Here is a 72,089-nt window from a genome sequence, read left to right as displayed (position 1 = left end):
GCAGAAAAATAGAAGTCTTGCCATCAAAGGGAAAAAAAGGAAATTTCAAGAAAGGAAATGGTTCTTGTTAAATAGAAAAATCCAGAAAAGAGGTTACATAGTCAGGTGATAGCCTCCTACTGCCAGCTCCTCCTCTAAGCTTCTCCAACAAGCTCTCTAAATTCTTCCTTAAGAGTAAATGTCCCTTCCTTTCCTAAACTGAAACTGGGCTCTCCTTTTACAATGCTGCCTCAAAGCCTTCTCAAAGGGTTCCTGCTTGCTTATTCTCTCACACTTTCTATCAGTGCTGTTCCAATCAGTAACTTCCCTAACCTCTTTTAAAAACTTTCTCAAGGCAAAACTAAAGGACAAAAAAACAGATCAGTGGTCACCAGGGATTGAGGTGGGTGGGTTACTTAACAAAGGAGCACAAGGGAAGTTTGAGGAACATGGGTATTGTGGTGATGGTTTCATGACTACGCTCATCAAAGAAATGTTTGCCAAACTGAGTGAATTTTGCTGCACACAAATTAATCCGTTATTAAAAAAAGAAAAAGAAAAAAATCCTTCCCTTTGGAAGCACGGCTTTGGGTTTACCTACTATCCTCTACTGCTTATAATAAGGGCTAACTCAAGAACATTCAAGTCATTCCCTATCATTTAGCTATGACTGTAGCAAAGTCATCTTCTTTATTCCAAGTATTTCCCTAATTGAATTCCATGTTCTGGCCTCATTAGCATCTAGTAAATCATAAATATCTTGTATTTACTAGTGTTGGGTAATTTTTATTTTCACAGAAATGATGCATTCAACAGGATTCTTTGTGTAAGTCCATTCATATAAAGATCCAAACTTACTTTTAGGTAAAATTAAAAGTAAGTTAATCATAGATTAGGGATTTTTCCCCCCAGGGTTTGTTTTGTTTTACTGTTGGAGATAGGGGTACTGACTGGTAGGAGGCCTGAGAAGATTTCTGAGGGTGCTGGCAATACTATATCTCTAACAGAGAGATACTTAGGTGTGTTTACTCTATTAAACTGTAAGAGAGTTGACAAAACTCAATCAATCTTTAGCCCTCCATCTTGTTCACATCCACTTGCTCAATGACCTGTCTTATGTTATGTATTCCTGGCTCCTGGGAGGTTAATATACATACCTTAGAAATACCCTCCAAGGAGACTTGCTTTGGACTCCCACGAGTCTGTTAGAGGTAAGAGTCTTTCCCTCTTCTGAAGCACAGATGGCGCCGCAAGGTTAGCTGTCAATGAAGTGCGTGCAAGCCTTCTGATCCCACTACAATACCCTCCTGCATGTACCCTCACTCTGTGACATCTAGACTAAGATATGGACTTTTCAGAGAAAAGCTGCACACATGTCCAGACAGTCGTCAAACCGATCCTGTAAGTTACCCTGAATAAAACTCTGTATAAACTGTATGGAGTTGCCTTATGTGTTTTTCAATCCTAAGTGCCTTCTCAGGTGGAGGATACTATACAGTCCTTCCTTCCACCTTCCAACAGAAACTTATCAAAATGTACCCTTACATACTTTTTTTAAGATTTATTTATTTGACAGAGCAAGAGGGATCACAAGTAGGCAGAGAGGCAGACAGAGAGATGGGGAAGCAGGCTCCCCACTGAGCAGAGCGCCTGATGCAGGGCTCGATCCCAGAACCCTGAGATCATGACCTGAGCCGAAGGAAGAGGCTTAACCCACTGAGCCACCCAGGCACCCTTTTACATATTTTTCTTTCTTTTTTTTTTTTTAAAAGATTTTATTTATTTGTCAGAGAGAGAGCGAGAGCGAGCACAGGCAGACAGAGTGGAAGGCAGTCAGAGGGAGAAGCAGGCTCCCTGCGGAGCAAGGAGCCCGATGCGGGACTCGATCCCAGGACGCTGGGATCATGACCTGAGCCGAAGGCAGCTGCTTAACCAACTGAGCCACCCAGGCGTCCCTACATATTTTTCTAAATGTAAGTTATGCTTCAAATAAAAGCCTTAAAAATGCATATAACCTTTGACCAAACAATGCAACTTTGAAGAATTTCTCTCACAGAAATAAAAGCATTATACATAAAAATACATGTATAAAGGTATTGTCTACAGTACTTTTTCTACTCACAAAATTGGGACCAACTTTAAATATTTGTCAATAAAATTGTTAATTAAATTACAGTATACTCCTATTAGAAAATATTACGCATCTATTGAGAGTCCAGAGGGTAATTACACGTGTGGTGAACACAGCACAATGTATAAAGTTGTTGAATCATTTCACTGTACCTGAAACTCATTAACATTGTGTCAACTATTCTCAAATTTTTAAAAAAGTGATAGTCTATGTAAGGACTTGACAGCATATACATGATACAGGAAGAATATGTTAATTATGATTTCATTTCTGTAAAAAAACAAAAATCCTCAAGTTCTTTATTTAGAGAAAGACACACATCAAACTCTTAAAACTGGCCAGAGAGGGCAGAAGTGAACTTTTCTTTGTATAGTTTGCTTTTCATTTAAAAACAAAATCTAGGGGCGCCTGGGTGGCTCAGTGTTAAGGTTAAGCCTCTGCCTTCGGCTCAGGTCATGATCCCAGGGTCATGGGATCGAGCCCTGCATCAGGCACTCTGCTCAGCAGGGAGCCTGCTTCCTCCTCTCTCTCTGCCTGCCTCTCTGCCTACTTGTGATCTCTGTCTGTCAAATAAATAAATAAAATCTTTTTAAAAAATAAATAAATAAAATAAAAACGAAATCTAGAAATTTAAAAAAAAAAAAAGAAAAAAAAGCATCTCACCTTCGAGCTTTTCCCTCAGATACTCCTCTGCCCTACTTTGTCCAAATTGAGCCCTTCAGTCTCTTCTCCCTGCAATTCTCATCAACCTAATAAATCCCTTCTTACCTTCCCTTTTTTCTACCCCATGCAGCCAAAAATCACTTGAACCACTCCTTGTCAGTATTTTCAACTCCCTTCTGTTGGGCAGGCCTTGATTAATTCAGCAGACTACATGTCCTAGAATTGGGCTGTAGAAAAATTACTAAGACTTACATTTTGATGTTGCTACAAATGTTCTACCTCTGATCTCAAAGGGCCCCTCACTGCTGTCTAGCATCCTAGGACACTTTCTTACTCTTGTCCCTCTTCCATTCTCCAAGAATGTTTTTCAACCCTTCTCCATGCTACCCAAATCTCTCGAACACTTTCCTCCATCACTTCTCAGTAGATGACCAAGCATAGTACTTCAAATAACAAAGAAGTCATCTAACAGGAACTGTCGACATCCTGCAACTTCACATGTCATACATTTAACCTATACACCTATTCTGTCCCCCATTTTCTCCTGTTCCTCCTCCTAAGTGCTCAGGATTACACTCCCTCCACTCACAGGTCTCATTACATCAGCTCCACACTACATACATAAATTCTCTTTCTCAACTTCAATCACATGCCAACTTCTGATTTCTCCCATCTGCTCTCAAACCAAAGAAATCCAGAACTCAACTCCCTAATTTTCTTCCTAAATCATTTGCTCATGTGTTCCCTACCTCAGCAAATGGCACCCATACTGTCAAGTTATTCCTTCTTTCTTCCATTTTTAACAATCAGGATCTAGGTTTCCTCCTAAATATCAGATTCCATTTCCACTGCTACTCTGCTCCAATCCACTACAGCTATTCTAAGTCTGTACTGTCGTAATCACCTTCCACAAATTTTGCTCTCCCTTTTCTAGCCATTCTCAGTACTACAGTAAGTCCTTTATGATCTGGTCTCTGTACTTCCCTATCATCTGTATCTTTCACACTCTTCTCTTTAATCCAGTCATACAGATAATCCTAGAAATTCAACAGGCTCTCTGGACTTTTCTGTAATCCAGTATTCTACACCCCCGTACAGTACCTCTGTGTCAAGCTGGGTCCTACGCATTCTTTATTTTAGCTTAGCTCTTACCTTCTCCTGATCAGTGAGGATTAGGGCCCTCCTGTATACATTCTTTATTTTATTTATTTATTTATTTATTCTTTATTCTTTATTTTAGCTTAGCTCTTACCTTTTTCCTGATCAGTGAGGAACAGGGCCCTCCTGTATACATTCTCCTAAACTGCACATTACAGCAATGTACCTAAAGTGCTTAACTCCTCCACAGCACTAAGTCACCTTAAGAGCAAAACTCTTCTTACTCATCACAGTGACCCCAGCCCTTAGCAAAGTATATAGAATATAATAACAGTTGCTAAGTTAATATTAAAATACTAAATGAAGGGCATCTAAGCCTTTTCAACACTATCTCAATTGTAAACAGATACCTAGAAGAATTTATTTATAACGAACTACACAATTTCAGACAAACGATCCTCCCATGAGGTCAAATAAACGACAAAATACAAAAATCATCTATTTGAAAGCATCAGAGAACTATCAAGACAAAGAAGTATAAGCAGGCTCCCCATGGAGCAGAGAGTCGGACTATCCACAGGACCCTGAGATCATGACCTGAGCTGAAGGCAGAGGCTTTAACCCACTGAACCACCCAGGCACTCCTGTGATTCCATTTTAAAAAAAATAAAGCACAGAGCAGCACCTGGCTGGATTAGTCAATAGAGCACATGACTCCTGACCTCAGGGTTGTAGTTCTAAGCCTGATGGTGGGTACAGTTATTACTTAAAAATAAAATCTTTTTTTAAAAAAAGCATAGAAATAGTAGCCCAACAGATACTAGTTTAAGTCAACTAACTTTAAAAAAAAATTTTTTTTTAACTTTGGCCCAAGCAATAATGTCTATGTAATTATTGCTTATTATTTCAGGACATTTTTTCCCAATTCACTTTAAAAAACTTAACTACAGGTTGCACTCCCTATCAGAGCCCAAACAGATTGGGATAACGAGATATCCTGTCTAAAATAAATATAAAATGGGGTGCCTGGGTGGCTCAGTGGGTTAAAAGCCTCTGTCTTCCGTTCAGGTCATGATCTCAGGGTCCTGGAATTGAGCCCCACATCAGGCTTGCTGCTCAGCAGGGAGCCTGCTTCCCCGCCCCCCCCCCCCACTTGTGATCTCTCTCTGTAAAATAAATAAAATCTTTAAAAAAAAAAGAAGAAGAACATCTGGCTAAAACCAAGTTTACCGATCACAGAGAACTGCAAAACTCTAGCACTGGGGAAAATTGTATATAGAATTCATTGCTTTTTTTCTCAAAATTCTTCAGTCTTTCGATTTTATTTTTTTTTCTCTTTCTTTTTCAATGTATTTCTTATTTTATCATCTTTTTAAAAAAACTTCTTTAATTTTGGGGGCACTAGGATTGCTCAGTTAGTTAAGCATCTGCCTTTGGCTCAGGTCATGATACCAGAGTTCTGGGATCAAGTCGAGTCAGGCTTCCTGCTCAGCAGTGAGTCTGATTCTACCTCTCCCCAGCTTGTGCTCCTGCTCTCTCTCTCTCTCTCTCTCAAATAAATAAAATCTTTTAAAAAAATCTTTTTTAATTTTCATTTTTACAGTTACATTCTACCCTTTCATTGTATTTAATTTTATTTTTGTAATAATTTCATTATTTATTTTAATTTTCATTTTACAGTTACATTCTACCCTTTCATTGTATTTAATTTTATTTTTGTCTTTCTTCATAATTTTGGGATGCAGCTTCTTCTAACAGCCCAAAATACACACAAAATATAGTGTATTGCCCTCTTTACCTGACTTTTTTTTCTTTCAGTTTCAGGTCTCTTCTGATTTGTTCAGTGTATATTTCTCTGGGGTTATTGTCACCATTTTCATATTTAGATCCCTCATTAATCTATTCTTTGCTGGACAGAATGACAAGATGGAAAACCTGATCTCAAAAAAGAAAACAAGAGGCAATACTGACTGCCAGGTATCCAATCAGTATGGATATAAGTAAGATGATGGAACTAGAGTTCAGAATAACGACTGTAAAGATACTAGCTGGACTAACATGGAAAACACTTGACAATCCCTCTCTGGAAAAATAAAAGAACTAAACCTATCAAGTTGAAATATAAACAGCTAATGAGATGCAATAAAAAATGGAGGCTCTAAATGATAAGATTAATAAAGCAGAAGAAAGAATTGGTGATACAGAAGACAAAATGACAAAGAATAAAGTGTAGAAAAGAGATAAAGAGCTACTGGATCATGAGGGGAGAATTCAAGAAATAAGTGATACCATTAAGCAAGAGAATATTAGAGAAACTGGGATCCTAGAAGAAGAGAAGAGAGAGAGAGGAGCAGAAAGTATACTGGAGCAAATTATAGCAGAGACGTTCCCTAATCAGGGGAAGGAAACAGGCTTTCAATACCAAGAGGAACAGAGAACCCCCATCAAAATGAATCAAATAGGTCAACACCTCAACATATAATAGTGAGTCTTGCAAACCTCAGAGACAAAGAGAAAATCCTGAAAGTAGCTCAGGACGAGAGGTCCGTAACCTACAAGGGTAGAACATTAGACTGGCAGGCAGAAAGGACTGGCACGATATATTTAAGGTGGCATATGAGAAAAATATGAAGCCAAGAGTATTTTATCCAGCAAGGCTGTCATTCAAAAATAGAAGGAGAGATTAAAAAGCTTCCAAGACAGAAACTTTCCAAACTTTCCAAAACAGAAACTTAAAGAATTGTGATCATCAAACCAGCCTTACAAGAAACATTAAAGGGGATCTTTTCAGCAAAGAGAGCTCAAAAGTAACACAGACCAGAAAGGAACTGAGACCAAATACAGAAACAGTGACTTTACAGGTAATACAGTGGCACTAAACCCATATATTTCAGTAGTTATTCTGAATGTAAATGGGCTAAATGCCCCAATCAAAAGACTCAGGGCATCAGATTGGATAAAAAAGTAAGATCCACTGATACTCTGTCTGCAAAAGATTCATTTTAGACCAAAAGACACCTCCAGGTTGAAAGTGAACAAGTGGAAAATCACTTGCCATGCTAATGGACATCAAAAGGAAGCTGGGGTTGCAATCCTTTTATCAAATTAGATTTTAAACCAAAGACTGTAATAAGAGATAAGGAACAATACTATATCATAATTAAAGGGTCTATCTAACAAGATCTAACAACTATAAATATTTATGCCCATAACATGGGAGCAGCCAATTATATAAACCAATTAATAACAAAATTAAAGAAACACATTAATAATAACACAATAATAATAAGGGACTTTAACATCCCACTAACTGCAATGGACAGATCATCTAAATAAAAGTTCAACAAGTACTAAATGACACATTGGATGAGAGGGACTTCACAGATATACTGAGAGCATTCCATCCTAAAGCAGTAAAATACACATTCTTCTGGAGTCCACATGGAACACTCTTCAGAAAAGACCACATACCCGGTCACAAATCAGTTCTCAATCAGTACCAAAAGACTAGGATCAACCCTTGCAAATTTTCAGACCACAGTGATGTGAAACTTGAACTCAATCACAAGAGTGAAGAACTCAAATATATGTAGGTTAAAGAGTATCCTACTAAAGAATGAAAGGGTCAACCAGGGAATTAAAGAATTTTTTTTAATACATGGAAACTAATGAAAATGAAAATACAACTGTTTAAAACCTCTGGGATACAGCAGAGGCAATCTTAAGCAATACAAGCCTTTCTCAAGAAATAAGAAAGATCTCAAATACACAATCTGACCTTACACCTAAAGGAGCTGAAGAAAGAAGAGCGAATAAAGTGAAAACTCAGAAGAGAATGAATAAAGATTAGAACAGAAAGCAATGAACTAGAAACCAAAGAACAGTAGACTAGATCAAGGAAACTGGGAGCTGATTCTTTGAAAGAAGTAGTAAGATCGATAAATCTCTGGCCAGACTTATCAAAAAGAAAAAAGAGCGGGATGCCTGGGTGGCTCAGTGGGTTAAAGCCTCTGCCTTCAGCTCGAGTCATGATCCCGGGGTTCTGGAATCAAGCCCCGCATCGGGCTCTCTGCCCAGCAGGGAGCCTGCTTCCTCCTCTCTCTCTCTCTCTCTGCTTCTCTGCCTACTTGTGATCTCTGTCTGTCAAATAAATAAATAAAATCTTAAAAAAAAAAAAAATAGAGCAAGGACCAAATAAAACCATGAATGAAAGAACACAACCAACACTGAAAAAATACAAACTGTAAGAACGTATTATCAGCAACTATAACCAACAAATTAGGCAATCTGGAAGAAATGGATGCATTCCTAGAGATGTATAAACTATCAAAACTGAAACAGAGAAGTAGTAGTAAACCTGAACAGACCCCTAACCAACAAGGAAATTGAAGAAGTAATGAAAAATCTCCCAACAAACAAGAGTCCAGAGCCGATGGCTTCCCAGGGGAATTTTACCAAACATTTAAAAAAGAATTAACATCTATTCTTCTGAAGCTGTTTCAAAAAATAAAAATGGAAGGAAAACTTCCAAACTTATTCTATGAGGCCAACACTGCTTTGATCCCAAAACGAGACAAAAACCTCACCAAAAAGGAGACTTACAGACCAATATCCCTCATGAACACGCATGCCAGAATTCTCACCAAAATCCTAGCCAATAGGATCCAACAGTTTATTAAAAGGACTATTCACCACGACTAAGTGGGATTTATTCCTGGGCTGCAAGGGTGGTTCAGCCTCCGCAAATCAATCAATGTGATATAATACATTAATATAACAAAGGACAAGAACTATATAATCCTCTCAATAGATGCAGACAAAGCATTTGACAAAGTACAGCATCCTTTCTGGATTAAAACTCTTCAGAGTGTAGGGATAGAAGGAACATACCTCTATCATAAAAGCCCTATATCAAAAGCCCCCAGTGAATATCATTCTCAATGGTATAAAATTGAGAACTTTTCCCCTAAGGTCAGAACATGGCAGGGATGTCCATTCTCACTACTGTTGTTCAATACAGTACTAGAAGTCTTCACCTCACCAATCAGACAACAAAAAGAAATGGCATCCAAATCAACAAAGAAGTCAAACTCTAACTCTTCACAGATGACATAATACTCTATATGGAAAAACCCCAAAGATCTACCCCAAAATTGCTAGAACTCATACAGGAGTTCAGCAGAGTGGCAGGACATAAAATCAACACATAGAAATCGGTTGCATTTCTATACAGAAGAAAGAGAAAGTAAAGAGTCTACCCTATTTACAATTACACCAAAAACCATAAGATAACTAGGAATAAACCTAGCCAAAGCGGGAAAGGATCTGTACTCAGAAAACAAAGAACACTCATGAAAGACATTGAAGATGATACAAAGAAATGGAAAAACATTTCATGCTGATGGATTGGAAAAAAAATATTGTTAAAGTGTCGATGCTACCTAGAACAATCTGTACATTCAATGCAATCCCTATCAAAATGCCATCACCTTTTTTCAGAGAGATGGAAGAAATAATCCTAAAATTTGTATGGAACCAGAATCTGAATAGCCAAAAGAATGCTGAAAAAGAAAAACAAAGCTGAGATATGACTTCAAGCTATAATATTACAGAGCTAAGATCATCAAGAGAGCATGGTATTGTCACAAAAAACAGATGCGTAGATCAACGGAACAGAATAGAGAGCCCAGAAATGGACCCTCAATTCTGTGGTCAACTAATCTTCAACAAAGCAGGAAAGAATAACCAATGGAAAAAAGACACTCTCTTCAACAAATAAAATAAAATGGGAAAGAGATAGTTTCTTCAATAAATGGTGTTGGGAAAACTGGGACAGCCACATGCAACAGAATGAATCTGGACCATTTTCTTACACCATACATAAAAATAGACTCAAAATGGATGAAAAACCTAAATGTAAGACAGGAATGCATCAAAATCCTAGAGAACACAGCAAGCTCTGTGACCTTTGCCGCATCAACTTCTTGCCAGACAAGTCTCCAAAGGGAAGGGAAACAAAGGCAAAAAAATGAACTACTGGGACTTCATCAAGATAAAAAGCTTCTGCACAGCAAAGGGAATAGTCAACAAAACTAAAAAGCAACCTATGGAATGGGAGAAGATATTTGCAAATGACAGTACAGAAAAAGTGCTGGTATCCAAGATCTATAAACAACTTCTCAAACCCAACACCCAAAATACAAATAATCCAGTCAAAGAATGTGCAAAAGACAAGAACAGACATTTCTCTGAAGAAGACATGGACAACAGACACATGAAAAAATGCTGAACATCACTTGGTATCAGGGAAATACAAATCAAAACCACAAGGAGATACCACCTCATACCAGTCACAATGGCTAAAATTAGCAAGTCAGGAAATGACAAATGGTGGTGAGGATGCAGAAAAAGAGGAACCCTCTTCCAGGGTTGGTGGGGATGAAAGCTAGTAGAGCCACTATGGAAAACAGTATGGAGGTTCCTCAAAAAGTTGAAAATAGAGCTACCCTACAACACAGCAATTGCACTACTGGGTATTTATTCCAGATACAAATGTAGTGATCCAAAGGCACACCTACACCCCAATGTTTATAGCAGAATGTACCCAATAGCTAAACTATGGAAAGAGCCCATATGTCAGTTCACAGATGAATGACTAAAAAGACAATGCAGTATATACATAAAATGGAATACTACTCAGCCATCAAAAAAAAAAAAAACGAAATCTTGCCATTTGCAACGACATGGATGAACTAGAGGGCATTATGCTAAGTGAAATTAAGTCAATCAAAGAAAGGCAATTATCATGGGATCTGACTCATATGTGGAATTTAAGAAACAAACAGGATAGCAGGGGAAGAGGGGAATAAACAAGATAAAATCAGAGAGCGAGACAAATCATAAGAGACTCTTAGTCACAGGAAACAACCTGAGGTTGCTGGAGGGGAGGAGGTTGAGGGAGGATGGGTAACTGAGTGATGGACATTAAAGAGGTTATATGATGTCATGAGCGCTGTGTATAAGACTGATGAATCAGTGGGCAAAAAAAATGAGATCCCATTCACAAATTTTTTTTTTAAATTTAAAAAACACTAAAGTCATTAAATAAGGCAAAAGAGTAAGAGAACAAAATGGATTTGAGAACTACACAAACAACCAGAAAATTACCAAAATTATTCCAGGGAAGCAAGGATGGATCAACATCTGCAAATTAATCAATGCATTACAAAAAGGATAAAAATCATATGACCATCTCAATAGATGCAGAAAAATCATCTGACAAAATTCAACATTCATGATAACAAAAAAAAACCCTCAAGTATTATAGATAGATGGATATTAGATATCTATATCTATCTATATTAGATATAGATAGACTTATCTCAGTATAATAAAGGCCATATATGACTAACCCACAGCTAACATCATACTCAACAGTGAAAAGCTGAAAGCTTTTGGGGAGAAGATATGAAGAACAAGACAAGGATGCCTACTCGTGCCTTTTTTATTCAACATAATACTGCAAATCTTAGCTAGAGCAATCAGACAAAAAAGATATCCAAATTGGTAAACAAGAAATAAAAAATTGTCACTATTTACAGATGACATGATACTACATATTGAAAACCCTTAAGACTCCACCAAAAAACTATTACAATAAACAAATTCAGTAAAGATGCAGGATACAAAATATACAGTGTAATCTGCTGGGTTTCTATACACTAATACAAACTACCAGAAAGAAAAATTAAGAAAATAATTCCATTAAAATTGCCTTGAAAAGTAGAAAATACCTATAATTAAATTTAACAAGGAAGTAAAAGACCTGAGCTCTAAAAACTATTAAGACATTGACAGAAGAAACTAAAGATGACACAAATAAATGGAAAGATATACCATGTTCATGGCTTGGAGGAATTAATACTGTTACAATGTCGCTATCACCCAAAGCAATCTAAGATTCGATGTAATCCCCACCAAAATTCCAATAGCATATTTTCAGATAACTAGAACAAATAATCCTAAAATTTGTAGAGAAGCACAAATCATCTATAAAAGTTGGCTATAGGGCGCCTGGGTGGCTCAGTGGGTTAAGCCGCTGCCTTCGGCTCAGGTCATGATCTCAGGGTCCTGGGATCGAGTCCCGCATCGGGCTCTCTGCTCAGCAGGGAGCCTGCTTCCTTCTCTCTCTCTCTGCCTGCCTCTCAGTGTACTTGTAATTTCTCTCTGTCAAATAAATAAATAAAAATCTTAAAAAAAAAAAAAAGTTGGCTATAAACAATTCTGAGAAAGAACAACAAAGCTGGAGATATCGTGCTCCCATATTTCAAACTGTATACTACGGAAGCTACAGAAATCAAAACAGATGGTATTGGCATAAAAACAGACACAATGATCAATGGAACAGAATAGAGATCCTAGAAATAAGTCCACACATACATAGTCAAACTATAACAAAGAAGGCCAGAAAATAAAATGGGAAAGAGACAATTTCTTCAATAAATAGTGTTGGGAAAACTGGACAGCTACTTGCAACAGAATGAAACTGGATCACTTTCTTACACCATATACAAACATAAAATGAAAATAGAAGACTTAAATGTAAGACCTGAAACCATAAAATTCCTAAAAGAAAACACAGGCAATAAATTCTGGACATCGTCTTAGCAGTATTTTTTGTATCTGTCTCATCAAGCAATGGACAAAATAAAAATAAACAACTTGAACCACATCAAACTGAAAAGCTTTTGCACAAAAAAGGAAATTATCAAAGGAATCTGCTGAATAGAAGGTATCTGTATCAGATAAGGTGTTAATGTCCAAAATATAAATATGCAACCCCACATCAAAAAACAAACAAAAAAACCCAACAATAAACAATCCAATTAAAACATGAGCAGAGGGGTGCCTGGGTGGCTCAGTTGTTAAGCCTCTGACTTTGGCTCAGGTCATGATCCCAGAGTCCTGGGATTGAAACCCACATCCGGCTCCCTTCCGGGTGGGAGGCCTGCTTCTCCCTCTCCCACTCCTCCTGCTTATGTTCCCTCTCTGTGTCTCTATCAAATAAACAATCTTTTTTTTTTTTTAATAAACAATCTTTTTTTAAAAGTGGGCACAGGACTTCAATATACATTTTTCCAAAGAAGACATATAGTTAACAGATACATGAAAAAACGTTCGACTTCACTAATCATCAGGGAAATACAAATCAAAGCAACAAAATCACCTTACACCAGAGAGAATGGCTAGTAGGAAGACAAGAAAAAAAAGGGGTGGCAAGAATGTGGAGAAAAAGGAACCCTATGCACTACTGGTGGGATTGTAAATTGGTACAGCCACTGTGGAAAACAGTAAGGAAGGTCCTCAAAAAAAATAAAATATAAAATACCAAACAATCCACTAATTCCACCTCTGGGTATTTACCCAAAGAAACAAACCCACAATTTGAAAAGATATGCACCTCAATTTTTATTTCAGCCTTATTTATAACAGCCAAGATATGGTAGCAACCTAAGTATCCATCCATAGATGGTTTAAAAAAAAAAAAAAGATGTGGTATACACATACATACACAGGAATATTACTCAGCCATGGGAAAGAATGAGATCTTGCCATATGCAACAATATGGATGGACCTAGAGGATATCATGCTAAGTAAATTAAATCAGAGAAAGAGTAACACCATATGATTTCATCTATACATGGAATCTAAAAAAAAAAAAAAACCACAAATACAAAAAATACACTGGTGGTTGTTAGAAGGTGGGGGGTTCAGGGATGGAAAAAAAGGGTGAAGAGGAGTGGTTGGTACAGGCTTTCAATTATGGAATAAGTCACAGGAGATGAAATCTATAGCACAGAAAATATAGTTAACGGTATTTTAACAGTGTTATATGTTGACAGATAGTAGCTATGTTGTGTGAGCATAGAAGAACATACAGGCTTCTGGAATCATTACTTGTACCCCTGAAACTAATGTAACACTTACACTCCAATTAAAAAAAAAACTACATTGTAATGAAATTTTTAAAAAATTTGATCGTCCAAAAAAACGAAATCTTGCCATTCGCAATGACATGGATGGAACTAGCGGGTATCATGCTAAGGGAAATAAGTCAGAGAAAGACAATTATCATATGATCTCTCTGATAAGAGGAACTGGAGAGGCAGGGCAGGGGGTCGCAAAGGGGAAGGGAGGAGAAAAAAAATGGGACCAGAGAGGTGGACAAACCCTAAGAGACTGTTAACCTCAGGAAACAAAGTGAGGGCTGCTGGGGGTGGTGGGAGGGAGGGATGGGTGGCTGGATGATGGACACTGGGGAGGGTATGTGCTGTGAGTTGTGTAAGACTGATGATTCGCAGACCTGCACCCCTGGGGCAAATAATACATTTTATAAATAAATAAACTGATGGTCAATTAATTTTCTTTTCACAGAGTTCTTAACATTTAAAATACAGATGAGGGTGCTTGGGTGGCTCAATGGGTTAAACCTCTGCCTTTGGCTGAGGTCATGATCTCAGGGTCCTGGGATCATGTCCCATATTGGGCTCTCTGCTCAGCAGGAAGTCTGCTTCCTGCCGTCCCCCGCTCCCCACGCCTGCCTGCCTCTCTGCCTACTTGGGATCTCTGTCAAATAAATAAATAAAACCTTTAAAAAAAATAAAATAAAATACAGATGATTGGGACACCTGGCTGGCTCTATTATGGCATGCAACCCTCAGAGCTCTAAGTTCAAGCCCCTCACTGGTGCAAAGATTACTTAAAAATTCAATCTTAAAAAAAATAAAGATGTATTTTAACATAAATTAGTACAGATGACCAAAAAGTTTTGAAACTGTGGGTAAATATTTTAAATTAAGAAGTTCTGAATTGGGATGCCTGGGTGGCTCAGTTGGTTAAGCGGCTGCCTTCGGCTCAGGTCATGATCCCAGTGTCCTGGGATCAAGTCCCACATCCGGCTCCTTGCTTGGCAGGGAGCCTGCTTCTCCCTCTGCCTCAGCCAGCCACTCTGTCTGCCTGTGCTCGCTCGCTCTCTCTCACTCTCTCTCTCTCTGACAAATAAATAAATAAAATCTTAAAAAAAAAAAAAAGTTCTGAATTTTGGGGCATCTGGGTGGCTCAGTCTTAAAGCATCTGCCTTCGGCTCAGGTCCTGATCCGAGGCTTCTGGGATCCAGCCCCACATCAAGCCCCTCATCAGGCTCCCTGCTCAGCGGGAAGCCTGCTTGTCCCTCTCCCACTCTCTCTGTCAAATAAATAAATTTTAAAAATCTTTAAAAAAAAAAGAGAGAAAGAGAAGAAAAGAAACTGACATTTACCAGCACTTCAGAACCACTCTGTCTTTTCATCCCCCTTTTTTAGGCGATTTGTTTTTCTCTTTTCCTTGCCTTACATCCATAAATTCAACAGTTACCCAAATCTATTTCATCTATAACCCCAGGTCAAGCCACTCATCTTTTCACATCTCAAGTAAAGCCATCTTTGATAGTGCCCAGCTAACTTTTCCTATGATGGTTACAATCAGTGAGTCACGGTTTTGCTCAAGTTCAAACTCCTTAAACTTGGCCCTCAAAGTACTTCACAAAGTACTTCACATATGAGTCTAATTTTATTTCTAGACTTCTGAATTAATCCCCTACAACAGGAATCCTAAACTCCAATTTAACTGGTTTTCCCTACTGTCCTCTGAAAAAGCCCAGCTGTCTCTTTCTGGTTCCTTATTCCTCTAACATTATTTGGAAAAAGACACTGTCTTAGAAATAGTATAAGATTGAGAAGATAAGGGATACAGTTTAGTCAATATAAATAGCCAGTGCATGCTATATGCCAAAAGAATTAGAGACTAGGGGCACAAGGATGGCTCAGATGCTTAAGCATCTGCCTTTGACTCAGATCACGATCTCAGCAGGGAGTCTGCTTCTCCCTCTGCTCCCCATTTCTGTGCTAGCTCTCTCTCCAGTGCTCTCTCTCAAAATAAATAAAATCTTTTAAAAAGGGGAGGGAGAGTAGAGACTATTCGCTGATATATTTTTTCTTGTTTTCTTTCCCCTTTAATTGGTCCTATACTACAGAAATTGTAAACATTTGTATTTACTGATCTACATTTACATACTTTGATTTTTAACTTAAAATTCAATTGCACTAACCTTTTACTGTTTGAAAGAAACATATATACTCATAAATCCCAGGGTGTTTTTTTTTTCCCATTATAGATTTATAGCTCAATAGAAATGATCCACAGCAGTTACAATTACTCCATTAATTCTTAGGAAATTTAATTATGGTTAAAAGAGCAAGAACTTGGCACTGACCAGGGTTGCTATCCTAAACCCGATCTCCCAACCCCCGATTTCCCCCTTATTTACACTAGTGCGAAATTACGCAAATTACTTAGTCCCCCTTTTCCTTCATCTGTAAAACTGGATAACACCTACTTCACAAGGCTGTTTTTGAAAATTAAATGAACAGGTGGAAACAATTTCACAGAGCTTCATACATACCAAGAGCCATATAAACAGAAATTATCAAAATTATTATTACTGCTCAAAAGCAACACTGCTACTGCCAAGACTAGATTGTTTGGAACCTTCATTTTTAATGATTTTGAAAACCTGAGCATAGGGCAGTGAAACTGCACTGTGGGAGAACTGCCCGCATTCTTACAGAGCAAACTAAATTTGCGCCGTCTACACATTCACGTTTTCCTTACTTCACTCAATCCCTCTAGAAGGCAAATGATTAGAAAAAAAGAGTATATAATTGCTGACCATGACAAAGTCGTAGAAATACCCAACAGAGATTCAATGCCTGGGATTTGCTTGAAAATAACCTGTGGAGAAGGAGCCCAAGTGTTGCCAATTGTTAAAACTGGGTGAAGGGTTCGCCAAGTTCCTCTCAACCTCTGCACGTTTGAAGATCTCCATAATAAAACGTGTTTTTAAATGTCTAAAGGTCGATCTTTTCTGTGGGGCTCAACGCGACTAGTTACGTTCAGGAAGCTACACTGGGAGCTACTGGGAGGCGAAAAGTAAAACAGCAACACCAGCCAGGTGAGACTGGTTAAGCCTCCCAGGCAAGCAGCAGGCGAGCGTCTCCTCCCAGAGTCCACAAGGCCCGGCCCGGAGGCGCACCCGCGGAGTCCGGCCGGTCTAACCCCGGGAAAGAGCGCAACGCCCAGGGCCTTCCTGGGACCGCCGCCGGGCGGCTGGCGAGAGACTTGTGGGCTCGGAAAGATGGACCTAAGGGCCGGGGGCGAGCGGGAGATGTGGGTGGATGAGCCCCAGCCTTCAGGGCGAGTCAGCTGACTTCTCTCCGCTCCGCCGGAGCTCCAGCCCCAGCAAAGCCCTCGGCCACCCGGCTGCCCGAGAACGTCTCCGCCTCCCTTCATCCACGGCACAGACTCCCAACCGGCCCACGGAGCCCGCCGTCTTCCCCGCATGCCCGAAACGGGGACTCCTTCAGCTTCGACTTTGTTACCAGGGCTTCCCACCGCCCTCAGGCCTGGTGGGCCTCCTCGAAACCCCCTCAACCGCTTTCTTGGGTCCCTAGCCCCACTCACCTCGGCCGCGCGGCCGCCAGGTGCCTTCGTGAGCTTCTCCGGCTTCCAGCTTGGCTCTCCCGGGGAGTTACTGCCAATCACCCAACCTCCGCCCCAAATCCGGACCAGACTGACCAATCAGCTGGTTCTTACGGCCCGGAGGCGGGTACTGAGAGCCTGGACGGGACGCGAGACGACCCGCCCACAGGCCTGCAGCCACTTCTCACTGTGAATGTGCGCAAGCGCGGTGCTTGGCTAGAGGCGGGCGCTTTCGCGTGGACTTCGCTTTGTGTCTTCACTGCTCTGCCCTGGAAAGTACTTTGTTAGTAAACCCCGCTCTCTAAGTGTGTAGCAAGACCCGCATTCTGAACGTAGCCACAAGTGTGTATTACCCTGAAAGAAGCTAGGAGTTCTAAGCCCTTGTTAACCTGACTTGTGTTGAGTCCTTTTATCCCACGCTATTGAGACTTGTGTTTAGCCGGCAGATCTTCCCACGTGAACTTAATATCCCGGGTGTGTTTGTGTTGAGGGGCGTTGAGGGTGCGGAATGTCCAAAGAGCATGGATGACGATTTTACTGTCCTCAGTTCCGTCTGTTTAGTCTGATTCGTGGGCCGCATGTTTTTTTTAAATAGTTGAATATTTTGGGACACTAGATTTCAAGAAATCCTGCCATGAAAATGATCATTACATCTATAGCTAACACTATATTCAACATGGTAACGTGCGTAGGCCCAAGTCGAAATTCATTTGTAGAGAGAAAAGCCTGCTTAAGGATTTCTGAATGGCCTTTAAAGAGGCTGTTGCTGATTGGCTGTCGCTGATTGGCTGTCTCCCTTACCCTCCCTTTGTAATTGATCCCACAGGTCACTCAGCAGGCACAGAGCCTTGGTGGTTTTTATTCCCCGTGCCCAAGTCTCTTCAGTGTGAGGGCTTCCCGACTTCAGCAAGAGCATTAATCCATTTGGGAGCCAATTATGACTGTACAAAGATTTTTAAAAGGCTTTAACCACGCCCTCAGGAAGCCTCCAGGCTAACAGGAAGACAGAAACACAAACTTACTTAACCAAATGTTCTCAAGGGGGAATAGTGGAAGCCTGGGAGACCTGCCTAAGCCACTTAGCCCAAAGGCTCAGGGGAACGCTTACTAGAGGTGTGCTTGGGCTGAGGCTTGATGATTAGCTTCTGAGCTAAAGGAGTGGAAGCAAAGCATAGCATTTCTGGCAAAGTTTACTTGCTGAGATCTTTTTTTTTATATTATTATTTTTTAAGATTTTATTTATTTATTTGACAGAGAGAGATCACAAATAAGCAGAGAGGCAGGCAGAGAGAGGAGGAAGCAGGCTCCCCGCGGAGCAGAAAGCCTGATGCGGGGCTCGATCCCAGGACCCTGGGATCATGACCTGAGCCGAAGGCAGAGGCTTTAACCCACTGAGCCACCCAGGCGCCCCACTTGCTGAGATCTTTAAAGGGTGGATTTACTGGGACGCCCGGGTGGCTCAGTGGGTTAAGCCGCTGCCTTCGGCTCAGGTCATGATCTCAGGGTCCTTGATTCGAGCCCCGCATCAGGCTCTCTGCTCAGCGGGGAGCCTGCTTCTCTCTCTCTCTCTGCCTGCCTCTCTGCCTACCTGTGATCTTTCTCTGTCAAATAAGTAAATAAATAATCTTAAAAATAAAGGGGGGGAGTGGATTTACTGCGAAGCTAATGAAGCTTGAGCTCAGACCCCCTGACTTGCACCAGACGTTTCCAAGACCCAAGGGGGGACCCTAGCACTGAGTTCACATATGTTGTCTTCTACTCTTTAAAAAGAAGATGGCTTAAAGCAACCTTCAAACAGAGATTGGTTAAGTGCTTTTTTTCCCCATTCCAGCTTTCTTTTCTTCACATTTCTCTGCATGCTAAGTGCCCTCCAGTGACCATGGGCATTTTGAGGATCTGGGTGAGGGGAGGACGATTAAGTTGAATTTAGCTTCCTTTTGTGATTAGTTATTATGGACTCTCACACTGTTGTAATGTCTTCCCAGAATATTTCTAGCCATACTATATGCCATCTCACAGATGGCCTATGGATGTGTCTTACGGCACGAGGCACCAGAAGTATGTGGCCCGTGGAGGAGAAAGGATGGAAAATGTGTTGAGACAGAAATTAGGGGATGATCTTCCAGTCATTGTACTTGAAGTTATAATCAGTGTGCTTCACTTTTTGCCTTCAATAAGCTTTATTTTAGAATAATTTTAGACTTACAGAAATGTTGCAAAGATTGTTCAGAATTCCTGTTTACCCCTCACCCAATTTCACCTAATGCTAACATCATGCATTACCATGATGCACTTATAAAATTAAGGAGCCAATATTGGTACATTACTATTTACTAAACTCTAGACTTTATTCAGGTTTTATTAATGTCCTTTCTCTGTTCCAGAATCCTATCCAAGATGCCACATTGCGTTTAGTCATCATGCCTCCTTGCTTAGATTCCTGGTCTATGACAGTTTCTCATGATGTCCTTGTTTTTCATAACCTTGATACAACCATGACAGTTTTGAGGAGCATGGTCAGGTATGTTATAAAATATGCCTTGATTCGAATTTGTCTGCTGTTTTTCTCATGATCAGACTTGGATTGTAAGGTTTAGGAGAAATACCACACACTGAAATGCCCTTCTCATCACATCATATCAGGGGGTACATGATGTTAGCATGATTTATTTCTGCTGATTTTAACTTGACCATGGTAGTATTTGCTAGTTTCTCCACTATAAAATTGCATTTTTTTACCCTCTTTCCATATTCTCTTCTTCAGAAGCAAGTCACTAAATCTTACCCACCCTCGAAGGTCATAAGAGATTAAGCTTCAACTCCTGGAGTGGAATATCTACATAAATAACTTATCATTCTTCTCTAGGTAGGATTTGTTTCTTCTGCCCATTTACTTATTTATATTCAATCATTTATTCATAAAGAATCATGTATATTTATTTTCTATTTCGCTTATATTTTCTATTTACAACCTCTCTTAGTGGACAGAGTTAGGATCCCTGACCCCTGGTATTCACACCCTTACGTAATCCCCTTTTTTTTTTTTTTAAAGATTTTATTTATTATTTATTGGACAGACAGAGATCACAAGTAGGCAGAGAGGCAAGCAGAGAGAGAGGAGGAAGCAGGCTCCCTGCTGAGCAGAGAGCCTGATGCGGGGCTCGATCCCAGGACCCATGACCCGAGCTGAAGGCAGAGGCTTTAACCCACTGAGCCACCCAGGCGCCCCACGTAATCCCCTTTTAAAGAGGGGGGATTTTACATAGTGACCTCCTTCTAATGAATCAAATAAAAGAGTGATAGGATGGCAATTACAAAATTAGTTTTAAAAAAGTGTGGCTGGGGGGCACCTGGGTGGCTCAGTGGGTTAAGCCGCTGCCTTCGGCTCAGGTCATGATCTCAGGGTCCTGGGATCGAGTCCCGCATCGGGCTCTCTGCCCAGCAGGGAGCCTGTTTCCTCCTCTCTCTCTCTGCCTGCCTCTTTGCCTACTTGTGATCTCTCTCTGTCAAATAAATAAATAAAATCTTTAAAAAAAAAAAAAAAAAAGTGTGGCTGGGGCGCCTGGGTGGCTCAGTCATTAGGCGTCTGCCGTCGGCCCAGGGTCCTGGGATGGATCCCCGAATCGGGCTCCCTTCTCTGTGGAAAGCCTGCTTCTCCCTCTCCCACTCCCCCACCTTGTGTCCCCTTTCTCACTCTCTCTCTCTCTCTCTGTCAAATAAATAAATAAATCTTTAAAAAAAAAAAAAAAAAAAGGAGTGTGGCTTTCATTTTGCTTGCTCTCTCTTGGTCTCTCCTTCACTCTCTCTGAGAGAAGCTACCTGCCATATTGTGAGCTGTGCTAGGGAGAGACTTATGTGGCAAGAAACTGAGGGAGGCCTCTGGCCATCAGGCAGCAAGCAACTGAGGCCCTCTTTTCATCAGCCTCTGAGAAACTGAATCCTGCTAACAGACATGTGAGTGAACTTGGCAAAAGATCGTCTCTCAGTTGAGCCTTGAGATGACTGGAGTTCCACTGATACCTTGATTGAAGTCTTTTTTTTTTTAATTAGCATATAATGTATTATTTATTTCAGGGGTACAGGTCTGTGAATCATCAGTCTTACACAATTCACTGCACTTACCATAGCACATACCCTCCCCAACGTCCATCAGCCAGCCACCCTATCCCTCCCTGCCACCCCAGCAACATTCAGTTTGTTTCCAGAGATTAAAAGTCTCTTATGGTTTATCTCTCTCCCTGGTCCCATCTTGTTCCATTTTTCTCTCTGTTCCCCCCATGTACCCCTGCCCTGCCTCTCAAATTCTTCATATCAGAGAGATCATTATGACAATTGTCTTCATCTGATTGACTTATTTCACTTAGCATAATACCCTCTAGTTCCATCCACATAATGGCAAATGGCAAGATTTCAGGGGTTTTGATGGCTGCATAGTATTCCATTGTGTGTGTGCGTGTGTGTGTGTGTGTGTGTGTGTGTATCACATCTTCGTTATCCATTCATCTGTTGATGGACCCTTGATTGCAGTCTTATGAGAGACTCTGAACCAGAGACCTGAGCTAAGGCACACATGGATTCTGCATGCACAGAAACTATGAGATAATAAGCAATTATTGTGTTAAGCTGCTAAGTTTTGGAGTGATTCACTAGGAAGCAATAAATATCTAATACAATTTCTGTCTTCTCTGCAAGATTGACGGTCCTGAAACTCCACTTTGGATCGTATGTTTAAAAATACATATGCTCAGGCCACTTCCCTGAATCTTAGGTGATTGTTTTATGCAACTAAGTTGGGAAATTAATGTAGAAGGTTACAAGGCAATCCATTTGGGGATTTTAGGAGAAAATGGACTCTCCTTTTCTATTTAGTATATCTGATCTTGGAGTTCCTCACCCAAATAAACGGCTCAGCTTACTTGGCAGAATCCAGAATAACTGAAACTTCAGTAGTTATTTATTGAAAAGAGGAGAAAGAATCGGAGTTCTCGCTTATTCACTGTGCAGCCTTGAAAAAGTCCCTTGACCTTTCTGTGCCTCCAAATTCCTAAAAGACTTAAGAATTATAGTGCCCCTGTTTAGGCAGAGATTTATCCATCATCAAGTATATTTTAGACAATGGAAAGGTAAACAAGGCCAGTTGTGGGCCAGCTTCCTTGCAGAAATTTCCCAAAAAGGTCAGATTCCCATTTGTTTTTATTGGTAGATGGTGAAGCTGAATTTTTTTGTAGAAGGAATATGAGCTTCCAAGTCAGACAGACCCTCTGCCTTTTATCAGCCATATGGCGCTGGCCAAGTCAGTCACCCTCCCCAGGTCTCCTTTCCCTGAACTGCACAGTGGGGAAAATAGTCACCTCACAGGATAGCCCTGAAAACCGATTGTGTAACATTTGTAAAATACTTAGGATTACACCTGATTTATCACAAGGACCCAATAAATAATACCCATTTAGTGAGAAAGGCTGACTATTCTGCAAGCTTTAAACAGTATCCTCCCTGAAAATCCAGACCCTCTCTCTAGTTCAGCACTTTTTCTAGCTCCGACTGCCTGTCTATAGAAAATATAACACATTAAAATGGGCCTTAAGAGGTTCCAAGTTAGAATCCAGAAAAGCCTAACTGGCAAAAGGCCCCCAGGTAGACAGTGAAATGCCCATGTGAGGGGCATTTTAAGACAAGGTGAGGCCGCATGTGTCATTTATTAGCTAACTGGTCACCTTGAGGCATGTTTTTAAAGAAAAGCAAGCTGAATGCTTGTTTCTTAATATTTACCAGTTTTCAGAATCATTATTACACATCAACTATTTTGTTACCCTGAAATATAACACACACAAGAAAGGCAGTTTAAATGTTTGTTTTGATTCTCTCCACTTACTACATTTCCACAACAAAATCTGAGAGTTTTCTATCCAGTATTCCTGCCAGCAACTTTGTGTCATTTTGATTTTTTACCAATCTGATCAGCATCATGATTATTCTCACTGTTAAATTAATTTGCGTTCCTTTATTAAAGGTGGGTTTAAATATCTTCATGTTTATTGGACTTTCTCTTGATTAAATACTAATTTTCATTCTTCATCCAACTTCTATAGGGTTGTTCAATCCTTTCTTGACAATTTGTGATAAATTTTTGACTACTGGCCTCTATTGACCCACAGAGTTACAAATTTACCCTCATATCTATTGTTCATTGACATTGCTTATATATATTTTTGCTACACAAAAAACTACTTTTTTTGTTTATTTATTTATTTATTTATTTATTTATTTATTTGAAAGACAAAGATCACAAGTAGGCAGAGAGACAGGCAGACGGAGAGGAAGGGAAGCAGGCTCTCCGCTAAGCAAAAAGCCTGATTCCGGGCTCAATCCCAGGACCCTGGGATCATGACCTGAGCCAAAGGCAGAGGCTTTAACCCACTGAGCCACCTAGGCACCCCAACACAAAAAACTACTTTTTAGAACTACTTTTTAGAAGTGGAATAGGTCTATTTCTTTCTAACTTCAGAGTTTCTAGTCTTATTTAAGATGTCACCTACTTCTATAGTTGTCTGTAGTGTGTATGTATCTTAAAGGATTTTTGCTATTTTGTTTTACACTTCAGTTTTTAATCCATCTGGAATTTAAGTTTTTTTGGTAAATAATGTATATAAATACAATTTTATTTTCATTCAGATAAATAAAAGTGCTTCTATTTATAATTATTTCTCATCCTCTAAAATTTTCTATTTTGACATGCCTTTTAGCCTACATATTAGATAGTATTTGTATAGAATTTATGAATAAATAATACACATATATCAGAGCCATGTGCTCAAAACTTTTTTAAGGCTGAAAGTGGTACTTCATCAAAGGTTTTGGAAACCGCCATACTAGACCATAAACTTCTTGAGGACAGTAATTATGTTTTCTCTTATGTTTGAATCCAGTACTAAGACTGTCTCTGTAACCTTGGCAAAGAAAATAGTTTTAAAATTGAATAAATGAAAACTGCCATTATCTGATTCATGGTTCTTAAGCAACACAGCTGTTGAGGAACTTGACATTCCAGCTGTGTCCTGTGGCAAGATATCGGAGGCTAAGAACAAGCAATGACTCATAACAGCAGGTAGTATAACTTTATTGGTGTCAAGTTCATCCATTTTTAATATGGGAAAATAAATTCTTAAAGCCTTAGTATAACTTTATTGGTGTCAAGTTCATCCATTTTTAATATGGGAAAATAAATTCTTTTTTTTTTTTTTTTTTTTTATTTAAAGATTTTATTTATTTATTTGACAGAGAGAAATCACAAGTAGATGGAGAGGCAGGCAGAGAGAGAGAGAGGGAAGCAGGCTCCCTGCTGAGCAGAGAGCCCGATGCGGGACTCGATCCCAGGACCCTGAGATCATGACCTGAGCCGAAGGCAGCGGCTTAACCCACTGAGCCACCCAGGCGCCCGGGAAAATAAATTCTTAAAGCCTTATAATACTTAGGTGCTTATGAAATGGTTAATTATTTTTTGTGACTACAATCCTTGCCTTTTAAAGCCAGTCATCGAACTCTCTGTAGCAGCAGTTGTTAAGGAAGAATTAATCTTCTCAATACTTTAATGTCATGGGCATGATTATATTTAATTTTACATTTTGAACTTCCAAAAGACAAAGACTCTATTAAACATACATTCTACCAAAAACCTATGTCATCAATTACTAGCTGGGAATTACCATTTATAATTGACAAATAGACAATTACCATTTGTGTTCTCCCTTTCTGATATACAAATTAATCTTAGAAAAAATAGGAAGTTGTAGCACCTGGCTGGCTCAGTTGGTGATGAGTTCAAGCCCCATGTTGGGCATGGAACCTACTTAAGAAGAGAAAAAGCAAATTTACTTTCTGTGTTATTGCATTGTTTTCGATAACAATACTGAACACAATTTCATTTACTCAGTCAAACGGATTATGTTTAAACTGTCTGTGTCCTTTGGACTTCCTATATTTACTTTTTTACAGCTTTTTTTTTTTCTTATAGTAAATGTATGACAATTTTCTTTTATCCCTACCCCCGCCCCCCAAGTTCCAGCAGTTGGTTGGTCTGGTCAGTTATTAGGTATCAGGCTGGTGCTTCTACCGCTGGACATTATGCATCATTTCTTTTTACTTTTTGTTTGGGATTCAGTATTCACTTACCACCACTCCCTCTTCTGACTTGGGAAACAGAAACTATGCCAGAGACTTGCTTTTGCTATTGGTCAAACAGTGTGAAAGAGACCTTTTCTATTCCACTTTGCTTGTATTTTTCTTCTTGAGCTTGTTAGAAGGAAGAAGATAACCAAGGTTTCAGAGAGGCAAAGAAATTTGAGCAGAAATAACTGTTTGGATTTTATTTTTTAGTTTTCTTTGAAGTATTTATTTATTTGACAGAAAGAGAGTACAAGCAGGGGGAGCGGCAGGAAGAAGGAGAAGCAAGCTCCTGCTGAGCGGAGACATCCTGGGATCATGACCTAAGGAGAAGGCATACTCTTTTTTTTTTTTTTTTTTTTTTTTTGAAGGCATACTCTTAACCCACCAAGCCATCCAGGCGCCCCAGCTGTTTTGGATTTTAAAATTGACTTAGGGGGCGCCTGGGTGGCTCAGTGGGTTAAGCCGCTGCCTTCGGCTCAGGTCATGATCTCAGAGTCCTGAGATCGAGTCCCACATCGGGCTCTCTGCTCAGCAGAGAGCCTGCTTCCCTCTCTCTCTCTCTCTGGCTGCCTCTCCGTCTACTTGTGATTTCTCTCTGTCAAATTAATAAATAAAATCTTTAAAAAAAAAATAAAATTGACTTAGGAATCAAAGTATTGGAGACAATTGCATAGAACACAGTCTGGAGATCCCCCCCCCCCCAAGTAAGCTCTACATCCAACTTGGGGCTTTCACCGAGGATCTGGATGGAGAGTTGCATGCTCTATGACTGAGCAAGCTTGGCGCCCCGGGGATATTTGGTCTCATGCACTCTCTTTCCCCATTAGAGGCCTCTTAAATTCCTTGAGCTACGTGGCAAAAACAAATTGTGAAAGAGACTCTAGACTCCATTCAGTTAAGTTATTGGTGCAGTAGATGCAGTATTCTCAGACTGGCCTGTGGAATTTAAATTACAGTATATTTAGAGAAATAGCTTTAAAAACCAAGATCTATACTTAAGCAAAACAAAACCGCCAGTGACTAGCATTGATAAAAGTATATAAATCCTTACTATTATAAACTAAATAGAAGACAATATCTAAAAAATACTTTATGACGGATTTGAAAAGATTCTCTCTGACTGTAAGTCCCTTTCCCTTACAAGAAAAAAAAATCCTCCCAATAAGAAGTTATTATTTAAAATAAACAAAAAACTGTACTTCGCAGCCGTCGCGTTTAAGAACACAGTGAACACTACCAAGAAAGGAACGCAATCCAAAAAAACACCAAACATAGGGTTAATGTTCTTACCAAAAACTCAAATAATTAAGACTCACAAAAACGAAGAAATATCACGAAAATACTTTATTCCACCTGAAACAGCTGCCAGAGAAAAACGTAACATTTGAATTTCCGAACGCAGGAGCAGACAGGTTACTTCGCGCGGGAATGCTGGGAATTGTAGTCGGGAAACTAAAACGGTTTCTCCGCCCGGATGCAAGTTTCTTCCCTCAGTGCTTAGCGGACGGACACTCGTTCGGCCCAAGTCCGGTGTTCCTGTGCTCTCATTGGACCCTTCCGTTCAACCCTTAGTGCATTTCCCCTAGATCACCAATGAACGCTTTAGTTTAAGAAGGCCTTCACGTACTGGGCGTCTTAGCCTCGCGTTGGAATGCTATCAGCCAATGAGAGGCCAGAACTGACAGATGTTGCAGGGTCATGGGGGAGAGTCCGTACAGCCTTTCCCCGCCAGCGTCCTCGCTCTTTGGCTCTTCGAGTTAACCTGGTCGTTTGCTACCGCTGAGGCCGCGTCTGCCGACGGAGGGACCCGCTCGGCGGCTTCTGGGTCCCTCTGCCTCATTCGTCGGTGTGGCCCTGATGGTGCGGCAGGCTCTGGACTCCTGAATCTCTGGCGCGGTATGTAAGGGTCTAGGGGAGGCAGACAAAGCGGTGGAGCCAGGAAGGCCGCGGAGAGCGGCCCCTGCATCAAATCTGCGAGTCGGCCTGGGCCGAGGCGCTCTCCTCCGGCCTTCCCGGGACCCAGCAGTGCGTCCCACCAAGCGCTTTAAAGCGCCTTGTCCCGATATGTCCTGTAAAAAGGTTAGCTTTGTTCATTTCCTCTCCATCCCCGGCACTCCGATTTTTTCGAACCCTGGGGTTAATGGCTGTCATCTCACTTCGTCTCTCCAGCTTGTTCTTTGGTAAATGTTTTGTGCACCTGCATGTCTGCTAGGAGTGGAAGGACATTGTGTTTGTCTCTATTCAAAAGAGATCAGCTTTCACATTCTTGTATTTTAAATAACTTCTTGGAGGCCTTCGTGCAGTTAGCAACTCCTTTCGTGATAGTGCACTGATGTGTGAGGGAGGTGCAGAATATACCCCAACACCTGGTGGAATAGAAGTACCACAGGATCAAGTATATAGTTCTTGTTTGGTAACTGCTGGTGCTCGCCTCAAGTTATTTTCTTGATCCTGACAGTCGTTGGGGATTATTGAGAGGAAACTGAGGCTCAACTTCTCCAAGAGTTACAGTTAGTTGCTAGTAAAGTAAAGCCAGATCTGAACTCAATGCTTAGGTTATTTTTTAAAAACTTGCTTAACTGAATATGGATTTAGGTTGTGGGTGTGTACTCTCTGCAACTCTTAGTTATAAGAGATCTGAATCATTCTTTGAACTGAATGGTAGGTTTTGGCTGAAGAATTGAAAATTATAATTATAGTCTCATATGTATCACCTAAATTCCCAGTTCCATCCAGCAGGATAGGCCTCACCTGGGGAGCTTTTTGGAAATGCAGAATCTCAAGCCTCACTCCATCTGCTGAATCAGGTCTGCTTTTGAACAGATCCCTTAGATAATCAGAGTACTCCTAAAAGTTTGGGTAGCATGTATTGTCTTATGATCTCTTTGTCCAAATTGAGCTAAACAAAAAGAAAATAAAACAAAGTTTTTTTCACGTTTTCCTCATTTGCTATTGAGGCTTTGATTTTTCGTTATGTCTGTATTGGCAACTTTAGCTTAGCAGCCAAAAATCTTAAAACAGAAAAGAATATTTAAAAAGTTATTAAAAGCTAACTTGTAAGTCATCAGGTATTGGTAAAAAAAAAATAATAAAATGATTGAGACAAGAGAGATAATTAAATAATACTGCTAACAAAATTTCAAGAACCTTCTGTTTACTTACAAAATCTACCCGGTTCTCCACCATAATTTCCCCCCACAATTTTCTTCTTTTGATGAAAAGCTTCCATTTTCTTTGGAAGGAGTCAGTAAATTTGCTACTGCTGGGGGTTTGCTACTACTAGTGGGGGTTTATTTTAGTTTATTTATTTGGTTATCTGGTAATGAAACCAAAACATGGTCCCAAATTTACTTACTGTCATGTTGCATGATAATTAAAGTATTTCGTAGAATTTAAATGTTCAGGGTTTTATTCAGATGTTCCCAGCCATATTAAAAGGACATGCAGTTATTAACCACCGTTAAGTTTTAATTGCTCTTATTTGCACCAGGAATCACCTGGGTGCTTATTAAAATCATGTGTTGGGCCCTACCTCCAAGGATTCCTAGTGAGGTGTGGGTAGGGGCCTTGGATCTGCATTTTAATAATCCCAGCTTATGCTGATGCAGGCTGTCCAGGTCCACATTTCTTGGCATTAGTATTTTAAATGAAGAGTGAAACTATAAAGCAAGCTTCTTTTCTTTTTTTTTCTTAATTTCTTTCTTTCTTTCTTTCTTTCTTTTTGGGGGGGAAATATTTTATTTATTTATTTATTTGAGAGAGACAGGGAGAACAGTAGAGGAGCAGACTCCCAATATGGGGCCCTGTCCTGGGACACGGGGATCATGACCTGAGCTGAAGGCAGATGCTTAACCCACTGACCATGTAGGCACCCTGCAAGCTTATTTTCTTTTGAACCTAATTTACTACTCCTTATTAGAAGAAGAGAGCTGTTTTTGTTTTTAACTTAAGTTTTGGTTCATTGGTTGCTACAAAATTACTCAGATAAATGTGTTTAAAATGTTATTTGAAAATTGTTTTGAGGGATGCCTGGGTGGCTCCTTTGGTTAAGTGTTTGCCTTCTGCTCAGGTCATGATCCCAGGGGTCTTGGGATGGAGCCCCGAAGCTTCTCCCACTCCCTCTGCCTGCTGCTCCACCTGCTACTTTCTCTGTCAAATAAATAAATAAAATCTTTAAAAAATATATTTTGAGATTTGCCAATTTGAGAATAAGAGAGGGTAACATAGAATGAATACCAAAATGTATCATTTAAAAACATTTTTTCCAGCCTAGGAAGGCTAACATTTTTATCAAACAATTTGAGTGTGTGAAAATGATACAATCAACACAAAGACTAAATGTATCTAATACATGAATTGGAGATAAAGTTCCAACTTTTGCTTACCTGTTTGCATTTTCTCAACTGTTCCATAGCTATCTTATAAAAACGTCTATGTGAATTCCTCAACCCACAGAAGTATTGATCATTTAACAGGATTTAGGCAATTCTCAGAAAAACTTGATTTTGGCAAGAATATTACATAAGGAAAGAAAAATGAACTCTTAACACTGAGGAAATCTCTTAAAGTTTTACCTAAAAACTCATGTAATTTAGGGGAGAAATCATAGCTTCTTTCTACCTTTCTTGCATTCATGCCACAGGAAATGCAGTGCTTGACCACAGCTTCTGCCTCTGTTGTGTTAGGATTTTTGATGCCTTGTGATATTCCTGACTTTTTCCTTGGAAGGTCTTATTTGAGTCCTCCCCGTCTCCATGGGCTTTGAAAACTGAAAGTTTTAAATGTTTTGGCTTTTCTTCATCTCAAAGGAACAAGAAAGGCCATAAAGTTTTCAGCATCATTTAAACCGAATGATTAAATATATCTAAGGACTCCTTAGCTAAGATTGGAGCTCTCCGGTTACACAGCCAGAGGTGAATGCAAAAGGACCCCTTCCAGTGTATTTGGTTCTTAAATATAACTTGGCTCTTGGGCCTTTGAGCCAGTAATTGGTTCTTCAGGTTCCAGTTTGGATAAGATTGGTGCTGTTGACAGCACTTTATAAAGCTCATGGATAAGGTGGTTTGTAAACAGGGATATTGAGGATGTTGAAAATAGAGGCACCTAAGAGGCAGCATGCTCCCAGACCCGTTAGTCTTATCTCTGTGCGTTCAGTTTGTTGCTTTTTTTCTAAATTTTTAAAGATTTTTTTAAAGATTTTTTAAATTTATTTGGCAGAGATCACAAGTAGGCAGAGAGGCAGACAGAGTAGAGGAAGCAGGTTCCCCACTGAGTAGAGAGCCTGATGCGAGGCTCAATCCCATGACCCTAGGATCATGACCCTAGCCGATGGCAGAGGCTTTAACCCACTGAGCCACCCAGGTACCCCTCTAAATTTTTTTAAATGGCCACAATATAATATTTTCATTTTTTGAAAATAACCTGCCAAATACTATCTTGTTAAAGGCCTGTTTTCTGAGTCCTTTATTTTGCATTTGCTTGCATACCTAAAAAAACTAATGTATTTTATCTTGAATAGGATTTCTTTTTGCCATATTATATGAATTAAACTTGCTTAGCATTGGTTTTATTTTTTTTTTATTTTTTTTTTTTTTAAAGATTTTATTTATTTATTTGACAGAGAGAAATCACAAGTAGATGGAGAGGCAGGCAGAGAGAGAGAGGGAAGCAGGCGCTCCGCTGAGCAGAGAGCCCGATGCGGGACTCGATCCCAGGACTCTGAGATCATGACCTGAGCCGAAGGCAGCGGCTTAACCCACTGAGCCACCCAGGCGCCCAGCATTGGTTTTAAATTGCGTAGAAGTCATTCCAATACCATTTATTGAGTGATCTTACTTTTTTTTAAAAAGATTTATTTATTTGTTTAACAGAGAGATCACAAATAGGCGGAAAGGCAGGCAGAGAGAGAGGGGGAAGCAAGCTCCCTGCTGAGCAGAGAGCCCGATGTAGGGCTCGATGCGGTGCTCGATCCCAGGACCCAGGGATCACAACCTGAGCCTAAGGCAGAGGCTTAACCCACTGAGCCACCCAAGCGCCCCATAATCTTACTATTTTTGGTTCCATGTAACTGAACACTATTTATTGAGCATTAACAATATGCTAAGCACCAGTCCTTTCCATGTATTTCTTTTTTATTTAGACAATACACTTAAAAAAAAAAAAAGATTTTATTTATTTCTTGGACAGACCAAGATCCCAAGTAGGCAGAGAGGCAGGCAGAGAGAGAGGAGGAAGCAGGCTCCCTGCTGAGCAGAGAGCCGGATGCACCCCAGAACCCTGGGATCATGACTTGAGCCCAAGGCAGAGGCTTTAATCCATTGAACCACCCAGGCGCCCCTAGACAATACACTTTTTTTTTTAAATTTTTATTTTTTATAAACATATAATATATTTTTATCCCTAGGGGTACAGGTCTGTGAATCACCAGATTTACACACTTCGCAGCACTCACCAAAGCACATACCCTCCCCAATGTCCATAACCCCACCCCCCCTTCTCCCAACCCCCCCTCCCCCCAGCAACCCTCAGTTTGTTTTGTGAAATTAAGAGTCACTTATGGTTTGTCTCCCTCCCAATCCCATCTTGTTTCATTTATTCTTCTCCTACCCACTTAAGCCCCCATGTTGCATCACCACTTCCTCATATCAGGGAGATTATATGATAGTTGTCTTTCTCTGCTTGACTTATTTCACTAAGCATGATACGCTCTAGTTCCGTCCACGTTGTCGCAAATGGCAAGATTTCATTTCTTTTGATGACAATACACTTTTGATAGCTGCTATAATTAGCCCTAAGTTACAGATCAAGAAACTAAGACAAAGAGTAAGGGATTTGCCCGAAATCATATTTACCAAGCAGTGGAGCCTTGGTCTGACTCACTGAGAGTCTGCTTTCTTATACTGAATGTGTAAGTAACTTTCCTGGAAGAAGTATCTTTCTATTGTGCAGGCCCCCTCTCCTCCAATACCTGGTAAGGCCAGTTCTGCATTACTACCTTTTCTCCCCAAAATAGCCTTTAGTAGTCTTTCTGGAGTTACAGAAAAATTTTGTCCATCCCTTCCCGTTGCTAATTGGCATTGTTTTTGAAGTTGACACTAACCATACATACTTATTTATTCATGGAAAGTATTTACACCTTTATATTGTTACTAATAAGGAATGTGCAGTGTAACTTGGTGAATGGAAGTTATTATTTTTTACTTTCTGCACATACGAAGATTATTCCTTGATATTTTGTTTCTTTGGCTTTTGAATGTTTAGCATGTTTTCTAAAATATCCAGGTTTGCTTTTATGGGGAAAAGGTACGCAAATTTAAAAGGACTGCATAGAGGTGTGCCTGGGTGGCTTAGTGAGTTAAGCAACTGACCCTTGATTTTGGCTCAGAGTCCTGGGATCAAACCCCACATCTCATTCAGTGCTCAGGATGGAGGCTGCTGGAGATTTTCTCCTTCTCCCTCTACTCCTACCCCCATGCATGCGCGTGAACTCTCTCTCATTCTCTTTCAAATGAATAAATCTTAAAAAAAAAAAAAAAGTATGGAAAGAAAAGAAAAAGACTATGGAAGAAACAAGCAGGGTTGCTGGTGGGTAGAGGGGTAAAGGGATGGGTTAACTGGGTGCTGGACATGGAAGAGGGCACGTGATATAAGGAGCACTAGGTATTGTATAAGACCTTTGTATAAGATGAATCACTGGGGGCGCCTGGGTGGCTCAGTGGGTTAATAAGCCGCTGCCTTCGGCTCAGGTCATGATCTCAGGGTCCTGGGATCGAGCCCCGCATCGGGCTCTCTGCTCAGCAGGGAGCCTGCTTCCCTCTCTCTCTCTCTGCCTGCCTCTCCATCTACTTGTGATTTCTCTCTGTCAAATAAATAAATAAAAATCTAAAACAAACAAACAAACAAAAAAACCTCACAGCTACAATTTAAAAAAAAAAAAAAAGATGAATCACTGACCTTTGCCTCTCAAACCAATAGTATATTATATGTTAGTTAATTAAATTTAAATAAAATTAAATTTAAATAAAAATTTTAAAAGGCTATGGAAAGTGGAAAGACTTGTTTAGGAGATAAAATTTTCTTTTATTTATTTAAAAGATTTCATTTATTTATTTGACAGAGAGGCAGGCAGAGAGAGAGTGGGGGAAGCAGGCTCCCCACTGAGCAGAGAACTCTGTGATGTGGGGCTCGATCCCAGGACCCTGAAATCATGACCAGAGCCAGAGGCAGAGGCTTAACCCACTGAGCCACCCAGGTGCCCCAGGAGATAAGATTTTAGTGCGCTTTTATACTCACTAGCTTTCGTTACATGGGGCAAATTATTTAACTTCTCTGTGACTGTTTCCTTATCTGCCAAATGAATTACCTCAAATTGTGTTCCATTCTTCTGAATATGGCACACTCAAGAGATGGCCAGGTGTGTTTAGATTCAGTTCATGTTCACTGTGATCTCCCTAACTCCAGGGGCCTGACACAGGGTGAAATATTCCTTCTTGGCTTGTTTTTTCTTCACAGCCTTTTTTGACTCCCTCCTTTTTCCTAGGGGTTTTTATCTTTTGTAAACCCAGTATGCTGGGTTTTGTTCGTAGATGAATAAGAAAAAAAGCTTTCAGCTAGCCACATTCCCTGAGGCACTTGTGTTAGGCTCCAGAACTGTTCTAGAGGAAAAAAAGCACTGGCAGTGGTATAATTTGAGAAGTATAGTGCAGGTTATGAGCTTTAACTGTAAAGATCCTGTTTATTGTGACTTTAGTGTTAAAATATGTATTGCTAAAATGGAATTTATTGGAATATTGAAGGTGACATATGTTCTTTAAATGTGGGCATAAATAACTTGATTTTTGGTGTGTTTTTTTTGACTCAGCTTCTTATGTTCATTTTACTTAAACTGTGGAATTGCCAAGTCTCGAGTTTCTTTGTGATTTAGAGTCATCTGTTCTTTCTAAAGGTGTCTTAATCCTGATTGTTTGACAAATGCCAGAACGCACCTCGGCAGCCTAGAACTAATCTTGCAAACCGTTTCTACAGAATTTAAGAAGATTTTGTTCATGTGTATGGCATAGAAGATGAATTCGTCCTCCTCCACGATGAATGAAGAACCTGATGCTCTCTCCGTAGTTAACCAGCTCCGGGATCTAGCAGCAGATCCATTAAATAGAAGAGCCATTGTCCAAGACCAGGGATGTCTCCCTGGCCTTATTTTGTTTATGGATCATCCCAACCCCCCAGTTGTCCACTCAGCTTTGCTCGTAAGTTGCCTTTAGTAATTTTAATCTCAGCGTGACAATTCTGCAATTTAGAAGAATTTGAAAAAGTGTTAGATGACATAAAAAATTAAAAGTGACTATAGAGTAAATAGTAGTAAGTCTGTATTTCTACATGTGCAGACTCGTGTGTGTCTGCGTGTACGGTCCTTTGACATAACTGGTAGCATACTCATGCATGGAATGTTCTGTGACTTCCTTTATTTACTTACTAAGAAAGCTTGACGATTGTATCATTTCAGTATGGATAGACATATTAAAAAGATACTTGTTTTGTTTTTATTTTTTATTTTATTTTATTATTATTATTTTTAAAAGATTTTATTTATTTATTTATTTGACAGAGAGAGAGAGATCACAAGTAGGCAGAGAGGCAGACAGAGAGAGGAGGAAGCAGACTCCCCACTGAGCAGAGAGCCCGATGCGGGATTCAGTCCCAGGACCCCGAGATCATGACCTGAGCCGAAGGCAGCGGCTTAACCCACTGAGCCACCTAGGCACCCTGTTTTTATTTTATAATACTTTTGTTAAGGTCTGAATCACATACAAGTCACTTATTTAAAGTGTGTCATTCATTGGTTTTTAGTGTATTCAGAGTTACAGAGCCATCAGCATAATCAATACTAGAACATTTTCATCACCTTAGAAAGAAACTCCTCTACCTGTTCCTTCCCAGCACCCCTTCCCTAAATAACCTCTTTATATCTCTGTATTTGCCTATTTGGGCAAAAAAAAAAAAAAAAGCCTATGTATTTTTTTACATAAATAGAATCATGTAATACGTGGTTTTTGTGACTGGCTGCTTTCACTGAGCATGATGTTTTCAAGATTCATCTATATTGTCACATGTCTAGTACTGCATTCCTTTTTATGGCCAAATAAAAAGGGAAATGCTACATTCTCTCTCTCTCTCTTTTTAAAAGATTATTTATTTATTTATTTGACAGAGAGAGAGAGAGAGAACAAGTAGGCAGAGAGGCAGGCAGGGGTCGGGGGAGGCTCCCCACTGAGCAGAGGCCCATGTGGGGCTCAATCCCAGGACCCTGAGATCATGACCTGAACGGAAGCAGAAGCCTTAACCCACTGAGCCACCCAGGCACCTCCCACATTCTCTTTATCCACCTGTCAGTAGATGGACTAAGCACTTGTTTTCATAGAAGATGGGAGGGAAAGATAAGGAAAGGAGAGGAAAAGAGAAAAACCTACAGGATCATAGCTAATAATGTAGAGGGAACTACCATGTTATGAGAAATGTGGGAACTAGAGGAAAGTGAAAGAACAATTTAAAGCAGTCAGGCAACAGAATGTGATAATTACACTAGGACAAATAATCTGGTTCTGTGAACAGAAAATGACATTAAAAAGAAAGACAGTTGGGGTGGAGGAGAAGAATAGTGGTAACTGTTGAAGATTTTAAAAAGTGCCTTGGGAGACTTAATCAGCCAAGGGTAATGTGTGGACCTGATTTGGTTCCTAATTTGAACAAATCAAACATAAACGTATCTTTTTAGAGATTTTGAAATGAATATGGATTGGATAGTAGGTATTAAAGAGTCATTATTACTTGTGCAGGGTATCAGTTTATGAAGAGTGTTGGGCTCTAGATAGGGACTTGGGCCTGAAGGTAGGGTGGGCTTTTGGGGTGGACTAGACTTGGATCTATTTATCTAATTGTCAGAGCACAAGCACAAGGGGGGAACAGGCAGAGGGAGAAGCATGTTCCCTGCTGAGCAGGGAGCCTGAGGTGGGACTTGATCCCCCGACCCTGTTTCATCACCTGAGCTAACAAAGGCAGAGGCTTAACTGACAGAGCCACTCAGGCGTCCTTGACTTGGCTCTATTTAAATTCAGAAGGCTAGGGGCTGCTGGAGTAGAAGTTGTTTGAGGAGGCTCTGAGAGTTGTTACAGAAAATGGAACAGGTTGCTGACTGAGGAGAATGGTGAGATTGTTACAGTAGTTTTGAAGGCCGGATTAGCTCGGTAACACTGAATTGATAAAATACATCAGGCTTACAAACCTCCTTTTTCACCTCCCTTGAGGCCCATATAGGCCCTGAGAGCCAAGTAGTTGGATTTGGTCAGAGTTGATTCTTGGTCAGGTAAGTTGTCTAGGGGTAGACAAAGGAATTCAGGATTTTGACAAAAGTATTTGAAATGATAGCCTGTAGATGCCAGGCTGAGCTGGAAGGGAGGTCAAGTCATGGAGGGACAGAGCTAGAGAGAAAGGAGAGGAATAGTGGGTTCAAGGTCCCACTGAGTTTGAAGAGCATGTGTGGTGTTTTTATTATTCCGTTTTCTCTTCACTCTTACCTTATAAGCTGTACTCCTTTCTTTGGTTTCATATTATTTCTACCGAGACTGCTCTAATTCTTACCTTTGTTCCTCTCTACATAAATCCTTTTCCTGTGGTTTTTTTTTAAATTTTTTATTTTATCACTGTTTTCCAGCAATGATTATGATGTGCTTTGGATGGATGGTTTTCTTTTTGTCTTATTTTTGTTGTTCTTCTCTTGGGATTTGTTGAGCTGCTTGGATATGTGTTTTTATAGTTTTCATTAATTTGGGGAAGTTGTCATCCACTATTTTTTCGTCTCCTCACTCCTTCCAGTATTCCAGTTTCATGTATGTTAAATACTTCAAGTTGTCCTATAGGTCATTGTGCTGCTCTAATTTTTTTTTTCTTTAAGTCTTCCACCCCCCTCTGATCTTCATCTTGGATAGTTTCTGTTGCTACATTTTAAGTTCACTGATCTTTTTTTTCTGTGTTGTCTAATCTGTTCTTAACCCATCCAGTGTTGTTTTCATTTCAGATATTTTGTTTTTGTCCACGAGAAGTTACATTTGGAGCTTTTTAATATCTTCCATTTCTTTCCTCACCATGCTCATGTTTTCCTACTCATCCTTGAACATATGGAGCATATTTATAAAAGCTGTTTTAAATGCCCTTATTTTCTAATTCCATCTCTGTCACATCTTGGTCTGTTTCTGTTGATTTTCCCCCTCCCCCGGTCAGATCCTTCCTCTCTTTTATTCTGCTCTGCAAATTCTAGCCACCTGGGGTGTTTTCTGACATCAGCCAATTCTCAAGAGTCTGTTGGACACCAGCTGGGTGTCCAGCAATTGACTTTGGTTTAGTCTGCCCACCTGGTGTTAAGTGTTAAACCCCCCAAATTTAAGGCTCACTCCCACAAGACTGCGTGCACTTCAAAGGCCAGGTGCAAGTATCAGGTCACCCGAATTTCTGACTGAGCAGCTATAACTTGGGTGTTCCAGTGGCTCCCTCCTCAAGTTTGATAATTTACTAGAATGGCACCAGATCTCAGGAAGCTACTTTACTTACATGTACTAGTTTATTATAAAGGGTACAAATGAATAGGTTTATAGGGCAAGGTCTGGAGGGGTCCTGAGTGCAGTACCATCTGTCCCTGTGGAGTTGAGGTGTGCCACACTCCTGGCAGGTGGATGTATTCCCCACTCTGGAAACTCTGAATCTCCTAGTTCAAGAGTTTTATAGAGCTTAATCTCCAGCACCTCCCCACCTCCAGCCAATGGGTGGGGCTGAAATTTCCCACCCTGTAATCTCTTGGTCTTTCTAGTGACCAGCCACATTCTGAGGCTATCTTGGAGCCTCAGCCCAGCTCACTTCTTTTAAATAAACCCTGGCGTGATCAAAAAGGCTGCCTTATGAGTAACAAAAGAAACTGCTCTCCCTCTGAAAATTGCAAGGGCTTTAGGACCTCTGCACCAGGAAATGGGCAAACACCAAATATTTATTTTTATTACACTGTACCACCCTAACCTCCCTACCTCTCTTCTCTGCATCTGTAACTCAGCAAGACCACTGGGTTCCTTTTGGGTTCCCGCTCCCTGTGCTAGTCTGAAAACTGCCTCCAGAGCAGTTAGGTGGGGGCGGTTACGAGGCCTTCCTCATCACTTCTCTCAGATATCACAGTCCTATGCTGCCTCTTGTTCAGTATGTTTAAGATATATTGTCCTGTTTGTTAGTTTTTTGTGGAGGGAGGCAGTTCCCACAGCAGTTAATCCTTTATTGGCTGAAATGAAAATCAAACTTAGGAGAAGTTGCAGAAATTATGGGAGATTGTAGACAGAGAGGGGTCTTTGAACTTGTAATTTGGTAGGTGGTACCATTTTCATTGGGAAATGTAGCGTAGAGGACCAAGAGAAAATGTGAAGGTCAGTAGGCTGAGACGGCAAAGTTTTGGGTGGTGTAGTTCACAGACCTATCCCTGAGAAGCAGGTGCCAAAGTCTTCGGTAAATGATGAGTGATTAGGAATGGAATCCCTAAAGAATCAGAACGTGAAAGAAGTACTTTAAAATGTACTTTACATTTTTGATTACACGTCAGTGAAGAATAAATTTTGAAAAGTGTACTTCACATTTTAAGAAAAAAGCACCGTAGAAGTTAAGCTCCCAAAATAGAAATTTGTGTGAGTTTATCTTTTGCTTTTCAGTAAAAAAAGGACATTTTAAAGGTGAATTGTAAAACTAGAAACAGTTCATTCTGTAAAGGTGGTTGTATGTTTTGCCTCTCTCAGCAGTTTCTTTTAATTAATATGTAAAAAGCATCTAGGGAAATGGTGGCTATTGGGACTACTCCCTGAAATTAATAAATAGAATGTGGTTCCTTATATCTCTGTCAAGATGAAGTGGCGAAAAGGAAGCCGGAACAACCTAATTTTGACCTTGCAGATAAGTTAGGAGCCATCATTTCAAAGAGCAGATTCAGCTGCTTCAGCTCAAAGGATCATTTCTCCCCTAGGGGACTTCTCTGATTATCACATTTAAAGAAGAGTTTCTAAACACTTCAAAATCAATTGATTCTAAAAACAAAAACCTATTTTGCACTCTTTTTTCCTCTTGCAGTAGGTCAGTAACTGGTTTAATTTTGAATAGTCTGGAGCTGTGAATTAACCTGTCACTGTTTTTGCTGTAGGCTCTTCGGTACTTGGCAGAATGCCGTGCTAACAGAGAAAAGATGAAAGGAGAACTGGGGATGATGTTAAGTCTGCAAAATGTTATACAGAAGTAAGTACAATAAAGGGTGTCTCCTAAGGCAGTAGAAAAATGGATCTTCCTGTTAAATGGATGCTGATTGTCAGGGTATCATTTTACTGAAATTTTTATTCTGATATGAAGGCATGCTTTTGTGGTTTGTATGTCCAGAAATGTTCTGATGGTCAGTGTTCTTGATTATTCTTAAATACTGATATTAATATTACTTAGGAAAATGCTCAAATTTTATTTAAAATATTGATAAATATGGTACTTATCATATCTTTATTTTTTAATTTTTATATTTATTTATTTATAAAGATTTTATTTATTTATTTGACAGACAGAGATCACAAGTAGGCAGAGAGGCAGGCAGAAAGAGAGAGGAGGAAGCAGGCTCCCCGCTGAGCAGAGAGCCAGATGTGGGGCTCGGTCCCAGGACCCTGGGATCATGACCTGAGCCGAGGGCAGAGGCTTTAACCCACTGAGCCACCCAGGTGCCCCGAATCATATCTTTAAAAAGAGAAAATCCTACCTTGTATGAAGTTCTGTGAGGTATATGTAAATTGATTTGCTAGCAAAGTAACACAAGTTACTAATCACATTTGAAAGTATGCAGTACTGGGGCATGCCTGGGTAGCTTAGTCGGTTAAGTGTCTGCCTTTGACTCAGGTCATGATCCCAGGGTACTGGGATCCAGTCCCACTTCAGGCTCCCTGCTCAGTGGAGAGCATGCTTCTCCCTCTCCCTCTGCTGCTCCCCCTGCTTGTGTTCTCTCTCTCTGTGTCAAATAGCTAAAATCTTTAAAAAAAAAAAAGAAAAAAAGTAATATTATAGTACCCTACAAAGTTCTTTTGCTACTTCATTCCTATCTTTTTTTTTTTTCCTTTTAAAGATTTTATTTATTTATTTATTTATTTATTTATTTTTTTAAAGATTTTATTTATTCATTTGACAGAGAGAGATCACAGTAGACAGAGAGGCAGGCAGAGAGAGAGAGGGGGAAGCAGGCTCTCCGCTGAGCAGAGAGCCCGACGCGGGACTCGATCCCAGGACCCTGAGATCATGACCTGAGCCGAAGGCAGTGGCTTAATCCACTGAGCCACCCAGGCGCCCATTATTTATTTATTTTACAGACAGATCACAAGTAGGCAGAGAGGCAGGCAGAGAGAGAAGGGGGAAGCAGGCTCCCTGCTCAGCAGAGATCCCGATGCGGGGCTCGATCCCAGGACCCTGAGATCATGACCTGAGCCGAAGGCAGAGGCTTTAACCTACTGGGCCACCCAGGCGCCCCACTTCATTCCTATCTTATTGAAAAGACCCTTTATTAAATATCATGGCAAAAAAAGGCTTTTGATAAGATTTTCCTGAGCATTATCAAGATATTTCTCAGAGACTTAAGAGCCATTTAATTTGAATTTTAGCAAATGGGTGGGGTGTTTTTTTTTTTTTTAAGATTTTATTTATTTATCTGACAGGCAGAGATCACAAGTAGGCTGAGAGGCAGGCAGAAAGAGAGAGGAGGAAGCAGGCTCTCCGTTGAGCATAGAGCCCGATGTGGGGCTTGATCCAAGGACGCTGGGAACATGACTTAAGCCGAAGGCAGAGGCTTTAACCCACTGAGCCACCCAGGCGCCCCAAATGCGTGGTTTTTAATTGTACCTTTCATCTTACTAAGATTTTCATATCCATTGTCTCATTTTGTTACAACTTTTGAGGTAGCTTTGACAGATGACAGTTTTCTAGGTAAGAAAAAAGGAACATATGGTCCAAGTTACTTATCTGTAGTTCTTGAGTTCTCTTGCCCCTGGGAATCCCTGGTTTTGTTCCTTTCTTAGTGTTTGCTACTGAGCAAGGAGCCTGACAGGACTCCATTCCAGGACCCTTCGATCCTGACCTGAACCCTAGGCAGTCACTTAGTTCACTGAGCCACCCAGGCATCCTACTTCTGTAGTGACTCCTTAAGGAGCATTGTAAAAACTTATATATATATATATTCTTAAGATTTATCTGTGTATGTATTAGAGAATGCATGCACATGAGCAAGGGGGAGGGGCAGAGACAGTGGGAGAAACAGACTTCCCAATGAGCAGGATGCATAATATGGCCCTGGATCCCAGGATCATGATCTGAGCCGAAGGCAGACGCTGAACTGAATGAATCACCCAGGCCCCCAAAACTTGTATTTATTTTAAAAGGCTCTTGGGTGGCATCTCAGAGTCCTCTGCATTCACCTTCAGTTTTTTGCAAGATCTGATGGATTTTAGGAAGTCCAGCTGTCTGCAACTCCCTGCATCAGCCTCAGCCACAACTAGTTCCTCTGAGCTGCAAGGGTAGGATGTGAAGTCCTGATTTATAACCCTTCTCCCCACCTCGAAAGAACTCATTAGTTGTAAGGGTCCTGTTGGAAAACCTAATAAAAAATTGCTTCTTTTGGCACATCCAGTGCTTTTAGCTTTTGCATAAATTCAGCATGGTAACCCGCACGGCATTCCAGGGCATGAAAGGGTCAAGAACAATAAATAGCTGCTGTAAATGACCACAGGAAAGAAAACTTGCAATTTCTTTGGCTTGAGTGCTCCCAAAAGTTCTGTACTTCCCAAACACAAATGGTTATATTGTATCAGTGAAGAATCATCTAAACTGACTTCCAAGGCAGTGTGTGTTTTTTCTTAGTTTTCTTGGCTTCTGAATGAATTTTATTTTGTTAATCTTATTTTTTTTGGAATCTCTAAAATATTTGTTATGGGGTTAGCTGCCTGGTAAGATAGTTCTGTGGTGCCTTGATCTTTGATAATGATAAGATAGAGACTGAAGATTTTTTCTTGTTTTTTTTTTGTTGTTTTTTAAAGATTTTATTTATTTATCAGAGAGAGAGAGGGAGAGAGAGCGAGCACAGGCAGACAGAATGGCAGGCAGAGGGACGCCTGGGTGGCTCAGTTGGTTTGACGACTGCCTTCGGCTCAGGTCATGATCTGGGGAAGTCCCAGGATCGAGTCCTGCATCGGGCTCCCAGCTCCATGGGGAGTCTGCTTCTCTCTCTGACCTTCTCCTCGCTCATGCTCTCTCTCACTGTCTCTCAAATAAATAAATAAAATCTTAAAAAAAAAAATAAAAGAATGGCAGGCAGAGGCAGAGGGAGAAGCAGGCTCCCTGCTGAGCAAGGAGGCCGATGTGGGACTCGATCCCAGGACACTGGGATCATGACCTGAGCCGAAGGCAGCTGCTTAACCAACTGAGCTACCCAGGCGTCCCTGTTTTTTAAAGATTTTATTTATTTATTTGACAGACAGAGATCACAGGCAGGCAGAGAGAGCGATATGAGGAAGCAGGCTCCCCGCTGAGCAGAGGGCCGGATGTGGGGCTCAATCCCAGGACCCTGGGACCATGATCTGAGCCGAAGGCAGAGGCTTTAACCCACTGAGCCACGCAGGCGCCCCTTTTTTCTTGTTTTTAATTGAGTGATCAGTTAGGAATAAACAACAGAAAATGTTAACTGCCATCAGTTGTGTTAATTATTCCCTATGAGGTCTCCCTTTGAGGTCAGTTTCACTAGTAAAAATTTGAATTCTAGCTCTTACTTGCGACAAAGACTCTCTTTGCCCTCAGTTTCCTTACTAATGCCTACAGTGACAGCTTCAAAGTGATTGAGGACCAAATGGGATAATATATGTAGAAATGCTTTGTATATTTTATAACCTATAAAATATAAGGTTGCATTATTCTTGTTTCTAGTATCCTTTAATGCTGTGTAGTATGCTTTAATACTGTTTTTAACTGGCATATTCGCTCTGTTGGAAACAGTGAAAGGTTTAAGCATGGATGCTTCTATAGGGCTATTTTATTCATATGATGAACTTAAGATTGTTTATTCTTTTAACACATAGATGCTGAAGTTGAAAATATTTTGTACAGATTATTTAAGTGTAAGAAATTAGATGAAAAACTTACTGTTGCTATTTTAAAATATACTTTAAATTTGAACTTCAAAGATTTAGAGCAAGTTTTAGAGGTCCTGTAGATTAAACCTGTAAATCAGTTTTTTAGTTTGGTTGGCTAAGGTTGTAGTATACATGTGTATGTGTGAGTGTATATATATTTAAGTGAGAGAAACATCTATAGAATAGTAGACTTTTTTTTAAAAATTTTATTTATTTATTAGAGCACAAGCAGGGGGAAGGGCAGAGGCTTGGGAAGAAGCAGGCTCCCCGCTGAGCAGGGAGCCTGATGAGGGACTTGATCCCAGGACACTGAGATCATGACCTGAGCTGAAGGCAGATGCTTTAACCCACTGAGCCACCCAGGCGCCCTTCTGATGTCAGATTTTAAAGGCTGAACTAAATCTGGGGCATTTTTTATTTTTTTATTTTTTTTAAAGATTTTATTTATTCATTTGACAGAGAGAAATCACAAGTAGATGGAGAGGCAGGCAGAGAGAGAGAGAGGGAAGCAGGCTCCCTGCTGAGCAGAGAGCCCGATGTGGGACTCGATCCCAGGACCCTGAGATCATGACCCGAGCTGAAGGCAGCGGCTTAAACCCACTGAGCCACCCAGGCACCCAATCCGGGGCATTATTAATCAGTTCTTTCAATTTGCACTTGCAATTAATACTTGTTTGATTATGCAGTCTCTCTTGCATTTATGGCCAAATAGACCAGAAAAGTCTAGACTTTTTAAATGTTTTAAATGATAGTATTTGAACAGTAATTTATTTTTATTTTTTTGAATATTTTATTTATTTGAGAGAGAGAGAGCACTAGCTGCTGAGGGCCAGAGGGAGAAGCAGACTGCTCTCTGAGCAGGGAACCAGATGCAGGACTCAATCCCAGGACTCATGACCTGAGCCGAATGAAGACACTTAGCCAACTGAGCCACCCAGGCTCCCTAATAGTAATTTTTTTTTTAGGACTAAGGTAGCTTCTAAATATGTAGATGGTCTTGGATTTTTCTTTTGGTTTTATTTTTTAATTTTTTTTTTTTTAAGATTTTATTTATTTATTTGACAGAGAGATCACAAGTAGGCAGAGAGGCAAGCAGAGAGAGAGAGAGGAAGCAGGCTCCCCTCGAGCAGAGAGCCTGATGTGGAACTTGATCCCAGGACCCTGAGATCATGACCTGAGCTGAAGGCAGAGGCTTAACCCACTGAGCTACCCAGGCACCCTCTTTGTTTTTTTTTTTGTTTTGTGTTGTTTTGTTTTTTAATATTTTATTTATTTGACAGACAGAGATCACAAGTAGGCAGAGAGGCAGGCAGATCGAGAAGAGGAAGCAGGCTCCCTGTGGAGCAGAGAGCCCAATGCGGGGCTCGATCCCAGGGCCCTGGGATCATGACCTGAACCGAAGGCAGAGGCTTAACCCACTGAGCCACCCAGGCGCCCCCCTCTTTGGGTTTTAAAAGCATTTTTTGAAAATAAGGAAATAATTACTTATAATTGACTTATTGAACAGATAGTTCATAGTACCCAGATCAAGAAATAACTTCATTTGTAATTTAATTTGCTTACATGCTTTTGTAAATTTAATTTTGCCTAAGACAAAATTTTACTTCTAAGAGGGATCTGGGTCTGACCCAAGTGTTTATAGCAGCAGTGTCCACAATAGCCAAACTATGGAAAGAACATAGATGTCCATCAACAGATGAATGGATAAAGAAGATGTGGTGTGTGTACACACACACACACACACACAAACACACACACACACACACTGGAATACTATGCAGCCATCAAAAGAAACAAAATCTTGCCATTTGCAACTACTTGGATGACTAAGCAAAATAAGTCAGTCAGAGAAAGTTATATGATCTCTCTGATAGGAGGAATTTGAGAGTAAGGGCAGGGAGTTGTGGGGTAGGGAGGGAAAAAATGAAACAAAGTGGGATCGGGAGGGAGACAAACCATAAGAGACTGTTAATCTCAGGAAACAAACTGAAGGTTGCTGGGGAGTGGGGGAGGGAGTAATGGGGTGGCTGGGTGATGGACACTGGGGAGGGTATGTGCTATGGTGAGTGCTATGAAATGTGTAAGCCTGATGATTCACAGACCTATACCCTTGGGGCAAATAATACATTATATGTTAATAAAAAATAAAAAAGGAGGGATCTGTAATAGAGATCCTCTGTTTCTTTTTTTTTTTATTTTTTATTTTTTTTTTAAGATTTTATTTATTTATTTGACAGAGAGAAATCACAAGTAGATGGAGAGGCAGGCAGAGAGAGAGAGAGAGGGAAGCAGGCTCCCTGCTGAGCAGAGAGCCCGATGCGGGCCTCGGTCCCAGGACCCTGAGATCATGACCTGAGCCGAAGGCAGCGGCTCAACCCACTAAGCCACCCAGGCGCCCGAGATCCTCTGTTTCTAAAGAAGGATAACAATAAAATTAGTCCTTTGCAGTACACCTGAAGACCATACTTAACAGTGAGAATATCACAGTCATTTGATTATGTTCTCCTTTTAAAATCTTTCAGTTTTTAAGTAGATGGAAATGGAAAATCTTCCAGAAAGGAATTTATTCCAGTGTGAAAATGATGAAATTTTGGAATTATGAAATACTGAAGTTAAAAGTGGTGGTGGTGGGAGTATCTATTTCATAGAACTATTTTTCTAATCTGTCATCCGTAATTACTTTATTTAAGCAGTTGTACCCTCTTTGACTCTATAGTTACATAGTTACAGTTTGTTGTAAAGCCTTAAAATTTTTTGGGGGGGTTGTTTTGTTTAGTTTTTGTTTTTTTGGTTTTGTTTTTTGTTTTTTGGGTTTCTTTGTTAATCTTTAATTTTCTAGTTGAAAGTGCAGATAGACCCTATAGCAGCATAGGCAATTGTAAGTGCACCTCTATCACCTTGGCAAATTGTTTTTATGAATAAATGGAATTTTCTCCCTTCTGTTGCTGTTAATATGAAAACCACTGATACAGGTTTATGAGAGAATTATACCCCAAAGTCCTAAGGAATCCAATAGATATAATAGACTTATCTTCTCTCCTGTGAATCTGGAATGGCTCTTGCTCTATACTATCCTTCAGAGAATTGAGAAAATAATCACTTATATAGTTTTCTTGTAGAGCTTTCTTTTGCAGATCTCAATCAGAAAAGTTAGAGGAATGGTTTGTCAGACATACGGTAGCAATAATTAACCAGGAAAAGGAGGGTTAACTTAAGGAAACTGACAGCAGAGGCAGTCTTCCCTTTTTTCTGAAATTCTATCCAGTATGGTAGTCATTAGCCACATGTAGCAGTTTAAATTTAAATTAATTAAAATCAAATTTAAAAACCAATTTTTCACTTGTACCAGCCATATTCTCAGTATTCAGTAGTCATGTAACTAGTTGACTACATTTCCATCATCTCTGAAAGTTACGTTGGGCAGTGCTACTGTTCTGGAATTTCTTTGCCTAACTATATAAAAAGGTTGTTTTTGTATTTTGGATTACTTTTATTTTGTAGATTTTTTTTTTTTAACAAGTTCCAGTAGAAGAATTACAGAATCAAGGAGTATGTATATTTTTGTGTATTCTTATCACAGTTAATTTTTTTTCAAATAGTACCAATTATATTCTTACAAGCAGTTTCCACTTCATTGAATTTTATCAAACATTGGATGGATTGCTACATTGCTTTTCTCCTTTTCTACCCTGTCCAGTTCTAGATCAGTTGAAAAAGTCTAAACCATCTGTGTTCTTCAGGGTTGATATAAGATAGATGACATGGGAAGGTACATAAATTCATTGAAACTGATGTGGAAAATTTTTGTATTTGCATTTCTCATGAAATATTCTCAAATTTTACACCAGATTCTCAAAGGCATTAGTAAGTAACCCTGTGTGGTTTAGAACTACACAGTGCTTATTCTGCAGAACAGGAAGATAATCATTTAATGTTACAGTGGTTTAGTACTTTTGGTCTCTGAAATAATGTATGCATTTAAAAATTTTTAATATGAAGCTCATTAGTTGAGTATTTTGTGTATTGTGATGATTGTTTTTTTATTTGGTCCAAACACTTGAAACCAGTATTGGTGGTAGAAAAGGGGTAGCAAAGACATTGTATTTTTCCTTCCTAAATTCATGAGTATCTCTAACTACTGTCCTCATACTCTTTACAACTTGTGGTAGGCTGGTATTTAAAATATCTCAGAACTGCAGTGACCTTTTCAGTACTGTAAAACAGCTACCAGAAAAGTGCTGAGATATCTCCCCCTCAAAATAGTCTTTTTCATAGCTTCTTGCAATACACAGCCAAAGTCATTCAAAGTAATTGATCTCTGTGGTCAACAGTAGCCCAGAAAAGCAGTGGCTATAGTAAATTGAGTGCCCAGAAATTGCCAGATTGGTACCTCTGGACCTGAAGTTCTTTATAGATTTATAGTTTGAATATTGGAAATATTGGTCCTGCTTATTCAGTAAACAAATGGATTGTAAAAAGTTTAGTGAGGCCCTGTGGAGAGAATATATCCCCATTCTTGAAGAGAAAAAAATTAGAAAATTAAGATCAGTAATTTAAGTACAAATATAGTATTTTACTACATTTTAAAAGATTTTATTTATTTATTTGACAGAGATCACAAGTAGGTAGAGAAGCAGGCAGAGGAAGGGAAGCAGGCTCCCTGCTGGTCAGAGAGCCCAACCCTGGAATCATGACCTAAGCCGAAGGCAGAGGCTCTAAACCACTGAGCCACCCAGGCATCCCTATTTTATTTATTTATTTTTTTAAAGATTTTATTTATTTATTTGACAGAGATCACAGGTAGGCAGAGAGGCAGGCAGAGAGAGAGAGAGAGGTGGAAGCCGACTCCCCGCTGAGCAGAGAGCCCAACATGAGGCACGTTCCCAGGACCCTGGGATCATGACCTGAGCAGAAGGCAGAGGCTTTAACCCACTGAGCCACCTAGGCACCCCTATTTATTTATTTTAGAGAGAGAGTGTGATGGGGGGGAGAGAGAATCTAGAGCAGACTCTATGCTGTGCGCAGAACCCCACATGGGGTTTGTTCTCACAACCCTGAAATCATAACCTGGGCCGAAACCAAGAGTGGGGTGCTTTAACTGACTGAGCCAACCAGGTGCCCCAGCATAGTACCTTAAATGTAGAGGGAGGAATGGACTATTGGGGTGAGGAAGTTTCACAAGGAAGATCGCAGTTGAGGTTGAACCTTCAAGGGAGGAGTAAATTTGAAAGCAAATGGTCTGGGTAAAGCTCTTTTGGTTGAGGAAAAGGCATTTATAAAAGGTATTCAAAGAAAGACAAAAGGTGCTGATGTTGGTAGAGCTGAACGGGAGTAGATTTAAAGGCCTCAAATGTATAAGGTTTGGACTTAATTGAGCTTATCTATAAGTGAAATGAGGGTTATTTTTTATACTTATGTGTATTTTCTGTTTATTCAATTTAACTAACTAAAAAGCATTAGTCGGTACTACCCAGTTTGGACACTTTCCACATATGGTGATTTATTAATTCAAAGAAAATAAAATCATTTTTTTTAGTTGTGGTTGCTCAGGAGCCATATGTGGTGAGTGGACAGTGCAGCTGTAAAACCTTTCTGTCAATGCAGAAAGTCTTCGGACACAATGGCACTAGATGTTTATGTGAGGAGCTGTGGTAGGATTTAAAAGTTCAAGAATGAAAACTTTTGTTTTAGTTGTGGTTTCATATACACACACACTCACACACACACACTTTGTTAAAGATATGTAAAAAATGTAAATTAAGAAACAAGCAGTTTGAATTTATTACGAAATCTCTTTATTGAAGTAACTCTTAACATGAATGATCCTCTCCTGATTTGTTTTCTCCCTTTGGATTTTTATGTTTTATACCTTCTTGAAGGAAAGGGCACTTCCAGGGGCGCCTGGGTGGCTCAGTGGGTTGAGCCTCTGCCTACGGCTCAGGTCGTGATCTCAGGGTCCTGGGATCCAGCCCCGCATGGGGCTCTCTGCTCAGGAGGAAGCCTGCTTCCCCTTCTCTCTCTGCCTGCTGCTCTGCCTACCTGTGATCTCTCTCTCTCTCCATCAAATAAATAAATAAAATCTTTAAAAAAAAAAAAAAAAGGGGCGCTTGGGTGGCTCAGTGGGTTAAGCCGCTGCCTTCGGCTCAGGTCATGATCTCAGGGTCCTGGGATCGAGTCCCACATCGGGCTCTCTGCTTAGCAGGGAGCCTGCTTCCTCCTCTCTCTCTCTCTCTGCCTGCCTCTCTGCCTACTTGTGATCTCTCTCTGTCAAATAAATAAAATCTTTAAAAAAAAAAGGAAAGGGCACTTCCAAATTACGTTAGTATGAATTCAGGGATGGGCTATATCTTGATTCTTTTAGTTGATTGTTGAATTAATGATTTTGATTAAATATGCTGTTACACTGTTATAGTGATAAGTTTGGAATCTCAGTGAACCACAGATTTAAAATGAAATTAGAAGACCCTGGGGCACCTGGGTGCCTCAGTCCATTAAGTGTGACATTCTTGGTTTCAGCTTGGTTTCAGCTTGGATTGAGCCCTGTGTTGGGCTCAACACTCAGCCAGGAGTCTGCTGGAGATTCTTTAAAACCCCTCCCTCTCCCTCTCCTCTGTTCCTCTTCCCCCCACCCCCCATGCACATGTGCACATGCTCTCTCTGTATGTAATACATAAAATCTTAAAAAAAAATGACATGAAATTAGAAGACCTTTTGAGCAGCTAGGTGCCTTTTCTATGTTGTTGAGTATTCTGGGATTCACTGGTATTTCCTTTCACTTGAAAAAAGCATCAGAATGAAGAACACAAGGCTCTGCAAAGTCAAGGGATAAAATTACAGAATCAATAGAAGTGACAAGACAAATTAATTTGTGTGTGTTTCTTTTCAAGGACTACGACTCCAGGAGAAACAAAACTGCTGGCTTCTGAAATTTATGATATTCTTCAGTCTTCCAATATGGCAGATGGTGATAGTTTCAATGAAATGAATTCACGTAGAAGGAAAGCTCAGTTTTTTCTGGGAACTACAAACAAACGTGCCAAAACAGTGGTTTTGCACATAGATGGTCTTGATGATACGGTAAGACTTTTATAAACACTTGGTTTATAAGATGGGGTGGGAAAGTGGTGGATCCACCTTCTGACATATCAGGAGGTCAGTAGTAGCCTAAGGCTATATCACAATCTCTGTCTCACTTACTTATCTCATCATGTAGGCATTTTATTACCTCACATCATCACAAAAGGAGGGGTAAGTATAGTACGATAAGATTTAGAGAGAAGGGCGCCTGGGTGGCTCAGTGGGTTAAAGCCTCTGCTTTCCACTCGGGTCATGATCTCAGGGTCCTGGGATAGAGCCCTGCATCCAGCTCTGTGCTGGGTAGGGAGCCTGCTTCCTCCCCGCCCCCCACCATGCCTCTCTGCCTACTTGTGATTTCTCTCTGTCAAATAAATAAAAATCTTTAGATTTTTTATTTTTATTTATTTGACAGAGAGAAATCACAAGTAGGCAGAGAGGCAGGCAGAGAAAGAGAGAGGAGGAAACAGGCTCTCCGCTGAGCAGAGAGCCTGCTTCGGGACTCGATCCCAGGACCCTGAGATCATGACCTGAACGGAAGGCAGAGGTTTAACCCACTGAGCCACCCAGGTGCCCCCCAAAAAAAGATATTTAGAGAGAGAGATCACATTCATGTAACTTACTATAATGTATTATATTTTATTTTAGTAATCATTATTATTAATCTCTTACTGAGCCTAATTTATAAATAAACTTAGCCATATATATGTATAGGAAGAAAACATAGTCTGTATAGGTTTTGGTACTTTCTGCAGTTTTAGGCATCCCCTGGGGGTCTTATAATGGATCTCCCATGTATAAGATGGAGAAGAGGGACTACTGTAAATAGTTTCTTGAGTGACATTTGCCAGCAGTCTTGAAGAATAAGTCGCATGGGGGCATTTTGTCTTAAAGGTGTCAGTTAATCAGAGGACATAACAATTTTAAATACTTACGTACTCAAATAGCACTAACAGCCAACTGAATCTATATTTATGGGAACACCCTGTCCAGTGTTTCCACATACACGTGGAATATTTACCAAGGTAGACCTTATTGTGGGCCATCAAAACAAGTATTAATAAATTTAAAAGATTTATGCAAAGTATGTTCTCTTAGCACAAGGAAAAACAAATTAGAAATCAGAAACGAAGTTATTTGGAAACCAACCAGATATTTTGGAGATTAAATAATAGATTTCTTTATTTTTATTTTTTTATTTTTTTTTAAAGATTTTATTTATTTTTATTTATTTGACAGAGAGAGATCGCAAGCAGGCAGAGAGGCAGGCAGAGAGAGGAGGAAGCAGGCTCCCTGCTGAGCAGAGAGCCCGATGCGGGGCTCGATCCCAGGACCCCAAGATCATGACCTGAGCCGAAGGCAGCGGCTTAACCCACTGAGCCACCCAGGCGCCCCTAAATAATAGATTTCTAAAATAATCCCATGAGTCAATGAAGAAATCAAGAGATTATAAAGCATTTTAAACGGAACAAAAATGAAAATGTAATATCAAAATTTGTGGGACACTGGTAAAACAAATAATTAGAAGGTAATTCAATAGCACCAAATGCCTAAATATTTATATACAAGAAAGAAAACTTCTCAGTGACTTAAGCGTCTACCTTAAGAAACTAGAAAAAGAAGAAAAATTAAGTCCAAAGCAGAAGAAACAGAACAAATCAGTGCAATGAAAAGCAATAGAGAAAAAACAGTGAAATCAAAAGCTGATTCTTTGACATAATAAAATTGATTAACTTGTAGCCAAATAGATCAGGAATAAAAGAGAAGTCACAAATTATCAATACCAGAAATAAGAGAAAGAAAACATTGTTATTTAATGTCAGTGGTATTAAATACATTCATAATGTTGTGTAACCTTCACCTCTATACTGCTTATGAATGTACAGTTTTTTATATTGTAAAACCTAAAACTCCATACTCATTACACAGTAACACCCCTTTCATCCTACCCCCCACCCCAGCCCCTGGCAACCACTATTTCACTTTCTGTCTCTATGATTTCAAAAAATCAGTGTCTTTTAAGATGTTTTAAAATAAGAAAAAGTATTTTCTGTCCACCTACATTTTTGCCATTTCCAGTGCTCTTAATTCTTTTGTGTAGATTCTGGATTTTCGTCTGATTTCATTTTTCTTCTGTTAACATTTTTTACAGTAGAACAGATCTGCTGGCAATGAATTCATTCAGGTTTTTGTTTTTGTTTTTGTTTTTTTTAATTGAAATAGAATTCACATACCATAAATACACCATTTTGAAGTGTTGAATTCCGTGCTTCTGGTATATTTACGGGGTTGTGCAGCCATCACCATAGTCTAATTCTAGAACATTTCATTACTCCAAAGGGAAGCCTCGTACCCATTAGCAGTCACTATCCCCTACCCCCCGATAATCCCTAATTTACTTTCTGTGTCTATGGATTTGCCTTCTCTGGACATTTCATATAAATGGAATCATAGGCTGTGTGACCTTTCATGCCTGGCTTTCACTTCAGCATAATGTTTCCAAGGTTCATCCCTGTTGTAGCATGTATTGTCCATCTTTCCTCTTTGTAATATTCCATTGTATGGATATACTATATTTTGTTTATTCATTCATCAATTGATGGATATTTGGGCTGTTCCCACTTTTTGGGTATTATTAATAATTCTGCTGTGAACATTGGTGTGTAAGTTTTGTGTGGATTTATGTCATTTCTCTTGGAATTGTTCCTGGGGTAGAGTTGCTAGGATGATACATGAACCTTGTTTAGCTTTTGAGCAACTTCCAGAGTGTTTTCTACAGAGTCTGCGCCATTTTACATTCTCATCAGCAACATATGAGGGGTCACTTTCTTCATCTCTTTCTTGTCAGCATATATTTCTTTTGTTGTTTAGTAGCGGCCCTAGTGGATGAAGTAGTATCTTATTGTGGGCTTTTTTTGCTGTTTTTGTTTGTTTGTTTCTCTTTTGTCGTGGCTTTGATATGGGTTTCCTAGTGATTAATGATGTTGAGTATCTTTACATGTGCTTATTGGCCATTTTTCAGTGGTTGATGTAGTGTTTATTGTATGTATCTTTACTTTGTCACGTATTTTCTCTTTTGGAGAAATGCCTATTGTCTATTTTTAAAGTGTTTATTTGTCTTTTCATTCTTGAGATGAATTCTAGTATCATGTATTACACTGGTGGTTTTCTTTTTTTTTTTTTTTTAAGATTTTTTTTATTTGTCAGAGAGCACAAGCAGGGGGAGTGGCAGGCAGAGGGAGAAGCAGGCTCCATGTGGCACTCATACCCAGGATTCTGGGATCATGACCGAGCCGAAGGCAGACACTTGACAGACTGAGCCACCCAGGCATCCTAGTGTTTTTCATATTTTGAATCAACCTTTCACTCCCAGGATAAATCCCAGTTGGTCATGTTGTCTTTTTAATATGCTGCTGGATTCAGCTTGCTGGGATTTTGTTGAGGTATTTTGTGTGTGTATTCCTACAAGGTATTTTATAGTTTTATTTACAGTTTTCTTTCATGTGGTATCTTTTTCTGGTTTTGGTATCAGGGTAATAACTGACTACATAAAATGAGCTGCAAAGTGTCTGGATGAGTTTGTGAAAGATTGGTGTTGATTATTCCATAAACATTTGGTAGAGTTAACCAGTGAAACTGTTTGGTCCAGAGCTTTCTTTGTGTGATATTTTCTGGTTTTAATTTAATCTCCTTACTTATTACAGGTCTATTTTTCCTTCCTGGAGTCAGTTTTGATAATTTTATTTTTCTAGGAATTTGTCCATTTCATTGAGATTATCTAAGGTCAAGTTGGCATAATGTATTGTTGATAGTACTTGCTTATAATCCTTTTGTTTCAGTCAGATTATTTTTTTAAAGATTTTATTTATTTATTTGACAGAGATCACAAGTAGGCAGAGAGGCAGACAGAGAGAGATAGTGGGGAAGCAGTCTCTCTGCTGAGCAGAGAGCCTGATGGAGGGCTCGATCCCAGAACCCTGAGATCATGACGTGAACCAAAGGCAGAGGCTTAACCCACTGAGCCACCTAGGCACCTCTGTTTCAGTCAGGTTTGCCTTAATGTCCTTTTATTCCTGATTTTACTAATTTGAGTCTTCCTTCTCTGTTTTTCTTAGTTTAGCTAAAAGGAGTCTCAGTTTTTTTTTTTTTTTTAAAGATGTATTTATTTTTTTTGATAGAGAGATCACAAATAGGCAGAGCGGCAGGCAGAGAGAGAGGAGAAAGCAGGCTCCCTACCGAGCAGATAGCCCGATGGGGGCTTGATCCCAGGACCCTGAGATCATGACCTGAGACAAAGGCAGAGGCTTAACCCACTGAGTCACCCAGGCGCCCCAAAGGTTTATCAGTTTTGTTGATCTTTTCAAAGAACCAACTTTTTTTTTTTAAGATTTTATTTATTTATTTGACAGAGAGAGAGATCACAAGTAGGCAGAGAGGCAGGCAGAGAGAGGAGGGAAAAGCAGGCTCCCTGCTGTGCAGAGAGCCCGATGCGAGGCTTGATCCCAAGACCCTGGGATCATGACCTGAGCGGAAGGCAGAGGCTTAACCCACTGAGCCACCCAGGCGCCCCAGAGGATTATCAGTTTTGTTGATCTTTTCAAAGAACCAACTTTTTAGTTTTGATTTTTTTTTTCTATTTTTTCCCTGCCATAATCTTTATTATTTCCTTCCCTCTGCTTTCTCTGGGCTTTCGTAAATTAGAAATTAAGGGTCCTGACTTGAGATTTTCTTCTATTTTAATGTAGTTATTATAGCTTATAAATTTTTGTTTAACCACTGCTTTCTCTGTATGCATCAGATTTGGTATGTGGGGTCTTCATTTTATTTCTCTCAAAGTATTTTCTAATTTTTCTTGTGATTTCTTCGACACATTGGTTCTTATTTATGAGTTTGTTTTATTTCCATTTTCCTGAATTTTCCAAATTTTCCAATTTTCCAAATTTCCTTCTGTTATTAATTTCTAATTTCATTTCATGTGATTTGACAACATTGGATGATTTCAGTCCTTTTCAGTATATACAGGCTTGTTTCATGGCCTATCCGGGTCTGTGGTCTATCCTGGAGAATGTTCCACATGTCCCTGAGAATGTGTACACTGTTGTTTGGAGTATCATAAGTTGAAATCTGTTGAATTCTGTTGCTTTATCCTTGCTCATTTTCTGTCTACCTAGTCTGTTCTTTTTTTTTTTTTTTTAAGATTTTACTTATTTATTTGACAGACAGAGATCACAAGTAGGCAGAGGGAGAGGGGGGACGCAGGCTCCCCGCTGAGCAGAGAGCCGGATGCGGGGCTTGATCCCAGGACCCTGGGATCACGACCTGAGCTGAAGGTGGAGGCTTTAACTCACTGAGCCATCCAGGCACTGCTAGTCTGTTCATTTTTGAAAGTCAGATATTGAAGTCTCTAACTCCTTTGTATGTCTGGTAGAGTCCTTTTTTTTTTTTTTGGAAAGATTATTTTCAGTGGGTGTGAAAATCTAAGTGACAGAATTTTCTTTTTCTTTTTTCTTTCCTTTTTTTTAAACACCACACTTTAAGACCTTGCTCCACTGTTGTCTTCCTTGCATTGTTTCTGTTCGGGATTCTAGTTTGCTTATTTGTGTTCTTCTCTATGTAATATATCTTATTTTTCTCACTCTGCCTACTTCTAAGAGTTTCTCTTTTATCACTGCTTTTGATCTGTTTGTTTATAATGTTCCTTGGTATAATTTTCTTCATGTTCGTTCAGCTTCTTGGATCTCTGGGTTTATCGTATACAGCAAATTTGGACAACTTTTTTCTATTATTTCTTCAAATATTGTTTCTGTCCCCCTTCCCCTTGGTCTTTCAGGGATTCCTATTATACATATTCAGCCATGTGAAGTCTCACAGCTTGCTGATATTCTGCTCATTTTTGCTTTTTTCTTCAATTCTTCCCCTCTTCTTTAATTTTAGTTTCTGTTAATACTTGCTAAATTTTTCCTTTGCAACTATTTAACTTCCTGTTAATCTCATTCACTGTGTTTTTTTTTTCCTTTACCATTGACACTGTTTTATTTTATTATTTATTTTATTTTTTTATTTCAAGTAGGTTCCATGCCCAACATGGGGCTTGAACTCATGACCCTAAAATCAGGAGTTACATGCTCTGCAGCCAGGTGCCCCTTATTTTATTTCTAGAAATTTGATTTGGGTCTTTTTTATATCTCTTTAACATGTTTACTTATACTTTATCTATTTGAACTTACAGAAGGTGGCTGGAATAATTTTAATCTCCTTACTAATTTAATCATCTGTGGTTTTTTTGAGTCTATTTTTATAGATTGATTTTGTAATTATAGATTGGCTTTTAAGAGTCTGATACTTAACAGATTGAGCCACCCAGGCACCCCTGTAGTTACTTTTCAATCCATTTTTGCCTTGGATCCCATGTTTGAGACTTGATACTCAGGTGGATATGTCTGATAGCAAATGAAAATAAAGTCCTCTTGGAGATACACACCTGTGTTCTCCATGGTCATAATGGTTGAAGTGATGGGAATAGTCTGCTGAGAGATGAAGTTGAAAAAAAAATAATCACTTAGTTTTAGGCACTGGACCTTGGCGACAAGATGAGACAGATAGACTAACCAGTGGTCTAAGTAGTGTATTACTAGGAATCAAAAAAACATTGAAAGGGGTATGTTTTATTGTTTTGTTAGAGGAAAATGACAACTAAAAAGAGGGTATTAGCCCTTGAGAATGTAGTGGTAACCATTGAGAATGCAATAAATGATGGAGGTGGTGATAAAGTGCTTTAAAAAGTAGTGAGTCATACACTGAACACTAATTCTAACATCAGTGTATCGGAATTATCCTCAGAGACTTTTAAGCTAGAGCTCAGGTCAGCAAACCTTTTCTTTAAAGGGCCAGATAGTAAATATTTTAGGTTTTGCAGGGCATATGGTCTTTCTTAAATCTATTAACTCTGCTATAGTATGATATTAGCCTCAGACTAATGTCAAATGCGTGCAGCTGTGTTCCAGAAAAAACAGTGGTAGACTGTAGTATGCTCACCCTTAAGCTAGAAGAACCTCTGTGTTTCAGCAGTTTTTATATATATTATTCTGTATTATTATTTTAATAATATTTAGTCTGTATTATTTCTGTATTATTATTTTCATTAAGGTTTAAATTAATATTTGCTAACTTCTTCTTCTTTTTTTTTTTTTAAATTTGACGGAGAGAGAGATCACAAGTAGACAGAGAGGCAGGCGGGAGCAGGCCTCCCGCTGAGCAGAGAGCCTGATGTGGGGCTTGATCCCAGGACCCTGAGATCATGACCCGAGCTGAAGGCAGAGGGTTAACCCACTGAGCCACCCAGATGCCCCTGGCTAACTTATTTCTGATAAAAATTATTAAAACTAAGTATTGGTAATGAAGTTTGAAAAAAAAAATCCAGCGGGAATTATTAGTCTGTTGATCTTATAAAATTTAATAAACTTGACTGAACACCCCACCAGTATGCCCTCAAGAATGAGTCCGTAGAACTGAAATAGGGATTTTTGCTACCCGTCCCCACTCCTCTGCGGCACCCCCATGATGACTTCTGTGTGGTTTGAGTTGATTTGTTTTTTTATTTTGCCAAATTTTAAAAATATTTTGCCAATTTTAATAATAATTTGTTTTTGTTTTTTACCTTTTCAGTCTCGGAGAAATCTCTGTGAAGAGGCTTTGTTAAAAATTAAAGGTGTTATTAGCTTTACTTTTCAAATGGCTGTTCAAAGATGTGTGGTGCGGATCCGTTCAGATTTGAAAGCAGAGGTTAGTATTTTAAATGGCTGAATATGCTTTAGGTTTTAAGTAAACAAATCATTGTTCAAAATTGTTCCTTTTATTCCTGGCCTAGGCTTTGGCATCAGCAATAGCATCAACCAAGGTTATGAAGGCTCAGCAAGTTGTGAAAAGTGAAAGTGGCGAAGAGGTAAATGCTTTCAGTTTTCTTTGTACCTAACTGACTCCTAATTATTCTTTATGGCTAGCAGGTTGTTAGTATTATCAGGCTGTAGTTGCCAAATAAACAGGAGTATGATTGGGTCAGATTATCTTAATGTTTTTTGGCTAATAGTTAACCCTTTTAAAAATAGAAGTCTTGTGGATTTCAAAGTCTGTTCTTATATTTTGTGGGTTTCAGAGTGTCTTTATCTCAGTGGAGACATCTTCCTAATTTTATATGGAAGTAAAGGTTATCTAGTTTCCTTACATTGGTTTTTATTTTTTATTTTTATTAGTATTTTTTAAAAGATTTTATTTATTTATTTGACAGACAGAGATCACAAGTAGGCAGAGAGGCAGGCAGAGAGAGGGGGAAGCAGGCTCCCCACTGAGCAGAGAACCTGATGTGGGGCTCTGCAGTCATGACCTGAGCACCTGAGCACTGGAAGGCAGAGGCTTAACCCACTGAACCACCCCCATACCCCTTACATTGTTTTTATAGTTTTAGTTTTTGTTTGTTTTTCTTACATTGGTTTTTAAATACTGTCTTTCTAACCTTAGCTTTGCTAATGTAAAAAATAAGGGTCTGTTCTCACCATGGATAGGTAAATATAGTGAAAATCTTAGCCTCTTGCTACTTTTCCACTAGGGAAAACAAATCTGCAGTTCTTTAGGGTATTTATCTTCCCATGGAAAGGAGATTTAGTGGCCCTTCAGGGGCCCTAGATAGCCAGATAACTTGCTTTTGTTTTCCTTAATTAGACAAGAATTGCATGTTTATTCCTGGAGCCTCAGGAGAAAAGCATCTTAATTTTCATGTATATTTCTGCCTTTCTCTGCTCAGCATTTGGGCCTACCTTTATGTAAGAGGAAGATTTTTTTTTTCATTTTTCATTTTTTATTTTTTATAAACATATAATATATTTTTATCCCCAGGGGTACAGGTCTGTGAATCGCCAGGTTTACACACTTCACAGCACTCACCAAAGCACATACCCTCCCCAGTGTCCATAACCCCACCACCCTTCTTTCAACCCCCCTCTGTCCAGCAACCCTCAGCTTGTTTTGTGAGATTAAGAGTCACTTATGGTTTGTTTCCCTCCCAATCCCATCTTGTTTCATTTATTCTTCTTCTACCCACTTAAGCCCCCATGTTGCATCACCACTTCCTCATATCAGGGAGATCATATGATAGTTGTCTTTCTCTGCTTGACTTATTTTGTTAAGCATGATACGCTCTAGTTCCATCCACGTTGTCGCAAATGCCAAGATTTCATTTCTTTTGATGGCTGCATAGTATTCCATCGTGTATATATACCACATTTTCTTCATCCATTCATTTGTTGATGGACATCTAGGTTCTTTCCATAGTTTGGCTATTGTGGACATTGCTGCTATAAACATTCGGGTGAAGAGGAAGATTTTTAAAGGAATATAACCCCTGAGAAAAAACACGGTGATTAGAATGAGGAGAAAAGTTGAACTTTAACTTAAGACGTATATATCTGGGGCTCCTGGGTGGCTCAGTGGGTTAAAGCCTCTGCCTTTGGCTCAGGTCATGATCCCAGGGTCCTGGGATCTAGCCCCGCATTGGGCTCTCTGCTCAGCGGGGAAACTGGCTCCTCCTCCCTCTCTCTTCCTGCCTCTCCGCCTACTTGTGATCTCTGTCTGTCAAATAAATAAATAAAATCTTAAAAAAAAAAACCAAAAACCAAAAAAAAGTATATATCTTTGTCAGTTAGGATGATTTTGTAGTAACTCTTAACATGTCTCTGTATCAGATGCTGGTCCCATTCCAAGATACGCCTGTGGAAGTCGAACAGAACACAGAACTGCCCGACTACCTGCCTGAGGATGAGAGTCCCACAAAGGAACAAGATAAAGCAGTGTCCCGGGTCGGTTCACACCCAGAGGGTGGAGCCAGCTGGCTCAGCACAGCTGCAAACTTTTTATCCAGATCATTTTACTGGTGACTTCACCTTGGGTCTCAAGGACTGTATGAACCAACAAGGGGCCAGTTTTCCATTGTTGTGGTGAACTGTCAAGTGCAATTTGCAATAAGTTATCATGAAAAGTTTTTAGATTACATGATTGCGTATGCTGCATTTTACATTTTATTGGACATTTTGCCCCACTCAGTGGTAAAAAGGACAGAGGCTACAGGTGGATATCTTTGTTGATGAAGGTATTTTGGTTTTGTTTTCCTTTATTTGCCTCACTTTTTTAAAAAAATGGGTCCACTGTTAAACCAAACATATATATGTGCAGCTTTACATTTTATTTTACGTGAAGCACATGATTAGGAAAACTCATTTTCTCCTCAAGCCTCAGGACCTATCTGAAGAGAAGCTTACTTTCTTTTTTTTTTTTTTTTTAAGCTCAAGTTGTGCATGAATTACTGAACATTTTTCTCTGCTTTTCTTCATGAAAGATACTTGCTTTGGTATTCTTCACTGAAATTGAAAACCTTTCTCATTATCCCCATTTTGTGCCTTTTTTATTTTGCCAACCATGTTTATAGGAAGAACATTACTATAGAGACATTTTGTGAATTAAAATATATCCATATGAACATAGTAGTCCCCTAAAACCACAAGTCTACAAAAACTTTGCAGTCTTGTAATTTTAATAGGATCAACACAAAATCAGCCAAGAAGAAGGAAATGTGTTTATTAGCAAAGTACTGTTGGAAACTATTTGAATGTGATCAGCTGTGGTTCCAGTTGACTATTGTTCAGTTTGGTTTATATCAGCTCTTAAGAGTTCCGTCCAGCATAGTACTGGAAGCAGCTGTAGGTGGTCTCTAGGCCTTACTTTGTGGTCATATACTGTCCCTCGCTAGGTTAAAAAATAGTAAAGAACTGACAAACTTGAAAAAAGAAAACAAAAATTGAATGCCTATAATGCCATAGTGCCATTTGGTAGAGTCTAACCTTAAAACATGAATTGCTTTGGCATCTGCCTATTCGGTAGGCGTTTCCTTGTATTGCCTTTTGTGAATTTATTATGAACATGCAGTCGTACTGAATGAAAAAAAAAAGACTCAAATTATTGCTTATAAAGAAATAAAGCCAGCATTGGTCCACTTAATCTTGTTCTCATGTCCAGCCAGAAAAAAAGAACTTCAGTGAAGGTAAGATAAATAAATATAAATATACATACATATATATTTTTTTGGTAGATAAGAGCTAATTACATATATGTAATGCTTTATTAAATTTCTGAAATATTTGGCAACTAAAATTTTCATTTTTGAAATCCAACTAAATCCAGATAAATTTTAGTGCTAATCTGATTAAGAAACTAATATGGAGAATTTGACATTCTTTTTCATCAACATTTAGAGCTGCTATTTTATTGCTTGTGGAGAATGTGAAGTGAATATTGGACCCTGGAGGGTTTCCTTGCATTTTCATCGCTTCTCTTTTAGAGAGAATTAAAAGCATCCAGTGTCACTGGAAAAAAAAAAAATTATTGTAAAATACTTCACCAACCAGAATCTTGAGTTCACGACCTTCTGGAGGGAGGGGTAGTGAGGGGATTGGGAATGATAGTTTTCATGTGTCTGGGCTCTGATTCAGATGACATGCACAACTGAAAGTAAAAGCTTTCAAGGCGTGTATTGCTTTAAATGCATAATACAACTTGCTGCCAGAACCAGATGTGTTGAAAATGAAAACAAACCCACCTCCTTTCAATAGCCATTAAAACAAAGTTTACTGTTTAACAAGTTTGTATTTTATTTTGCATTGCCACACATCTGCCTATTTAAAAAACTACATCTCTTTGGTAGTAATGGTTCAGTACAAGTAGGTATTACAGCTTGATGTCTGTGTGTTCTAATTCTAAGTGTTCTTTTATTCCAGGTCTTATAGAGCAGTTAAGGCAACTGTAACAGCATTTTTTGAAATATATTGTAAAATAATAAAAGGTAACATAATTAAAATTGAATGGATATTGCATTTTTGTGGTATAAGCATTATTGATTACTCCTGAGCCTGTTTGTATCCACAGTGCCTGGCACCTTCTGGCTCCCTGCAGGTGCGTTACCCAGCTCATTCCCATGCATCTTCCCTTCATTTCCTTCCCGCACCACACCTGCCTCTCCCTGGGTTTGGATCAGCTTCTCCTGTACATATACTCATTGTAGCATATATAGTATTAGATTGAAATTAGATTTACCAGTGTTCCCTCCTGGCTTAGCTCTCTGAGAACCGAGAGAGTCTGTAGCTGTTAACTGGCTAGCAGTAACTGAACAAATATTTTTTTAGGAGGGTGAACAAAGAATTTTTCTTGGATCAGTAAAAATAAATGACAGGTACTTGTTAACTTGTTGGGTGACTAGGGAAAATGTCAGGTTGTATTATTTTAATTTTTTCTGGCATGTTTTGTTTCTGACTTATTGTTTCTGACTTATTCTGACTTTAGCAAGTTTCTTCATTTGCTTTGTCATTTGAGCATAATACTTGCTCTGTTGAATGAAGTTAAGGTTCGCTTATATCGTGATTCTTATAGAATTGTTATAGGAGAAATTTATTTATTTATTGTTTCAATATCCTGTTTTATAACTTACTAGCTATGTAATTTTAGGTAATAATGTAGTCTCTGAGGTTTTCCTTCATTAATGGAATGGAGATAATTCTTCTACTTTATGGGATCATTATTTGAATCTGCTGAGATCATCACACGTAACTTGAAACTAAAATCTTCTAAGTTTAAGGTGGAATTACTCTTACTGGAAGTTTGACACGATTCTCTTCTTGTGCTCAATTCCAAGTGAGACACTATACCTTTGTAAACACACGTTATCTGGCTCCTCAACTTTCTCTATGCAGTTGAGGGTATTTTTTTGAGGGTTAGTTCACAGGTATTTGATTTTTATCTGAATGTCCCTTGACAAATTCATCTGTTGTCAGGATTTCAGTTACCCTTGGGTCAGTAATTTCTAAATCTCCACGTACTGTCATCTTTGATAGCTCCCCTTCCCTTCACCATACCTATCAGATACAAAATCCGTGAGTTTTTCTCTTAGAACCAAGCTCATGGTCAGCATGCAGTGGACTTGAAAACTAAATCTGTCAGCACCATGCTAAGTCCTTTACAAATATTTAGTCCTTTAACCCTTAACAACCATAGGTAGGTACTTTTGTGTCTGTATTTTACAGATGGGGAAAATGAGGCAGAGACATAGTAAGTAGCTCATCAGTCCCAGGTGACAGAGCTCTAATAAATGGTGAAGCCAGCATTCCAACCTAGGCAGTCTGGCTCCCAAGTCTCCAAGGAGGCCTGCGTCTTAGGTCCTGCTGCTGTACCTTTCTGGCTCTACTACCACCATTCCTATCCAGACCCTCACACCTGAATCTTGTCAAGTGACTTAACTCAGGGATCTCTTAGCAATCAGAAACTCTGGGCACCAAAAAGGTCTGGTATATGAGAGAAGTGAGTCTGGTGGGCCACAACAAAGGAAAACACATAGAGCCGCTGGCCTGTCTAAAGAGGGAAACCCATGTTTGCCGCCTGTATTGTGGACTTTTAACAATGTGGAGCTTCTGGACGTTGTGGCTGTTCCAGACTCTTAAAATACTACCTGTGCCACAGACAACACCTCTGGGCCAGAAATTGGCTACTTTAACTTCCAGGGTGGCTACATTCTAATCTATTAGATTAATCTCTTTTTTTTTTTTTTAAACTATCAGATTAATCTTAACAGTATTTTTGTCATTTTCTGCTGTGATGTCAATAAAGGACTCTGGCTAGTTTGACTGCTTTGTCTAGGACCAAAAATGTCATGAGAGTTTAGCTACCAATGAAGTCCTTCATACATTCTATAGTATAATTACAGACTTTCTCTATGGGAGGCACGGTTTATCTGTTAGAAAATGTCTGCTTTATTTAGTCTTGTCCATATTATATAACTGAAGTATTTTGTATTCATCCTACACTCTAAATCTTTGCTCATACTCTTCTGATTTGGAATTTCCTCCTCTGTACTATTTCTCCTTTAAAAGTCTTCATTATGGGGCACCTGGTGGCTCAGTGAGTTAAGCCTCTGCCTTCGGCTTAGGTCATGATCCCAGGGTCCTGGAATCAAGTCCTGCACTGGGCTCCTTGCTCGGCAGGGAGCCTGCTTCTCCCTCTACTGCTGCCACTGCCCTTGCTCGTATTCTCTCTTCCTCTGTCAAATAATAAGATCCTTTAAAAAAATACCTTATTATGAAAATAAGCTCAGTATATTATAGAGATGAATAAAGAAAACAAGTCCTCTGTTATCCTACAACATAGTATCAGTAACTAAACATTTTGATTTATTCTCATTTGTTTTAATTTGTTTCGGTTGGTAAGAAGTGTACATTTAAATTTTCTTTTCCTTTTTTTTTTTTTTTAAAGTAAGCTCTACACCCAGCATGGGACTTAAACTCACAACTCTTGAGATCAAGAGTCACAGATTCTACTGACTGAGCCAGCCAAATACCCCTACACTTTAAATTTTTTAAGTGTTCAAAATAAGTATACAGTGAAAAGTGACTTTATCTTTGAACTACCAAACCTGGTTTTCCTAACCAGGGATAGCCATTATTCCTAATTTTGTGTGCCCATCAAGAATATTCTATAAATTTACCACCTTTTTCAAATTTTCTCCCCATATATGTGGGAATAAAATGCCTGGCACCTTAATTTTTTCGCTTAAAGTGTATCTTAGAAATTATTCTATATTCTTTTTTTTTTTTTTTTTTAAGGTTTTTATTTATTTATTTGACACAGAGAGAGAGATGACAAGTAGGCAGAGAGAGAGGGGGAAGCAGGCTCCCTGCTGAGCAGAGAGCCTGATGCGGGGCTCGATCCCAGGACCCTGAGATCATGACCTGAGCCAAAGGCAGGGGCTTAACCCACTGAGCCACTCAGGTGCCCCTTATTCTATATTCTTGTACAGAGCAGCTTCCCCCCACTCAGCTTCACAGTATTATATTAATGTTCCACCATTTATTTAGCCAGTGTTTTGACTGTAGTCATTTGCTATTACAAATAGTGTTGTTAGTATGTCTGTAGAGTAGATTTCTAGATGTAGAATTGGTACACCAGAGCCTGTGAGAGCTTTTAATTTTGATAGATTCTGCCTCCTTAGAGAGTATATCTGGTTTCTTCTCTCACCAGAATGATGTGAGTTCCTGTTTCCATTCAGCCTCTCCAGCTGTATTATCCCATATTTAGCCCTTAATGATCTTTAAAAAAAAAAAAAAAGATGTCCTCTGAATGAGAGTTAGCTCTTTTATATATTTAAGAGCTGTTTTTCCCCCTTTGAACTTTTCTTTTCTTTTTTGGCAGAGAGGAGAAGGCATTTGAGTTTTTTTTACCTGATTTATAGAAGTCCTCATACTAAACAGATTTGCCCATTTCTTTTTTTTTTTTTTTTAAGATTTTATTTATTTATTTGACAGAGAGCATGAGTAGGCAGAGAGGCAGGCAGAGAGAGGGGGGGAAGCAGGCCCCTGCCAAGCAGAGAGCCCCATGCGGAGCTCGATCCCAGGACCCTGAGATCATGACCTGAGCCAAAAGCAGAGGCTTAACCCACTGAGCCACCCAGGCGCCTCTGCCCATTTCTTTACTAAAAAATCTTCGCAGCACACACATTGCAACAGCATTTCGTGTTGCTTCTTAAACAAATCCTGTGAACAATTTTCACCCCATGATTCCTTCTTCCTCTTAAATGCTGTCTTAACTTTTTCGTTTCGGACCTCTCATTTATGATCCATTACTTTTCCTGAGTATATTCTTACTGGAATCAAGATCCTTAAGGGGAGGGAGTGTTTCTTATGTTTTACTGTTTGCCACACTACAGAGCATAATACAGGGCAAAATAGTGTTTGCCACACTCCAGAGCATAACACTACAGAGTGTTTCTTATGTTTTAGTGTTTGTTACACTACAGAGCTGAGCATTTGGGGAGTGTTTACAAATGAGTTATGGTGGTAGGAGAATTATAATAGTATTTCTATGTTGAAGGCATGGGTATTTAGTACTTTGGTTCAGATCTTGTCTGGATTTTAATTATTGCATATCTGGATTGCTGCTCACTGCTTGTTAGTAACATTTATCATTACTTGAGCACATGCTGTGTTTCAGGCTCTGTACTGGGTCCTTGTGTTACCTTCTTTCATCATCACAGTGCTTCCATGAGGAAGGGTTTTCATACTTATTTTACTGGAAATAAAGTAACTGGAGTCAAACACAGCTACTGAATATTGGGGTTGGGATTTTCCTTCTTAGCGACCAAATAGTTGCCCGAATAATTGTTAGATATTTTTCATTTCTGCTCTTTTGGTTGTACATCTTTAGGGATTTTTATTGTGTCAGATCCAAATTATGCTGGTTTCAAGACTGCTGTAACCTGTCCTATTCTTCTGATTTACCTGACACTTACTTGTAGTTCAGTTGACATTTTTAGTCTTCAGTCAATGCATCATATGTTTTCCTTATCCTAAATTACCAGATTCTAGTTTCCAGAACTGGCCATTCCATGGAGCCCTCTTTGGCTGTCCATTTTGGCCCTTGCCAATCTGTCTCCCAGTTCTTTAAATTCTTTCAGCATTTAAGACGTCTGCTGTACATTTGACCACTCGTATCATTTGTCTCTTCATTCCCAAATGTGTTCATTTTGTGGATTATGACAGCAGAGATTGCTTTCAAAACTCACACTTCCTCTTCTGTACTGCTTCTTACTTAACCGAGCCCAAAGTGAAGCCTGACCAAGCCTCTCATTACTGCTGTTCTCAGGACCAGCCTGTTGGCCGAGGTGCTTTGCAGCCCTTACTGGCTCAGAAACCCTTGTCTAACCTATTCTCTTCTGATAAGTTTCATGTGAAAATATAAGTTGTAAAGGTACCCATTTTTTCATGTTTACATATTTCAGGTAGGAAGATAATTTGTTAAGATGCATTAAGAATAGTGTGTAGTCTGTGCTAACAAATATTGCAGTGGGGGCAAAAATTGGGCAATATAGAGCACCTGGGTGGCTCAGTGCGTTAAAGCCTCTGCCTTCGGCTCGGGTCATGGTCTCAGGGTCCTGGGATCGAGCCCCGTGTTGGGCTTTCTGCTCGGCAGGAGCCTGCTTCCTCCTCTCTCTCTCTCTCTCTTTCTCTCTCTCTCTCTCTGCCTGTCTCTCTGCCTACATGTAATTTCTGTCTGTCAAATAAATGAATAAAATCATTAAAAAAATTTGGGCAATATAAAATACACTTCCAGAAGAAAAAGTGATTTTGTGATTGGGAGAAAAAAAGGAAATTTTAGGTTAAGATAAATGAATTAGAAGACTGATAGGTTAGTAAGTACTGCTGAATGAATTAAACAATGGTAGTAGGAAATGAAAGAAGATAGAAAAGGGGAGGAAATGCATGGAAAAGCAGATATACCAACCTTACCAATGAATAAAAAAATGGTTATAGCAAATGTAGATGAAAACCCTAAGGCAGACTGAAAATGTTGACCCAGAAATCAGGATTCAGTTTTAGGAGATAATCCATGTGACATAGCATTAAAGCAAGATGTAACTAGTGGGAACAAAACCAAGTGTTTCCAGTCCATTGAGATAAGAACAATTTAATATTAAATTCAGTAGAAAACTAGCTTATGGATGATAATGTATAAAGACACTTCTGGGTGAAGATATTTATAGGGCTGGATATAAGGACTACTAGTCTTGTAAACTTCTTGTAGAATCAGAATGTAGTAAAATTCTTAGAGATGACAATTTATGAGAATCTTCTCACTCTGTGACTAAATAAGTAGCAAGTATAGCAAGTAAGGTAACAAGTTAAAATGCATTCCAAATTAAGATCCTGATCACCAAGTGATTAGTAATTACCCAGGATGGGAAAGCCGATCAGTGCTTTTTCTTCAGTGTATGATTTCCTGGTGTTGAAATAGCAACAAGCCAATCAGATGTTCTCTTACCTCCACAGAAGTTATGTTAGACATACAACTTTTATATTCAAGAAGTTATATTGGAAATAAAAAATGAAGGTACTTCCTTACTCTTTACGGTATTTATTTCTGGTTGGTGAAGCTCAAAGGAGACAAAGTGATAGAGTAATGCCAGCAATTACCAACTCATGCTAAAGAGAGCCACAGGCTTCTATTAAAGTGTAGTGCTTACGGGTATTTTTCAGTTACATCATTAAAATCAGTTACTAAATACTTGAAAACCTATATTCTCCCAGTCCTGGTGCTTATTGGAGGGATTATGGACATAATCCTTCATGAGGCTCACTGTCCACTGGGAAGGAAGATCGTGGAACGGATAACAACAAATGTGATGTACCAGGAAATAGTACAGAAGGTTTGGGGGACCTGATATTGGTGGGGAAAGGGGGGGAGTCAGGGTAGGTTTCTTGGAGAAATTAAGATTTAAACCAGAACTTGAACGGTGAGCGGAATTAGTTGGCCTAGTGGGGCAAGGAGAGCATTCCAGAAAAAGGGAACAGCTTTATGAGGCTGGTGTATGGAGGCTAAACTGAGACTGGAATGTTGGGGGAAGCCAGATTAAACAAGATTATAGGCCTTTTGATTTAGTCCCTGGATATTCCATTTCATCTCCTAATGTAAGTAGTTCAGTTGCTTTTAAGTATTTGTACACTAATAAACAGTGACCTTTTCTGCTTTGCAGTCACTAACCATTCATTTGATCGCTAGTATTCATTTGATCTTCCCAACAATCCTGTAAAGTCCGAAAAAAAGGACTTTACATATGAAGAAATTGAAGTTCGGGTTTGGTAGTTTGCCAAAATGAGCTTGTTTAGGCTGTAATGTGAAAAGGGGAGAAGAGTGGATCTGAGGATAATTTATTACAAGGGTATTTCTATACTTGAAAGAGACTGGCAGTGGTTGCTTGGCCTTGGGGAAGTAGCCGTGGGCATGGAGAGAGGTGACCTATTTGAGACCTTTCTAGGTAGTATCGTAGAAGAACTTGGTGGTTCGTAGTGAGAGGAGATGCCCAGGATTGTCAGCCGCTGCCCTTGTGGGCTACACTGATGGGATTGTGGGCAAGGATGTTAGGGATCTAGGCATGTGTGCTTTAAGATGGGAGAGACTGAAATGTTGAAATACTAACGGGATGGATTCGAGAGAGATGAGATACAGAAAAGAGAGCAATATAAAATGAGGTTCAGAAGCAAGTAAATCCAGAGTATGGGTAGAAGGACTGGCCTTTGATAGATGAACTCCTCTGGGTCCTTCTGTACAGCTGAATGAGGACTTAGTGGACTGACCCATTCAGACATTACTTATATTACTATTCTTACATCCCTAGTGGATTAAAAAGGCAAGGGGAATGGTTTTGTCTTAAGTCTATTTAAGATTAAATCAGGATAAGGGGTGCCTGCGTGGCTCAGTTGGTTGAGCGACTGCCTTCGGCTCAGGTCATGATCCTGGACTTCCAGGATCGAGTCCTGCATCAGTCTCCCAGCTCCTTGGGGAGTCTGCTTCTCCCTCTGACCTTCTCCTCTCTCATGCTCTCTCTCACTCATTCTCTCTCAAATAAATAAATACAATCTTAAAAAAAAAAATCTAAAAAAAAAAAAGATTAAATCAGGATAAGCATGTGCTCAGTCTTGATAATAGTCACTTGTATTTTTTATATTAACATGGATGAGTTTCTTTCCATGAGGCATCATCAGATTCCTAGATTACCATCCACTTTCTCTGACCCTTTCATTTGACTTTTGCATTTTAATTCAGAGGGTCTCAACCCTGTCTGTATGTTAGGGTCACCGGCACACTCTTAATAAATAGCATTGTTCATGTCCCCATTTCAAACACTTGAGCCAGAGTCTCTAGGGATAGGGCAAGAGGCGTAGGTGGTGACTGGTGAGGGTTGGGGAGTGGTGGTTGTTTCTTTGTTTGAACAGCTTTGTGGTAATTCTAATATACAGTCAAGATTGAGAATCATGACTTTGTTGATACACTTTTAAGATCTAAAGATCTTAGGAGAGCTAAGCTTTTGCTTAGTCTAGTAAAGCTTCTTTTCTCCAACCAGCTCGTTTCAGAAACAAATTGAGAGAGCAAGCTTAAACACAATTTTTTTAATTGTTGGCTAAATATCTTTGCTATTTTATTAGTTATCAGCTTTGTATGGTTTTTCGTGTGCTCGTTTTGCCCTTGTACTTGTGTCCGGTGTGTTTCCTATTTTGGATGTCCAGATACTCTGTCTTCCCTACATAGTTTCTGGTATGGTGCTGCCTATTTGGTATTCTTCGTAGCTATGGAGTTTCTAACCTTGAAATTTTCCTTTATTTTAGCCCCCAGTATCACATGTTCTGAAATATTTCAACACATACACCCCAAAATGTTTGGATTCTTTAGATATCTAGGCTGTGATGAAAATAAAAAGATACTAAAAAGTCAAATCAGAGTTTAAAAATTTCTCAAGGCACTGCTGGGCAGAAAGCTTAAATTTAAGCAAATGAATACTTAAAGTGGATATAAAAATTTTAGAGCTAGCAACTATTCAAAAGCATAAATGTTTTAGGATGAGGAAGCCTCTGATAGTTGTAGTAAGCTTGCATTGTATTTGGTATCTGTTATAAATTACAGCTTCTATTATTACATCAACATGGAATTATGTTAGTCTGTGAGTCTTGGTTAATGGGTGTCACACATTTCCTGTATATTTATAAATTCTCCAAATTAAAAATATTAATCCAACACTAGAAGCAAGAATGTCATCAGTAGAAAGGCAGCTATTTTATATGACTTATTAGTAAGTTATGGCTATTATTTTTCTTCACCTGATTCAAAGGAATGCACAGGATATGTTCATGTAGACTATACCCATTAGTGCTTACTGTAGAGGAATGGTATTGACAATCTAATTTCAGTTGTCTACACTTTCAAAACAATGAAGACGTATCACTTACCATAAAATAGAAATAGCAACCATTTAAAATAGTTCAACATTTATTGTATCATTTACTCTATAGAGGCAATCTCATTATTACTGTAAATATAGCCAGTTTATGTGCATATGTAGATGCAGGGATCCATAATGTACATTGCAATTTGTAACAAATACACAAATGTAATGGATATTTTGGATTATTTTCAATACAAGCTCATAGAAAACAGATTCTGTGGCTGTGTGCTCTCTAAGGAGTGGTTTTGATTTCAAGACTTGAAAGTTTTTAAATGAAATTTTGCCTCCCTCCCTTTTTTCTTGCAAATGAATTATTGAAGAAAAAAGTATGAA

At 39.3% G+C, this 72,089-nt stretch overlaps 1 protein-coding gene across 2 annotated transcripts; it reads left to right on the top strand.

Annotated features, from left to right (window-relative positions):
- The first annotated feature begins 27,288 nt into the window (after positions 1-27,288).
- On the top strand, positions 27,289-62,814 carry ARMC1 (armadillo repeat containing 1). 2 transcript variants are annotated; one of them, XM_032316342.1, is made up of 7 exons: positions 27,289-27,506; positions 34,635-34,855; positions 39,826-39,917; positions 50,713-50,902; positions 58,565-58,681; positions 58,767-58,841; positions 60,634-62,814. In XM_032316342.1, exons 2-7 carry the CDS (start codon positions 34,673-34,675, stop codon positions 60,823-60,825), a joined length of 849 nt encoding a protein of 282 aa, XP_032172233.1. In that variant the 5' UTR covers positions 27,289-27,506; positions 34,635-34,672; the 3' UTR covers positions 60,826-62,814. The 2 variants fall into 2 exon arrangements, with proteins under 2 accessions (XP_032172233.1, XP_032172232.1); XM_032316341.1 differs by having other exon boundaries at positions 34,555-34,855.
- Positions 62,815-72,089: the final 9,275 nt, after the last annotated feature.

Source organism: Mustela erminea, chromosome 16, assembly GCF_009829155.1.
Source record: "Mustela erminea isolate mMusErm1 chromosome 16, mMusErm1.Pri, whole genome shotgun sequence".
In the NCBI taxonomy this organism is placed as follows: Eukaryota; Metazoa; Chordata; class Mammalia; order Carnivora; family Mustelidae; genus Mustela; species Mustela erminea.
This window is presented reverse-complemented; position numbering and strand designations above follow the sequence as displayed.

Excerpts from the sequence above, each read along its gene's own strand:
- ARMC1 (XM_032316342.1), top strand. The coding sequence starts at position 34,673 with ATGAATTCGTCCTCCTCCACGATGAATGAAGAACCTGATGCTCTCTCC. Across the intron at positions 39,918-50,712 it reads CTGCAAAATGTTATACAGAA|GACTACGACTCCAGGAGAAA; the intron begins GTAAGTACAATA and ends TTTCTTTTCAAG. Across the intron at positions 50,903-58,564 it reads TAGATGGTCTTGATGATACG|TCTCGGAGAAATCTCTGTGA; the intron begins GTAAGACTTTTA and ends TTACCTTTTCAG.